The 72,089-nt window shown below is 37.2% G+C and overlaps 1 long non-coding RNA gene across 1 annotated transcript; it reads right to left on the reverse strand.

The window, feature by feature from the left end:
- Positions 1-9,443: 9,443 nt before the first annotated feature.
- Positions 9,444-41,741, reverse strand: LOC136786676 (uncharacterized). The gene is made up of 3 exons (XR_010826011.1): positions 40,532-41,741; positions 22,820-22,902; positions 9,444-10,352 (listed from the first exon to the last, which is right to left on the reverse strand). It is a non-coding gene; the product is annotated as an uncharacterized lncRNA (long non-coding RNA).
- Positions 41,742-72,089: the final 30,348 nt, after the last annotated feature.

Consider the following 72,089-nt stretch of genomic DNA (forward strand, 5'->3'; position numbering starts at 1 on the left):
GGTGACTGGGACCCAAGAAGAAGAAGGAGTAAACAAGACACAATACTTGTGAACAGTCCCAAAGCAATCAGAAAGGGTTCTTCTGGAAATGTGATGTGACCAATAGCCCAGCTGAAGTGCCTCTACACGAACCCATGCAGCATGGGAAACAAGCAGGAGGAGTTAGAAAACATAGTGTAATTAGACAAATATGACCTGATTGCTATCATGGAAACGTGTTGGGATGGGTCACATAACTGGGACACTGGAACAGAGGGCTACCAGCACTTCAAAAGACACAGACAGGGGAGAAGGGGGGGGGGTGTTACCCTCTACATTAGGGAAAGCATTGTTTGCAAAGTGTTGCCTCTGAGAAACAACCATGAACAGGCTGAGAGCTTGTGGGTGAAAGTTACCTTACCAATAAAGGACACCTTGTGGTCAGGGTCTACTACAGCTTACCTGATCAAGGGGAGCCTGTGAATGAGGCATTCTTGCTTCAACTACAAGAAGTGTCACACTTGCATGCTCTCATTCTGATGGGGGACTTCAACCACACAGATATCTGCTAGGAAAGCTACACAGCAGTCTGTAAGCAATCCAGGAGACTCCTGAAGTGTGTTGAGGATAACTTCCTCATCTAGGCATTAGACAAGCCAACCAGAGCAGAAGCATCACTGGACCTGGTGCTCATCAATGTGGATGAACTCATTAAAGAGGTCAAGAGTGGAGGCAGTCTGGGCTGCAGTGACCACTCCCTGGTTGAGTCTGTGATCTCAAGGAATATGGTCCTGATAAAGAGCAAAGTCAGGACCCTGAACTTCTAAAGAGTGAACTTCAAGCTATTTAAAGATTTAGTGGACAAGATCCCCTGGAACACTGTCCTCAAGGACAACTCTTTAAGGATGTTTTCCTTAGAGCACAGGAACTCTCCATCCACCTGTACAAGAAAGCGGGCAGTGAGGGCAGGAAACCAGCATGGCTCAGCAAGGACCTGCTGGTCAAACTGAGGCACATGAAGGAAATGCACAGGCAGTGGAAGCAGGGACATGTTGCCTAGGAAGAGTACAGAGATGCTGTCTGGATATGCAAGGATGGGATCAGGGAAGCCAAGGCCCAGATGGAACTGAGCTTGGCAAAGGATGGAAGGAATAATGAGAAGGGATTATATTAGGTACATTGCTCAGAAAAAAAAGGCCAAGGAGAGTGCACCCCCTCTGATGGATGAGAAGGGTGAACTGGTAACAGCAGACATGGAGAAAGCTGAGGTAATCAACAACTTCTTTGCCTCAGTCTTCACTGGCAGTCAGGCTTACAATGTCTCTCACTTCCCTGAACCCACAGATGAGGGCTGGGGGAGCAAAGTCCCTCCCACTGTAAGTGAACAGCAGGTTTGAGACCGCGTGATGAAACTGAACAAGTACAAGTGTGTGGGGCCTGATGACATGCATCTTAAGAGTCCTGAGGGAACTGGCTGATGTAGTTGCCAAGCCTCTCTCCATCATATTTGAGAAGTCCTGGCAGCCAGATGAAGTCCTTGGTAATTAGAAAAAGGAAAACATCACTCCCATTTTTAAAAAGGATAGAAAGGATGACCCGGGAAACTACAGACCAGTGAGCCTAACCTCTGTGTCTGGGAAGATCATAGAACAGATCCTCCTGGAAGCAATGTCGAGGCACATGCAAGACAAGGAGGGGATCTGAGACAGCCAGCATGGCTTCATCAAGGGCAAATTGTGCTTGACCAATTTGGTGGCCTTCTACAACAGAGTGACTGCATCATGTGAAAAGGGAAGACCAACCAATGCCATTTACTTGGACTTCTGAGAGGCCTTTGACACGTTCTCACATGACAGCCTGATCTCCAGATTGGATAGATATGGACTTGATGGGTGGACTATTCAGTGGATAAGGAATTGGCTTGAAGGTCGCACCCAGAGAGTGGTTGGTGGTCAATGGCTGTATGTCCAGGTGGAGGCCGGTGATGAGTGGTGTTCCTCAGGGGTCCGTTCTGGGTCTGGTACTGTTTAATATCTTTATCGATGACATAGGCAGTGGGATCGAGTGAACCCTCAGCGAGTTTGCAGATGACACCAAGCTGAGTGGTGCAGTTGATACAACAGAAGGAAGGGATGTCATTCAAAGGGACCTGGGAAAGCTTTAGAAGTGGACCCACGTGATCCTCATGAGGTTCAACAAGTGCAAGTGCAAGGTGCTGCACCTGGGTCAGGGCAATCTCAGACATGAGTACAGACTGGGAGAAGAACTCATTGAGAGCAGCCCTGCAGAGGACTTTGGGGTTCTGGTGGACAAAAAGCTCGACATGAGCGGTCGGTGTGTGCTTGCAGCCCAGAAGGCCATCTGCATCCTGGGCTGCATCAACAGAGGATTGGACAGCAGGTGGAGGGAGGTGATTGTCCCTCTCTACTCTGCCCTTGTGAGGCCCCACTTGGAGGTCTGCGTCCAGGTTTGGGGCTCCCAGCACAAGAAGGATGCTGATCTGTTAGAACGGGTCCAGAGGAGGGCTGCAGAGATGATCAAGGGGCTGGAGCACCTCTCCTGTGAAGAAAGGCTGAGAGAACTGGGGCTGCTCAGCCTACAGAAGAGGAGGCTCTGGGGTGATATAATTGCAACTTTCCAATACTTAAAGGGGACTTTAAGGGAGAACAGCTTTTTACTCAGGCAGATAATGGCAGGACAAGGGGGAATGGTTTTAAACTAAAAGAGGGGGATTTAGATTAGCGGTTAGGAGGAAATTCTTCACTCAGAGGGTGGTGAGGCACTGGAACAGGTTACCCAGAGAAGCTGTGGATGCCCCATCCCTGACAGTGTTCAAGACCAGGTTAGATGAGGCCCTGGGCAACCTGATCTAGTGATTGGCATCCCTTCCTGTGGCAGGGGGTTTGGAACAAGATGATCTTGAAGGTCCCTTCCAACCCGAGCCACTCTGATAAGCATGCATTGTTTATTTTTAAAATGCTTTTTCTGGATGGGGGTTATTCTGGGCTTCTCTATGTGTAACTCTATGACCCATAAGTCAAGCAGTTATCTTTTTGCCATATATTTCTCAATGGAGAATACATATCAGTCAATCAGACAAACAAACGACACCACCCTACCGTAAATTATATACAAACCTTCCTTCTCCTTTTCATTTTGTATATATCTTGTAGTCATAAGTGGACAGTCTAAACTTACTTTCTATGATATCTAGTTTTCTTGATATCATCTTGTCCTCCTTTAATGTGTATGCTGTTTGCAGCTGGACAGTCAGATTTCCTCTATAGATGATACAATAGTTAAGGTTAACACCACTACTGAGCTACCTGACTTTAATTGGGCATCACCTTGATAACATAGAAGGATCTGTCTGCACACTGATAATTGACACAGGTAATATTCCTTATTATATAGTATGCAGACAATTATGTCTAAACTCTAGAGATTATTGAAAAAGACATTGTTCTTTGATTATAGATCACTGTTTTTCAAAACTCAGACAGAAGAAGGAAGTTTACAGTATGTAGAAAAAGTGACAGGCCACTTGGGAGGAATATAGGGACAGTGTCAGAGTATGCAGGGATATAACAAGGAAAGCCAAGGCCCATTTGGAATTAAAATCTGGGAAGAGATGTCAACGGCAACAAGAAGAGCTTCTTCAAATACATCAGTAGAAAAAGGAAGACTGGGGAAAATGTCAGCCCACTACTGAATGGGGCGGGTGCCCTGGTGACAAAGAATATGAAGTAAGAGTTGCTGAACACCTTTTTTTTGCTTTAGTCTTTACTGTTAAGACCAGCACTCAGGAATCTCAGACCCTGGAGACAAGAGAGGAGGTCTGGAAAAAGGAGGACTTTCCCTTCATCAAGGAGGACTGGGTCAGAAATCATTTAAGCAAACTTGACGTACACAAACCCATGGGCCCCAGTGGAATGCACCCGCAGGTACTGAGGGAGCTGGCTGATGTTATTTCTAGGCCACTCTCCATCATCTTTGAAAGGTCATGGAGAGCAGAGGAGGTTCCTGAAAACTGGAAGAAAGCCAGTGTCACACTAGTCTTCAGAAAGAGCAAGAAGGAGGACCCAGGCAACTACAGGCCAGTCAGCCTCACCGCCATCTCTGGAAAGGTGATGGTACAGCTTTTCCTGGAGGTCATCTCCAAGCTTGTGGAGGATAAGAAGGTGATCAGGAGTAGTCAGGATGAATTCACCAAGGGGAAATCATGCTTAACCAATCTGATAGCCTTCTATGATGGAATGACTAGCTGTGTAGATGAGGGGATAGCAGTGTATGTGGTCTACCTTATCTTCAGCAAGGCTTTTGACACTGTCCCACATAACATCCTCATAGACAAGCTCAGGAAGTGCAGGTTAAATGAGTGGACAGTGAGGTGGATTGATAATTGGCTGGATGGCAGAGTTCAGAGGGTTGTGCTCAGTGGTGCAGTCTAGTTGGAGTCCTGTAGCCAGCGGTGTCCCCCAGGGGTCACTGCTGGGTCCAGTGTCGTTCAACTTATGACCTGGATGATGGAACAGACTGCACCCTCAGCAAATTTGCTGACGACACAAATATGGGAGGAGTGGCTGATACGCCAAAGGGCTGTGCTGCCATTCAGAGAGACCTTGACAGGGTTGGGCCAAGAGGAGCCTCATGAAGTTCAACAAAGGCAAGTACAGGGTCATTCACCTAGGGGGGAATAACCCCAAGCACCAGTACAGGCTGGGGGCTGACTTGCTGGAGAACAGCTCTGCAGAGATGGACCTGGGAGTCCTGGTGGACAGCAGGCTGACCATGAGTCAGCAACGTGCCCTTGTGGCCAAGAAGGCCAACGGTGTCCTGGGGTGCATTCGTAAGAATGTTGCCAGCAGGTCAAGGGAGGTGATCCTCCCTCTCTGCTCAGCCCTGGTGAGGCCACACCTGGAGTACTGTGTGCAGTTCTGGGCTCCCCAGTATCAGAGGGACATGGAACTACTGGAGTGAGTCCACAGGAGGGTTACTAAGATGATTAGAGGACTGGAGCACCTGTCATATGAGGACAGGCTGAGAAAACTGGGCCTGTTTAACTTTGAAAAGAGAAGATTGAGGGGAGATCTCATCAATGAATATAAATATCTGAAGGGAGGGTGTCAAGAGGATGGAGCCAGTCTATTTTCAGTTGTGCCCAGCAAGAGGATGAGAGGCAATGGGCACAAACTGAAGCACAGGAAGTTCTGGATGAATATGAGAGGGCATTTCTTTACTGTGAGGGTGACAGAGCACTGGAACAGGTTGCCCAGAGATGTTGTGGAGTGTCCTTCTCTGGAGATATTCAAAACCTGCCTGGATGCCATCCTGTGCAATGTACTCTAGGTGATCCTGCTTGGCAGGGGTTTGGACCAGATGGTCTTCAGGGGTCCCTTCCAACCTTGGCCATTCTGTGATTCTGTGGTACTGTTTTTTTCCCGACATTTCTTTGTATTTTACATTTTGCTTCTGGGATTTAAAGGCATGACAGCAATACTTTAAATACGGAATTTATTTAGAGCAACTTCATTCAATTTCTTGATAAATCCCAAGCCTTACTGGCTTAGACCTGCCAGTGAGTCCTATCATTTGTTGCTTCATAATGTTGTTGCAATGTTTGTCGTACTTTTACTGTTGACATGGTGCATAAGAAGTGGTCACAAATAAATGTCCCCAGAGAGCTCTAAATGATACACATGTACATTGTTTTCCTTAACAGTTTAAGAGCTGGAGAGAGAAAAAAAAGAAAAAAAAGCAAGGGCAGGATGGTCTCAGAATAGTTCTGTTATAAAGTAAAGCACTTACCAAAACAAAACCAAAACCAAAACAAACAAACAAAAAAAACCAGCACATTATTTCTACCCTTTCTCCAAAATACATAAGGAGTATTAACAATCAAACAGTGTGAGTGGTGGCTACAGTCACATGAAGAGTTTTGTTTTGATTTGATTTAATGAAATCCTATAATATGAGACTGGTGTAGTTTACATTCTGATTTTGGACATGGTTTCATCCATTTTTGCAGAGAGTAATTTTGTTCAATACAAGTTCTTTGACCTTTGTGATTTCAGTATGCTGGTAGACTGGAAGTTCATCTGCAAATCTATGCCACAAAAACATAAAGCCACTTCTGGGACAGTATGTTCCTAAGATGAACCTCACTTTACCTGCTGGACTCTTCCCAAATAAGAAATGTATACATGTCACACAGGTAGACCCAAGAATCGTTCTTCCTAAATCCAACTAAATTTCCTTTCTAAATATGTTCCCCTTCTTAAATTTTTAATATTTGAACCTGGAATGAACTTCTTGGGAATTTTCATCTTATTTAGTTCAGGAACTTTACAATGTATTGTGAAGACATGATTTTTCTCCCCAAGTTTTCATTTCTACTTTATTCCCACAAAAAATCAAGCATATTGTAGAAACTATGCAAGCTCAGTCATGAGATCTGCAAAAGTTACCCTACTGTGCCTTTATATTTTTCTTTTTAAATCACCCGCGAATTTGCCACGGGTGATTTTATTGCTACTTCAGCTCTCTGGTAAGAGTCAGTTTGGGTAATTAAACAAACCAGTCTGCTGGGTTTAGGCCTGGAGATCAGATGAACAGGTGTGATAAAATTGTCCATTGTCATTTTAGCAGCCAGAATGTCATGGATACACATATTTAATTATATAATTTCATCTTTCTGTAGAAAACAGGCTCAACCTTTTGTATACACTGTCTTCTTATTCCTCTCAGGGGAAGATGTTTCCTATGTAAAGGAGATAATTCACATGAAAACAACCTCAGCCCATGGTGTAAAATTCAGTTCTTGTCTCTGCTGTCTCACAGTGAACTGGCTATTCCAGTTTCATTCAGAGAAGCAGAGAATACAGCACAAGCTCTGCAAAACACACTGAGGACGATTCTAAATCTCTCTTCTTCTGTTTCAGTAAAGTTCTGTGTTTAGAGTTATCAGCAGAAATCTTAGTCAGAAAAGCTTTTAGTGTTTTTAAACTCAACAGAAGGCTGAACAACGAACAGCTTTGGACCTTCATTTTCTCATTTTACTGATGGTAGCAAGTCTATTTCCACGCTTGTCCCCATGCTGCTGGTGTTCTTCTATATGAGGTTGGATTTTTAAGTCAGATATGCCTATTCCTTTTTCCACAGGGAATCTAGAACAGAGCATACATGGTTCTCTCTGTTCCTACTAGGTTCTGCTTTCTTATTTTATTTTTTTATTAATTTTATTAATTTTATTAATTTTATTTATTTATTTATTTTCTGCTGCTGCTTGGCATAATTCAACTCCTTGTTGACAGATAGATCTGCAAAAACACAGACATAGACAAAGCGAGTTTTCTCCAGTAAACTTCTCAGGTGCTTTGTTCTGTTCCTCTCTCTGTTTATGCACCTTTGCATTACTTAAATCCACAAGATAGCTTAGACTCTGGCTGTGTCTTGAAGACCAGGGCAGCACTCATTCTGACTACAGCATTCTGTATTTGCTACAGTTTTGCTGCATTTGTTCCGTCTTCTCATCCAAGGCAACGTAAGGATAACTGATGTCTTTGTATAACATATATCTCAGCTCCCCATCTCCCTAGCTCACCTCCAAGAAACAGATGACCTTACTCCTCAAAAACCTCAAACCCAAACAAAAAACCTTTTTACATATTTAATTGAAAATATGTCTTTATTTTCAGATAGCCCCATCCCCTGCCACTCTCTTTTAGGTCATAGAACAGGACTGAGGCTTTTTGAGTTATGTATCCTTTCTAACTCACTTAAAGATTTGTCTTTTGTACCCATACAATTTGCATCAATACAAGCTTTTATCTTCCCTTTCTCAACTGCATTAACTTCAGAGTTTATCCATTCTGAAGTACCACCACTCTTCCAAGTGTTATTCATCATGGTGTGATATGAAGAGGTGTTTCTTGCAACAGAAGACAATATCACAACAAATTACTTATCTTTCTTGATCACAAGCTATTTCAAATGAAATTTTGTGATATTCAGTTTTCTTTAAGACTTGTTGAATTATTCATTAATGAAATGTCCAACAGATGTTTATTCTTATTTGTATGATAGACACAATCTGTTTTGCAGCTGACTGAGTATAGAAATGAATTAAGACTTAGGACTACTCATTAACTTGCTTGTTGTAATGTATTATTCATGTTGCATCATTGAAAACTTATTTGAAACTATCTGTGATCCCTTGAAGAAAATACTGAGTAGAGGCCATCAATAAACTCATTTAAATCTTAACTTTGATCTCTTATGCCACAATAGAGTTGTACAAAATTTCTCATTGTGTTCTTCAGGCTTACAGGATAGATAAAGAAAACAAAAAAAAAAAAAAAAAAAGAGAGAGAGAGAGAACATGAATTAATTGCTGGGTTACAACTTTAAACAGTGAAAAGGAGCAGAGTTCTTACTGGTAACTCATGTTGTCTTACATAACAGTTTAGTGCAAAGATATCATTTTAGTTACATTATCAAAATATTCTAAGTAATATGGTATTGGAGGCTTCTGTCCTCTCTATGAGTGAAGGTCTTTTCAACTTCATGCCAGAAGTTATTTATGCTTACAACTGGCTCTCACCTTCCATCCTCTGTGGACATAAATTGTTATAATTTGTCCCGCCTCCTCTGGCCATTCAGCAATCTGCTGCCCTCAGATGTCTTAACATTTTCTGACTCCTAGACTGCAGCTTTTCCAGCAGAGTTTCCTTCCTTTTGCTACTGTCATGCTCTGGGACGTAAACTCTATTGTGCTTCTGTGGAGTAATGTGGATTCCCTCAAAGTCTGTGCTCTCTCATGTCTTTCTATCCATACGCCCAATTACAGTGGTAAGATCTCTCTCTCCCTCTCACCCTCCCCCTCTCCTTTCCCCACCCCTCTCTCCCTCCCTATCTCTCTCTTTAGTTTAAGAATATAACAAATAGGCTTGGCTTAAATGCAAATATCTGTGGAAAGCATATTCAGATCTGGGTTAATTAACATTTTCTTCTTATGGAAATCACTTCTCTTTTCTTGCTCTCTCCTTGCATCTCCTCCTTCCTGCAGCCAGCTTCACTAACCTTGATTAGTCCGAAATTTAAAGTCCTCTTTTGCACAAAAATCCAGTTCTCTGAGAATTTGATATAAACAAATAATTAAATGAACTAAGTACATTTTTCCTGGTCTGAAAATAGATGTTAGGCTAATAAACATTGTGCTACACAGCTTATAGCAGGGAAAGGAAGAATAGTTCAAAAATATTTCCTAGCTGACTGTGGAGAAATCAAACTGAAGAAATGGTTGATGTTGTCATACCTAAGGGCAATGACAATCAAAGTAAATTTTACTCTTTTTGTAGCCTGTTGAGGCTCATTAATGGTCAGAGTTTTCAAAGATATCCTTTATGATCTCTTCTCTTTACAAGAGTTGTCTTGACTCATCTGGCCAAGGGGAAAAGAGTTTGTTGAAGATGAACTATAACACAGAAGACAAATGTTGAACAAAATATGTGATCTTGTTGCCATTGTTGCAAACATATATTTCATCAAACTATGACTCTCCTGTGTTTATGAATCAGAATCCCAGTCAGCTAAATTATAACAGGTGCATTAACTTCATTAGATCTAAATTGACTTTTATCAGTGAGAATTTGTTTTTAAATGTGAAAAAAAATTGCTAACTACTGCATGGAAAGCAAGCAATTGAAAATGGAAACTTTACAAGAGAAGTTCAAAACCAATATAACCTAAAGAGACATTGAGTATTAAAATAGATATCAACAGAAAACAACAGACGGTGAGGCGACTTCAATAAAGATGTCTTATTATTATTTAAAAATTAGAGAAAGTAGGTCTTTTATTGGTTTCTAATTAAAAAAAAAAAAAAAAAGGAAATTCATTTTTAATTTCATTTGGCATCAGATTTTGCCAAGAGGGAAATTTAATCAGGTTCAGAAAATATGGAGTGCAAGAGGTCTTATATATTTATTCTCTAAAGATTCCTTATATAACAAATATTTCTTAGTACTGGGGAAAATATTTACTTTTTGTTGACTACATATAATTCTTTTCCACTTGAGTAGCTGAATAGCATTTTTTCAAATAGCTAGAAATTAGGCTCTAAAGAAATTAACAATCAGGTCTATTGTAATGTCTCGGTTAAAAGCTAGTAAGGGTTATTCCATTTCTTACAACTATTCTGAAGATGTACCTTTTTGCAGAAGATAAATGTTTTGATGAGGAACAAGAAACTATCCATTCCAGCAGTAATCAGAGTTGTGTAACTGTGACTGAGATCCTTCTGCAATTTCTACTGGATTCTGTTGAAGGTAGTAGTCTTCACCTGAAGATGAGGACTACTGTATAGTTGTCTCCTGAGATATCAAAAACACGGTTTAACAGTGAAAAATTCAATGTGAAATTAATTTTTCACAATACTAGGAAAAATATAGACATTTAAATTTGATATTCATAATAACAGACAAGTGAATCAAGTAACTATTTACATAACTATTAGAGAAATGCCCAATCACATAAAACTATGGAGAAGATGAAACATTAAATTTTATTAAAGCATTAAAAATTAACTGAAGGAACAATTAAATGGAAATTAATATAATTCTGTTTTCAATAGCATAAGTATAGATAAGTACAGATCCAATTACAGTATTACAATTATTACTTTTATTTTTTTTAACTTTTTAATAAAAACCAGCCACACTTCCATATCCATGAGCAAAGTTCATCTTGAAAAATGATTTAAATGTAAGTATTTTTATTCCTACAGAAATCCTGTGTCCATATTTCTTGGACCTTCATAGATTTGTAAACACGAAAGAGATGAAAATTGCACTTCACCCTTTTGATTGCCTGTGTTCTGAAATCAGACAATATGCTTTATTAAAGTGTAGAACAATCTTGATTTAGTGAGGAGAGTTTCATGAGCTAAGATCACAGGGAAGCTGTTATATCTTTAAAGCACGCAACTAAAATAACATTCTACTTCATAGTAGTCATTACCTCACTTCTTGGCATCAATAAAGTTTGAAATACTCATTAAAAGCTATTAATTGAGGCAGGCTTGCCTTTTTATTTATGAAGTATTTGCAAACCAATAACTTTATTGCAAATGAGGTTTATCCTCATCAATCTTCTGCTAATGGCAATTGTAAACATATTGTGTATTATCCTATAGTTTATTAACAATCTCTGGAAAGTCAGCACTTCTTTTCCTAGTCAATACTTGAAATCTGCTAATGAAACTCTGTGACAGATGACTTGCCACAGGCCTGGTTTCTGTATCCTGATTAGGTAGAAAATTAGGATAATTGCCTGATAGTCAATATTTCATGAACAGGATGAGGAAAGTGCTATTTGACTTACAGAGAAAACTAAGTCTTGAGAACTGCATTATTTAGCCTTCTTTTGTACAAGTAGAAGTATTATATTTAGCTACTTATATGAGGTGTGATGTGGTCAGAAGATTCTTTTCAAGCTTATGAATAAGTAAGATAGAAGATCCATTGACATGATAAAGTGATTTTTTTTTTTTTTTCCTGGGCAGCACAGATACTGAAAATTTAAGACAAGGGCATCCTAAAAAAAAAAAAAGTGGGTAGGGTCTTATTTAGACTCTTATGCATTAACCTCAGTGCACACAGTAAATTTTAAATCACATTGATAGTAATCCCAGGTTCAACCTTCACAAACATCACCTACATTCAAATAAGGGTACTGGAAGATATCCTGAGATGCACTCCTCATGCTTAACTTCACAAAACATCACTTCCTTTCACTCTTCTTCATGCTTTGGTTTCCATAAAAAGGGACATGTAACAAGTAGTGTTTTTTTTGGTTTTTTTGTTTTGTTTTGTTTTGTTTTGTTTTTTGTCAAATCAGAATGTCCCTGCAGGATGTCCCTGTAGATACACATAGCTGTAGCTGGACTAGCTTTATACACAGTATACATTAAGTTCTCTGCACAACCAAGCTGCAGGCATAGTACATACTTGAGAGTTGGTTTGCAGGATACTCTCTAAACTGAAAGTCCATTATCCACGTTTCAAGTAGCCTTACTTCCAGAAGATATGTGAATAGTCTTCAACAAAGTTTTCAAAACTTTTTGAAGCTAAACAAAGTACCTTTCAGGTTAGATCACTGTGTGGACAGTAAAAACAATAGAATTGTTTGTGTTGAGTGAAGTGCAGTGCACAAGGCAGCCTTTTACATTGTTTACATTGGCATAAAGAATGGAAAGCCTTGACCAAGTGGGACTCAATGTTATGGTACAGTGTTTACAGACATCATGAAGGAGGAAAATGTTTATTCATTGATCTTAAAGTTTAATGTTAAAAAAAAAAATCTTATTAAGGAATTCAATCCTTTTACCAAATTCTTCAGAAGATCTAAAAGATTAAAAACCAACCAACCATCCAAAAAAACCCTAGTTTTAAATCTAAAATGTGTAAACAAGACATCTTGTAAAAGTTATATTTCTTAGAAACATAGTTATCCTTCTTAAAATAGCATATCTAGGTTCTGTTCTCTCTTGGCTGTGCTTATAAAGATTTTATTTAAAATTAAAAATAAAAAGGTTTTTAAAAGATTTTGAAATAGCCTCAAAGAAGGAACAGAGTTAAAATGATGAATCATTTACTTTTTTATCAGTTGGTGAATTCAATCAAGACTACTTTAGGTCAATTTACAACAGATCAGAAATGAAAAGCCCTAAACTTTCTATTCTAATTCACATCTTTTTCATCACAATAAAAGTTATGATGAGAACATAATAAATGTGCTGCTGCTGAGATCAGTGATGTTTAATCCCATGTTATGCCTCAGCAGTGGCATGTCTGTTAGGGGAAATACTAAAATTTTGCCACCTTTTTTGATTCATTCTTTTTCCACAATTATTACATTAGAGGTGTTAGTGGGTAAAGACCAGCCTATTCTTTCATTTTTATGCCTGTGAAGCCAAATCCTTTTTCAGTCTGCTGTTACAGTATCTGCAATAACAACTAACGTGCATCAGCAAGTTCCTGAAGTTCACTACCTAATCTGTAAAGAAATCCTGTTACCTGCTTTAACACTAATTCTTACAGGTTTTATCAAGTGTTTTCTGTATCTACATTAACAGGATTTGGTGCATTTTTATTTATTTTTTTTTATTTTAATCCCTTTTTTCTCAAGTTTTAAAAGCTTCACACATATTTATTCCAACATTTTGGGATCCCTATGAAACAAAGCTTTTTCACTCCCTTAATAATCTAAATGGAAATTCTCTATGAATTTTCTACTACACCCTTTTTAACATTAAAACCAGAACTGCACACAGAACTCCTGACATGGGTGCACAAGGCTTCTTGATTGCAACAAAATGACAGCCCAAGTTAATTTCAAACCTTCCTGATAGTCTTTTATTTATGTGTAAATTATGTGTAATTTGCTGTTCTCAGAAGCTTAATGCTCCCTGACATTCAAGAGAAAATGCTGTCATACAATAAAGAAAAACAGCAATACTTGTTACTGGAAAAATATACATGTACGGGGGCATGGAATAAGCATTTCAGAATATGTCTCCACAATAGGTGTCATGGATTTATGGACTAATAAACATGCAGGGACTTTAATTTAAAGAGAACATCATCCCAACGCAAGCAAGAACTGTTAAAATAGTTATTCCTTAGAAATGGGAAGCTTTCTCATTATTAAAAATACTGATATTTCATGGCAAACTAGTAGGGTTGGACAGGTTAGAAAAAGGGTTTATTATATAAACAGAAAGTATAATCCATCATAGAAAGCAGCTGGATAGGCTAAACATGGTGTTGATTGTACAGCAGAATATGAAATATAGATTTACATAAACGTTGAACTTAGCACTTTCTCATGTCAATATTATGATAGCCCATACCATGTTGCAAATGACTGGGATTTCTCAAAAGCTAGTTTTGTCAGTTGTTTATATTGTTTGTAACAAAAGTATTAATGTTATTCAGCAAAAATCATTTCAGCATTTAGAACTTGCAAAGAGAAGAGTCAGACTTTTGTAATATTTAAGGAAGTGGATATAGAATAGGGTTAAATAGTGGTATATTAGTATTATGTTGAATTCTATGAAAGATATTTATCTTTTTAGCAAATTTAGCAGTTCTCCAGCTGAACACAGACAGCATGTAGGGGACAGCTGTTTAAAATTCTGAAGGCTAGTACAGTGCAGACTAATAATTGATGAAGTATATATTTTAAGGGTGATTTGAAAGAGTATAGCAGCTTGTGACAAATATGCTTTATAGGATTTATAGGAAATGACACTCCAGTAAATCTTGTTATTGGAGAAGCTCATAAATTTCTCAAATTGCAGCTTACAGTATCTAAAAACAAAATTTTATGACAGTGAAGGAAGGTCCTTCTCAAGTCTTTAAAGTATCTTCTCAATGGCTAATCAAGTCTTACTGCACTTTTTAAATTTATGCTTTATTTATTTATAAATTACTGACTCTTCCCTCATCTTTTTAAAATTTAGCCCTGGAAATCTATCCCTAACCTATCATGTGTGCCTTTGGAGATCAGTGTTTATCCACATAAAGACATAAAACCCTGAACAGAAAATTAGTGAATATTCCTTGTGAAACTGCAGAATTCACACAAAATGTAGATTATAGTCTTGAATAACATGAAAATTTAAGTGGCAAAAAATAGCATCAAGCTAAATGATATTTCCATTATTCAGATTGGAATATAAGGACATTATTGCTCAAGTCACTCTGCAGCTTTCAAGCACAGTGTGACCTCCATGGGTGGATCTTTTCAAAGTAATGCTGAGCAAGCCATTATTCCATAAGTCTCTGTCAAATTGCCTTTCTCTCCACTCAAGGTCATGCTCTATTAAGACTTTGATACTAAAACAAACTCCACAGAAGGTTCACAGAACCTTGAATATGCTTCCTGTCTTCCTTCTGAACTGTAATTGCCCATGGCCAGGCTGCAGCAACACAACTATTTCTCATGACTTAATGATAATTTTCTATTACATAGTATGGAATCGATCTTGTTGGAAACACTATTATTAAGCCAGAACATGGTAAGTAAGATTGCATTGTGATCTCTTTGACACAACGGATTTTAAGAGAATTAGAATGTGATATGTCAAATGGTCTGTGGATAGTGCTAATATTATTCATCAATAAGTGTTTTATTAGCAATACAAATCCTGTATCGTAGAACATGTCAGTATTGGATTGATTTCAAATTCTCCTAAAGAAACATTTTTACAATAAATTTACAAGTTTCTTCAAAACAGTCATTGTTTTGTCTTTTTTTTTTTTTGTTTTCCCTAAGAATAGGGATATTTACAAGATATAAGTGTCTTTTTCCATTTTCAAATTACTGACTTGTGTCAGACTTCCCAACATGGGGAATTTAAGATACACACATTTTTGCACCAGGGGAGGTTTAGGTTGGATATTAGGAAAAACTTCTTTACTGAAAGAATTGTTAGGCATTGGAATGCACTGCCCAGGGAAGTGGTTGAGTCACCACCCCTAGGGGTATTTAAAAGACATTTAGATGTAGAGCTTAGTGATAGGGTTTAGTGGAGGACTTGTTAGTGTTAGGTCATAGGTTGGACTAGGTGACCTTGGAGGTGACCTTCCAACCTAAATAATTCTGTGATTCTGTGATCACTTTTGCTTCCTGTCCAGGTACAACTGATTAGTATATTGTAATAATGTCCTGTTAAGAATTTTGTATTACCACCCGTGCAACTCTGACATGGTGAACCTATAATTATTGTTATTGGTTGGTTTAGATTTATTATAAGAGATGACAGTAGCTAAACTGTCATAAAAGGCATCTTTTTGTTCTCTTATTAATGATGTCCACAAGACAGGCTGCTGTTCATACTAAATGGAAAGAATTGGAAGAAGAGCTACATAACTGGTGCCTTTCTACTGTTTTGCAGAAGCCCATGGAGAGCTTTCCCTTAATTCACACTGTAGCACTTTTCCTTAAGTTTTTCTTCATGAGTTCTAAAATAATTTCTTCCTTCCATTACACATGTGTGCTGGTGGTTATGTTATGTTATGTTATGTTATGTTGTTTCATTTGGTTTGTCTTGGTTTGATTTTTTAAGCTTTGCCTCACTGAGCTGAACTGCTAAAAAAGGGTTTGAGAAGGATCAAGCTACAGATAAGATGCTGTTATACATTCTTTGCTAGAAAATGGTCTGCTACATTAAAGTTTGAAATAGTTCTTTTTCATATTGTGTTGGTATCTGAAATATTTGATCTTCTAAACAATAGTACCTTGTATTTTAACAATTTATAGAACATACACATTACTTGTGTTCCATCTGGTACATAGCTAACAGGGTAGAAAAAAAGAATCTATGCAAATGGTAAAACAAAACCAGCAAATTCATTTTATATAGCCAAGTCTTGATTTGATGATAATCAATCTTGCTGAATTCCTAACCTATTATGGTTTAAAGATTTTAAAAATAGAGAACAGATTTGATCTTTAATTGAGGGGGGATAATAACTAGTTAGGGAAAGGTTAACACAAGCTGGAAAAAAAAAGGAGGTAATATCTGTTATTCAGCAATGACTCTTTAGTGGGAAAGATGACTAGGGAAATGCATTTATGTATCACAAAGTGGAATTTTTAAAGAGCAAAATGGAATACACTGAAGAAGAATAAGTTCAAAAAATTGCTGCTTATTAAAACAGTGGTTCACTGACCCTCAAACCAAGAGCATGTAAGATGTCAAGTTATTATCTGCTTTAAAGGTTCTGTCAATAAAAGACATAGGATGTGTGCTGAAACATGTACAACTTACTGAATGTGTACATCTAAGATTTCTAGCCATCTCATGACTATGCACATGACAGTAATGAGAAGGTTGTCTCTCAGGTGTGTAATTATCGTGGTCAGTAGATTATTGTTCAAACCTTTTATATATTGTCACAAGTAAAAGAACTGGCAGGCTTAGTTCAATTCCTTGTAAGTTCTTTGTCTGTTTAATGTGGAACAGCAAAATTTTTGCAGCACAAGTATGTCTGAAGGAGGCTGTAAGTTACCAATATCCCTATTTTACCTTATGATTTGGAGAAAGCTTCCATTTAGGGCTGCTGCAATATGGTCACAATTACCTAAAGTAAGCAAACTTTATTTTGTAATTATCATCTATATGTGTCAAGAGAAATATTACTGTTGCTTAATGGACATTTAAATAAGTAAGCACTACGCTTAAAACTACTAATCAGCTCTTATGAAGCAATCAATGTAAACAAACAGAAATATTTTCCTACCTGAAATCTATTTCAGTTATGGACCTACTCAAATTGTAACATGACTATAGAAATGATACATTCTTTTGGTGATGAAGATGGAAATTTAAGGGTTGCTTTTCATTTTCACTTTTTTTTTTTTTTCCACTTGGAATAATATTTTCTTCAGTTCTGCAGATTCAGCACCCTTATGTACATAAAATGTTCATATGATATCAACCTTAGAATCACTTCAGATATCTATCTTAAGTCACCTGATGAATGTTGGGAATCTCCTGTTGAAAACATAGTAAAACTGGTCAGAGCTAACTAAGGTGCGTTGAACATCAGTCTGTAAGGGAATAGATCAAGGTCATGAAGTCTTCCCTAAAGATGCCTGCAGGCAACCCAGCTGCAGTCCAGCTGCAGACAATATAATTCAGTTATATTTTCCAGCATCTTTACAGGAAACTCGTAGATTCTTAATCTCCCTTTTTCATTGGAAAGCAATATCCCAATCTCCCTTTTTCATTGGAAAGCAATATCCCAGCTGGTCTTGGAAGTTAAGCAGCCTCTGTTGGGTACAGTAAGCTATGAGACCTACAGAGAGACCTACAGTGACCTATGAGAAATGTGTAGCAGTCATGCTGAAAAAATTATGTAGTCTGTAAAAAAAGGGTAATTTACTAAAAGATCTGCTCTTTGGGGTTTACTATAATACCTTAAGTAAATCATTGGTTATGTTTGTCCTCTTGGATCCTGAGCACTTCTTAGTTTCTTCATCTGGCTACACATCCTGATCATATTCAGACCCTATGTCAGGTGAAAGCCTTAGCCCATGCTGGTTCCTTCACCCTCACATACCCTTCATTTCTGAAACAAAAGTCCTGGCACAGAGTTTGGAAGTAAATGGTGTGGCCCTGGGAGGAAGCCCCTGGACTGGTGGGTGGAGGAGTTGTTCTGCCAGCATACCTTGCAAGATGTGTGAGTGATGCACAACTGTTGGACAGCAAAGATCTTTGGGACTCCGCCCATGTCCGTGCTATTACTGGGCTGTAAATACAATGAGAAATGTGCTGGACTGAAAATTTCATCTCTCTAGATAAAAGGTAAAGGGTCTTTTCTGTGTTACATAATTCTGTGTGCTAAATAATAGTACATGACTCAGTGGGCTTTCTCTGTGTTTTCTTGTTTGTCTGTTTTTTTTTTTATTATTTTCTTTCACTTTTTCATTACTTATCATTCTAGCTTTAAATTCATCAGTTCTCCAGTGCCCCAATTTTTCCTAAAAATGTGTGTCCCAGAAAATTCATCACATATAAGATATGGCTGCCTGTTTCAGTCTGGCAACATCTCACTTTCCTAGTGTTACAGTTATAATAAATGTATTATTCAGGAATACTCCTCCTACATTATTGCATTCCATGTCACAGTGAAATGTAGTAAGCAGCAGTTAACTAATAAATTATGAAGAGGTTCATGCATTGAATTTTCCTCAAAGAGAAAAGGCTACTTATGGCTCAAATTAAATGACTAAATAACACAATAAACAAAGCTTACAGTATGAAAACTGACACAATTTCAGGTTTTGTCAGCAAGCTATTTTAGAAGGATTTAGCTAAACTGCTGCAAGCTGTGTGTTCACTATCAAATCTAATTTGCTATACCTTTTCAATATAAGATATTTTAAGGAAGAGGAAACATTCAGAAAGTCCTCTGAGACTGTGTTATTCACCAACTTGTGTACAAATATTGTTAGACCTTCAACATTGTGTATTGAGTCTCATTAGGATAGTCTCTGGTTGGTATTCTGCCATGCATGTTGCACATATGAAGACCAAAAATGTTAACATTGTCTTAGCCTAAAACAATTGCTGTGAAAGGCAGTGTATGTCCAATAACAAGTGTGTAGAAGGGAGACTCAGGAGACCTATATATTTGTTCATGGATGCTGTTTGGCTTTTTCCTCTCTACTGACCTTCATGTTGCTAAATCTGTATATAGCGTATATTTACAACCATCTGTATATGGCTGCCTATTTCATCCATTTTGCACTTAAATTAAGACTGAGAAATAATTAAGATGTATTCTGTCTTGCTGATATAATTGCCTGATTCTTCTAGTAACACATTTTCAACTCAAGTATCATACACAATACACAGACATAATGAGAATATTTTTAAGTGTTTTTGCTATTGGCTGTATCTATAAAATAAATAAATAAAAAGTGTGAGAACCCAAACTCTTCGGTGTAGTTGTTAGGACTTATATTCAGAGCACATATCACCTTTTGTAAGAACACTGCAAACTATGGTCTGATAGAGAACAAAGCAGCTCATCCTTCTTTTTTCAAAGTTTGCATCTGTGTGTGTATATGAGAGAGAAAAAGAGAAAGAGAGATCAGGAAGAGAAAGAAACTAATCTAGGGACATACACAAACCAAAATATCTTAGACTTCTGTCCAGACAAGCCTTATATGTATATTTCAATTTACAAACAGAATAATCTCACTTATTATTTATCCTGTCTACATATTTAATTTTTCCTTTGATTGATATTTTAGTTTACTGATACTGAAATTATACCTGCCTATATGCATCTGATTGAAGAATTATAAAGATGAAGATTGTCCAAAATTTCACTGTTTATTGAGCATTTTAAGACTTAACTTTACATTAACCTAGATCTCTTTCTCACTTTCTTTTAGCTACAATTCTAATCCATATTGAATTTCCATTATTGAAGCATTGCAGGGAACAATGAAATTAGAGCCAGCTCCCCTATTGCTGGAAGAACCCAGCAATAACTCTATGAAGAAAAATGAGAAATTAGCACTGCAACATTGGACTGTCAGTCTCTGGATTTTTTTAGCACCTCCTTCTCCACTTCTCCCAAGTGGCCCAAACTTTTTTAAGATAAGTCTCTGCTTTGGAAAGCATATCTTTGCTACTGAAATGCAATGTGAGTTTCCTTTGACACAGAATCTATTTTTTCCAATTATTGGAGCTGGTAAGTGTTAACCTATATAGTGAAACAAAATAAAAACGTGAAAAAAAAAAAAAAAAAAAAGTAATTATTCTATAGGGAGAGTAGATTGTCCTTTAACAAATAATGAAAACAAAGAGAGACAGTGTAATTTTACCTTCTCATTTATATTTTCCTATGCGCCTTTTAAAAATTTAGTAGCAAAAAATAAGAAGAAATAAGTGCTAGCTATTGGGTTTGCATTTTACAAGCATTTTGTTTAAATTATATATATATATATATATATATATATGTGCTTTGGTGTTCAAAACATGTTGTCTTTACATATAACCAGAATTTAATGCATATATATTCGGTGTTTCAAAAAGTGTTATTAATTTGCTCAGCATATTTTATTCCTGGGAGGAGGTGGGGAGGTACTTGACTACCAGTTTTCATTATATATCAAACACACCTGTTTCCCGGTAAAGTAAAACTAACCCAAAACATCTGGTAGAAGAAATATTTTTAAGGAGATAAGCTTGTAGATTTGTTACCTTCCATTCACGTCAGCAAGTCTACCACTAGTACTTTTTGTTGTTGTTGTTTAAGATGTTTACAGGACCTTTGATTTATACTGGGTACTTGTCCAAACTACACATAACAAGAAGAGTGTAGTTCCAGATGCTTTGAGGCAATGTTTAACTATGATCACTAAGGGTGCCTTTGCTATTTAAATTTTCCCACAAAACTGACTGAATACTTTTAAGTCTCTGCTTGAGCATTGTCTCTACTATTGTGTGAAAATGATTCCACTTTTTTCTGATTATACATTATAGCTCTATTGTTTTGTTAGACCCGTCTGAAGAAAAATAGAGGCATCAGTTAAAGTTGATTTCCTTTCTTCCAGCATTCTGCTTTTTTGTGTAGCAAATGACATCAAATAACTGTAAGACTACTTCCTATAACAAGCAGAGTATAAATTTATTATTATTTTTTTTCCCTTTCACAAATATACACCATTTTACTTGGAAGCACCCATGATCAGTAGATCCCTATTATTTGGTTATTTTGTTTTATCTATCTTTTCAATGCTTTTGGAGGTCTACAATACCTGGCATTAGTCTTTTGCTCTACAAAAATTCTTTTGCAGACCCTTTTTTTTTTTTTTTTTTCCTACTTAACAAAATGTTCACAAATGATAACTAGGCTTAACCAAAAACATTCTGCATTTTCACAGAACATACTTCTGTGCACTTTACTTGTAGTACTTTATTTTTAACTAGATATCGGTTTGATTAGTTTGATTTTTAACTAGATATTTGGAAGATTACATGTAAAAAACTTTATTTCCCTGGCAACTATTTAAAGTAATCCTGACTAAGTGAATTTCCATCGTTATGTGTTAATTATTATATTAGGTATATCATGTTTAGCAAATGATATCTAAAACCAATAACTCAGTAACCTACATGTTCCAGAAATCAGTCTTAGAAGAAGTAAAAATGAAAATACAAGAACAAAGTCCCTTTTCCCAAATTGTCTTAAACACGTCAGTATGAGAGCCTAAATTTTCCATGTCAGCTGAATAAAAACCATCCATTTGACTTAGCTTGTACTTTTGAAGTAAACAATGTCTTAATAGCTTTCTCAATGTTTTCTTACATTTAAAACCAATATAAAATATTTCTCGCTCTCTTATTGTTTTTTAAATGACCTTCATATGTCCTTCTTATTAATATGGGTTTATGAAGAACTACAGAATTGACATCCTTAAAGAAAATCCCATCTAATACTGAGAGTTCTCCCTTAATTTCCTTGCAAAGCTAGAAATACAGACATCATGTGCCTACAGACTTAATTATTCTTTTCAGGATCTTTGATCAAAAACATACCTCTTAGTTGTTGTACTTATGTAGTGTGACTGCACTTCATTTTATCAAATACAATTTCAAACTTACTCGCTGCTTGAATTAAGTGGGAAAAAAAAAAAGAAAAAGAACACAACAGTGCAATAGAACCCACAATTATAGAGTTGCCTTCTGACTAACTTCCACTTAAGGATATCCATTGCTGACTGATATAATGCAGAAAGCTGTCCTGATTTCCTCCATATTTAGGAAAAAGAAAAAAAAAAAAAAGAACCAAACCAAACCAAAAAAACAAAACAAAACATAAAAACACCACCAACAAAAAAACAGCTCCAATGAGGCTTTGAATTACTCCAGTCTTTCTCTTCAATGTTTTCAGACCTCATTTTCACTATGTGTTATCTTTCCACACTAACTGTTTACAAAAGATCAGTTCCATTCTCTTTGTGAGTCTGATTAGCTCCCCTTAAGAACATGAAGATCAGTGAACTGCTTAGACTCTGGAGGGGAAATTTCCTGTTGGAAACACCCACAATATGACACCTGCGCAGGACAGTGTTACCTTCTCCCACATTCACTCCAAACTCAGTAGATATGAGACTGTGTCAATGAGAAACCATGACTCTGCATCAAATACTTTTGTGCCGTTGTACTAATTCCTTCCTTAATGATTCATTCACATCTTCCAAATGGACAAACCACAAATGAAAGATAAACATGAAATGTGGATTGTGTTACCTTGGGTGTAGCTCTACTGGAGGAGAACAGGATGTCTATTCTTCATCAATCCAATACATAGCCACAATTAACATGGTCTCTAGCTTCAGGAGAGAGAATAATGTACAATCATCCACATCTGGTTGGGAAGGAAAGTATCCATGGACTGAGTCAAATGTCAATGTTGGGATCATATTTTGAAATCACCTTTTATTAATATATTGAAAGAATATATTATTTCCATGATCTTTTTGCTCAAATTATGAGCCAACTGCTGAAGCTTAAAATTCCTTGGCAAAGCTATTCCACTCTTCCCCCCCTCCTCCAACATCCCCCCCCTCCCCTCAAAAAGTAGAGAAAGAGTTCAGTTATAAAGTTTTTTCAAATTCTGTGATAAATCTAAAGGTTTATTTCATATTGAAACAATTAAACTGTATAAAAGGGATTATATAAAGAAATCTTGTAATATGTACTTCACTATGGTATAGATACAGATACGCTTGAAACTTAACTTACAGCCTTTTGCTACCAAAATGAGAGGAGAAGAATTGTGACCTACATCTCACAATTATTATTCATTTTTTCATCTTCCTTTAGCTTTCAGAACAAAGAGCTTCTGCCTAAAGGAATTCTCTTTGATTTGACATGTTAGCATATTTGTATAATTTATTCTGTGTGTATCAGAAGCTAAAGAATCATCTTGTGGTGTTCTATTATATAAAAATATATTTTTTGTTAAACATTGAATACTAGCATACTGGAGGCTCCGAAGTACATTTATTTATACTAGTATTTCAGGAAAAAGGCAATTTTATTTAGAATTCTTTTCCTGACAAATTTCTTCTACTCAAGCGGACAGGTGAAATACATATACATTTTAAATATATATTAACATTCAATCAATACTTTGGTATTAATTCCCCTTTTACTGTAGTAAATTGGCTTCCTGAATGTATACGGACACAGCTAACAATTCAGTTCTTCTATCTGTAGCTAAGGAACACTCTGGCAGACAATGTTATACTGTGCCTCCCCAAGGTTTAACAACCTACAAGTTGAGTATGTCTTGATGGTTTACATTTTCCTCCTAGGTGGCTGAAAATACCTTTTTATCAAACATCAAACCTACTATGCACTATGAAGAGCAAAAATGAGAATTTTCTCTGAGGGAAAGTGGCTCTCAGATAAATAACCATTTTTTTTTTCAGTTTTTCTAAACAATTGAAACACTAAAAAACAAACATAAAAACCTCAATGGGTTACATTAAGGTATAAAATAATAATTATTGAGGAAGTGTTTTTTGAATTAACACTTTCTTTTTCCTCCTTCTTTTGTTCCATCTTATAAAAACATTCAAAATATATTTTTGAAAGGAAAATTAAAATCAGTTGTAAACAGAAAATATTTTTGCAATGCCATTTGATGAAATAAGAGGGAAAACAACAGAACTACATTGGAGAAGAGAAAAAAAAATCTTAAACATATCAAAGTACGAATTGCTATTCACAAAATGAAACTGATATTTTTGGGGTTGGAACATCATAGTTTCAGAATAAAGTTTCAAACTTTTCCAAACATTTCCTTTCTTGTAATTATGAAAAGAATGCTGAACAAAAACAAAGATGATATACAGGCATAATTTAATTTATTTGTCTCAGGATTTGGAAAACAAAAGTAAAAGTGATCATGTTTCTCAGACTATGAGGAATTTAAATCTGTTATTCCCCTGGAATCCAGAAGAGAGAAAAAGCTGTAGTTGAAGTCTTTTTGTAGATTCATCATTACCTCTAGCATTTTTTGAATAATTAAAGATTGTGATAAGGTTCTTTCAACACTAGAAATAAATATTTAGTATTATTAATGCACTGGATAAGGTGAAGAAGAATGGACATCAATCATTTGTACTTGCTGAAATACGGCAGTATTTTCCAATCCTATGCTCTGTGAATATGCTAAACAGTAAATTTGCCCCACTTTTCTTTTTTGAGAGCATACAAAATGTGTACACCACCACAAGCTTCTTATCCGTCTAAGACTCCTACATAACCCCATTATCATAGTGTTTAACTGTGTTATAATTCTGCTTATTCACACAGAAGACATATGAAAGACAGAGAATTTGTTATTCCCAGAAGTGAGAAGAAAATGCACAGAGGCACAGAGAGCTGAATTGACCTACCCAGTGTCACACAACTCAGTATTGGAACCAGAAGTTAAAAATCCAACTGAAGAGACTCCAGACAAAAATCCTAGGCAAGACATTTATATAAATGGCAGAATTTTACACTAATGCATTTGAAGCTGAACGATAGATATAAGAAGATCAGCAAGAAAGGAACAGCAAGCACAGAAGAGGAGAGAGAGTGTTTCAAGTATCTTTGAAGCAGTAAGAGATGGTGGTGACATGTTTGGAAGATCAGGTAGAAGGTAATGAAATCAGGCAGATGAAAAAAGGAACGTGAAGATCACAGAGATATTGGGAAAGAGGAAGATTATCAGCTAAAGGAGAAAAGAAAGATTTGGACCTTGAGATCAGGAAAGAGTGAAGAGGTTGGAGGAAAAAGGGTCATGAACCAGAGTCAAATAAATTGGGAAAACATTCTATACTCAGTGGGTTCTATATCAGGCCAAACTAGAAAGAATAAAGCAGACAGAAAAGAAAATAAGGAGAAAAAATATAGCTGGGAAAAACAAAACAAAACAGAACAGAAAAAGAGAAGTTAATTTAAATTATACTAGATGAAAAGACTGAGAATTTATGCCTAAACATCAAAAACTCTCAGAAAATAATTATGGTAGATATGAATTTGTGAAGAAAAACAGATTTCAAGTTAATAATGCAATAATTTTCTATTTGCATGTTAAAATGCAAGCAGCTTTCAAACACAAAAACGAAATTAATTAAATTAGGTCTTTACACCCTCTGTATGACCCTCATAGTTTATTGATAATAGAAATTAAATTAACTAAAGTCTATTCAGATGGCTATCAGAAATGTCAGATCATTATATATATATATATATATACACACATATACAGAAAACATCACCACCAACAACAAAAACTCTCAATAAATCTTAGGGCTTTAGTAACCCGTTTTTATGGATTCTCTTTGTAAGCACTGAAAAAGGAGGGATTCTAAAAAGTCACAGGGAACATTAAAGCAAGGAGAAAAAAAAAGAAAAAAACAAAAAGAAAAGGATTTTTAATACTTCTGTTTCTAATACCCACCCACAGAGAATATCACCACATTAATCACTTCTGTTGAACAATGTGTTTCTTATTTGTACATCAGGATGTATTTGGGTTGTCTTGTATGACAGGGCTTTTTGTTGTCATTTGTTCATTTTGCTTTGTTTCTCATTTTTCAAACTTTGGTGTCAAGATATAAAATGTAGCAGCATTTCCTTGATGTTTGTGATAGTGTGGAGTTGCTGTTACTCCACATAAATTTGTGAAGTGATTGAAGAGACCATGTAATGCTGTATGCTTGTTGTAACGGATAAAAATAATTCTCACCCATAAGAAAAACAATTGAATCACAATACTTCATAGGAGGTAAAAGGAGGCCAGCATTTCCACAACTGGAGGAAAAAGCACAACAGCTCAACTTGTGTAGAAGATTTGAGTAATGTGATTCACATGAAAACACAAACTGTTCCCTTTGTGAAAAAGCATACTAGTCAAAGTCCTCTGATCTGCATAATAGCAGGAGTTTTCCATTTCTGGGTATCTAACTACCACTGTTTTATTGTCTTCATTCAAAGAGAATAGAAGAACTACTGGACAAAGTCTTACAGGTATTTCTTTCCTATCTTATTTTCTTTGGGTACGAGACTTACATATAAAACTTTTTTGCTACCTCACATAATTTGCACACTATATGACAGCTATCATCAGTTTTCTTTACCTACTTATTTACTGAGATTTGTCATTAAAACAGTAGCAAATTATCAGGGCACTCTATGTGGTCTGGGACCACCAGGGCTCCCCACACGGGGGGCTCAGAGCAGGTCCTAGCAGGCAGGGCCTTTCCCATCACCCCACAAGGAGCAAAACAGCTGGGGGAACTGGTGCAGCCCCAGTCCCAGCACTGGGCACCTCCCTGGGGATGAGACTGGGTCAGGCCATGGGTCTGTAGGTGAGCCTGTCTGGGCTGGAGCCATAGCCAGGAAGGGCAGGGCTGTGTGGAGCTGGAGCCCAGCCCTGCTGTAGCCTGCTGGTGCAAGGGCTGATGGCCCCAGAGATGATGTGGGGTCCTGGGCAGGTGAATTATGGCCTGTGAGTGTCCTCAGGACCCACCTAATGTCTTTTCTCAGGGAACTGTTCATTGCACATAATTTAATTAAAATGGCTATATATTTATCTATTTGTTTGTTTGTTTGTTTGTTTGTTTTTCCTAGCTCTCAGAGGACAGGTATTCAGATCCCTCTTGTTTATGCTCTGTCATGTCTGCAGCACTGGCAGGAGGAGGCAGCAATGAAGATAGGGAGAAGTTAGTAGCCCTTACCAGTGGCTTTGCTGCATCAGTCTTGCCTGTCACAAAGCTGTCAGCCACTGTCATCTGTCCACGTTGTTTATATATTCACTATTTCTGTGATACTGATGGTGATGAGACTGGTACAATACGTGGGTGATTTGTGACCCACATCATCATGAACTGCAATCCCACATCTTCATAACTCTGCACCAAGATAGAGGATCCCAATTGCTTTTATGAAATGTTTATCATATTGCTGGTTAGGACCTGACTGCTTAGAAGTCACAAAACAGCTCCTGATCTATTCCAGAACATCATAAATGTAAAGAAAAGTCTGTGCCCTGATGATGGGACCTGGTAATGGCCATCACTGTACTCTATTCTTTTTTGATCTTTTTCTCATAAGGGAAGTTCATTAGACTTATTGCCTTAAAACCTGCAGCCCTCACCTGTCTCAATATGGTGAAACCTTGTTTACACCTTAAAACATTTCCCGCAGCCCAGTCTCGGTCTACAACCATACCCAGTTGTATTTAACAACAAGACTTTCCTTATTCTGTTTATTCCTCTGCTGGTTGGTTAACAGTCAAGATTCTTTGTCATCTGTTCTGCTGAAACATAAATTTACAAATGCTTTAGGGAGTGTGTTTTAGTGTAAAGTATTATGATGAAATGCATATACTGGCAGACCTCAAGCTGCAAGGACTTGCAATCTTTTTGTTTGTTCATTTTTATGTCAGAAGAATATAGGATTTAAAACAACATCAACAAAATAATGTTTCTAAATTTCTTTTAGACAAACAAATACCTAAGTAGGGTAGCCATATATCACACAATACAATCTACATGAAAACTGACTTCCTGAAAACTTTAGAAACTGGTAGTCACCACCTAACATGTATACTGCAACTCATTGAAATGAATGTAGTGTCCTATTTTCTTCAACAATGCTTTGCAAAAGGTGACAATGAAGTAAAGCTTACTGCTATAGCAATGCATTTATTTCAGTCTGTGTGTTGGCACCAGGAAGTAGCATGTAAAACCTTGATCATGAAAATGATACTTACTGGTGACAAATGTATAGAAAGGATTTTGTTTTGTTTTGTTTTGTTTTGTTTTTGTAATTGGAGTGGCTTGTCAAACCCTTTGAAATGGCACCCTCCACATACGCAATGAAATTGGTATTTTAATCATGCAGCTGTTAGAGTGATGCTATTTTACAATTCCAATATGCAAACATCAGGTCCAGGAGCACTCCCAAGTATTTTGTGCTGAAAGCCACCACTGTGCATGGCCTGACTCTACACAGGGGACAGGCTCCAGCACAAACCAGCCTCCTGCATTTTTGTTTCCAGAGACATTTGATCATACATGCATATATTTAGGATGTGGCAAGGCACAGAATGTAAATTTGTATATGGCCACAATGATTAACTTATGACCAATTTGGAGTCTTGTCAATATGAGAAAATGTTCTCATTAGCTGCAGTAGGAATCACCCTTACTAGCCCAGATGTTCTATAGTCATGTCACTCAGGATGAACAGCTCCCACCAGTGTCATTGCGTATTTTGCAAACCTAAGAGATATGCAAAAACCTTTGAATTGGTATGTGAACAACAGATTTTTATTTCTAAGCATTTGTAAGTTAATTCTCAAATGCTATCTTTCCATATTCTTCCCATTGTGAATTGTATTTTTCTCGAATAAAAATAACTCCATTTCACCCACTGAACTGACATTACAGTTTTAATTCAGCTTTCTCTTTAAATAAATACATATGTCTCCACTATCAAAGAGCCTTTTCATTTACATAATTAATTTGATTTGGAAATGTCAATAAACTCAGAGAAACATGCTCAGTGATTTTAACATAAGTATAGCTGTTCTCAGTGTTGGTCTCTGGTTTTGTAAAATATGGAACAGTGGAGTTTCATTCAAGCCTTTCTGAAGTCAAAGTAAATGCAGACATTGACTTCTCTGAGATCAGGTGCTGACCCTCTTACAGCAGGGAGCAGGACTGCAACCTTGTTTTGGCAGAGAAAATGCCTTTGAAGGGTCTGCTGATACATGCCGCTCAAAGGAATTATTTACCAACGAAAGCAAATATGGTGTGATAATACGGCCATAATCAAGTCTGGATACCATAAAGTTTGGATATATAGAGCTTCCATGCTTTTACCTCCACAAGTTAGATGGTATATTTTACTGAGAATAGGCTGAAGATCTGAAAAAGCAAAAAAACAATATTTTATTTAAACAAACAAACAAATAAAGAAACAAGAAAACAACAACAAAAACAACCAAACAGAAGGGTAAAGGGAGACAAAAGGAAGGGAATCCTGTTTCCCTTAATCTGTGTAATAAGGCTTTTAAAACTTCCTTTTGCAAAGCAAATTTCATTCACAACAAGATCCAAATTATTCATGCTGAAGCCAAGGGAACTTTCCAGGCTTCGATTCAATGAAATGTTTAATTTCATGTATACGCTTACATTAGTACTTGGTCAGTGAAAGAGGCAGAAATAAGTCAATGTACTATCCATTTAAACCCTGGTAACTACAGTGAGACATTAGTTTGCAATGAAATTGTTATTTTTTGGAACTCATGTAATACTTTGGGTAAATCAGTATAACCTCTTTGTGACAGCTTATATGACTCGGAAATGTATCCCATATTCCTAACAGTATTCAAAATAACTGAAGTCAACAGAATACGCTAAGCACACTCATCAATTTCAGTGGCTTAAAATGAGGCATATAAATAAGTACTCTGCTCAATCCTAGAGACTCGTTCATCATTAGAAAGATTTGCTGCATTACAAAGCTGTCCTTATAGATGGCATAGACTTTTTCATAGATTTTAAAATTAGATTTCACAAACCATAGTCTGAAATGTATACCACTATGTAAATTTATTTTGTGGGTTGAAAATAGAGGATGTGTTATTTTGCAGAAGCAATGCATTCTCCATCTTTAGTTACTTTTCAGAGAATGTATTTATTACTGCTGGCTTTACCAACCTCCACTTTATATTTTTCAAAATCCCTTCCTTTCCTGTTTCATTTTGAAGTTTAGTGCATGATAGATAGAGATGTCACTCACATGTAAACAGACCCCCTGTGGAATAAGTTATGTGGATTCCCAAATGACAATTTACCTTTATCTAAGTGTTATGGCCCTGAGTGCATTAACTGGCCTTAACTGACATTACCAGCCTTACCTGGGTTCCCCACCCATGAACCTTCCATCCATTCCTGGGAGTACCATGTAAGCCCTGGCTTGGGCACTCAGTCCTGGCCCATGCTAAGCTATAGGTTAGGTGTACCTGTGCCCAGCCCTATGCTCTGTGACACTGTGCTTCCTGGCAGGACCTGTGTCCTGGGTCCGTTCTTATAGGTAATCTCGTGCTTACTTTTGTCCTGCTCCCCGCCCCCTCCCCGGGCCCTGGTGATGGGTCCCAATGACTTTCGACCTCAACCTGTCTAGGACTTTTGGTAGATCCTGTCAATGGCAGCACACAGGCTCTACTCATATCCTGTGGAATGTTAGTCTATTGGTGAGGACACTGCCCTGCCTGGGCCATGGGCACCCTTGGCTCATGGCCTGTTCTCCCCTATAGAGCACCCCTGCAGGTGCTGCTCCCTGTCATTAATTTTCTCATGGCTATCAAAACAACTGACTGAACAATTTCCAAAATAGTTTTCTGTCTGGTTCACCAAAATGGATGTTTTCTTTTGGAACAAGCTGTTTCCTCTGCATTTTTGATGGAAACCAGACAGACAGAGAGGTTTCCCTCCTACCCCTTGCATGCCAGCTGGCATCATGGTGGGTGAATGGGCAATCTGTCCACCTCACTGGACTTCCCAGTTTTCAGGGCTATTCAACTACCCCTTTTCCCACCTGGCAGGCTTCTCCAATTGCCTGTCTTCCTGGTTATCTTTCTACCTGGGTTGCCAACTCCCTGTACAAAATCATTGAAACATGCTCGGTGCAGTCTCAAAACAGTCATTAGGCTTTGTGCAGTAGAGTTTTGCAGTAAAGCAAAGTTTTCTTTGTTTACAGAAAGAAAAAAAGGAAATAAAAAATAGCAAATTGTCAACAGAACAAAAATTGCACTTCCATTACCTCTTTAGTGTTCACCGTTTCTCTGTATAAAGAAAAAGAACTACCATGGCAACCTTACTTGTATCAGCAAATCTAAAGGACTGTAGCCATTCTCCTTTCACTTAGTCTATTAAATCTTCAATCACTTCAAAAGCTTCAGAAAGTCACTCTGAAATGTTAAAAAGTCCGGGAAAATCTCTTCTAGGTTTTGAGATGTAGTATTATCATTAAGTGAAAATCGGAATACATTTAGAAATTTATTTATGTTTTCCTATCTGGGAGCGTTAGGAAATTAGGAGACTGGATTTATTTGCTGAGTATTATTTATAGTTATATGTATCTTTAATATATATAAATATATACACCTTATAGTTATATATGTATACATGATAAATAAATAAATAAATAAATAAATGTTAACGTTATATATATCTACAGGTTTCTTGCAGGAATAAACACTGTGTAGGCACATGGTTCCTCTTCAGTAGTCCTACCAAAAGATATGAAATAGGAGAGAATTCAGAAGACTCTAGCAAGATTATACAAGACTGTAAACTCAACATAGACTACAGGTTCAGAATTAACTAGGGGATGTACTGCATTATGAGGGCAATCTTCATAGAATCACAGAATCACAGAATCATAGAATCACAGAATCACAGAATCATAGAATGGAAGGGACCTTCAAGATCATCTTGTTCCAAACCCCCTGCCACAGGAAGGGATGCCAATCACTAGATCAGGTTGCCCAGGGCCTCATCTAACCTGGTCTTGAACACTGTCAGGGATGGGGCATCCACAGCTTCTCTGGGTAACCTGTTCCAGTGCCTCACCACCCTCTGAGTGAAGAATTTCCTCCTAACCGCTAATCTAAATCCCCCTCTTTTAGTTTAAAACCATTCCCCCTTGTCCTGCCATTATCTGCCTGAGTAAAAAGCTGTTCTCCCTTAAAGTCCCCTTTAAGTATTGGAAAGTTGCAATTATATCACCCCAGAGCCTCCTCTTCTGTAGGCTGAGCAGCCCCAGTTCTCTCAGCCTTTCTTCACAGGAGAGGTGCTCCAGCCCCTTGATCATCTCTGCAGCCCTCCTCTGGACCCGTTCTAACAGATCAGCATCCTTCTTGTGCTGGGAGCCCCAAACCTGGACGCAGACCTCCAAGTGGGGCCTCACAAGGGCAGAGTAGAGAGGGACAATCACCTCCCTCCACCTGCTGTCCAATCCTCTGTTGATGCAGCCCAGGATGCAGATGGCCTTCTGGGCTGCAAGCACACACCGACCGCTCATGTCGAGCTTTTTGTCCACCAGAACCCCAAAGTCCTCTGCAGGGCTGCTCTCAATGAGTTCTTCTCCCAGTCTGTACTCATGTCTGAGATTGCCCTGACCCAGGTGCAGCACCTTGCACTTGCACTTGTTGAACCTCATGAGGATCACGTGGGTCCACTTCTAAAGCTTTCCCAGGTCCCTTTGAATGACATCCCTTCCTTCTGTTGTATCAACTGCACCACTCAGCTTGGTGTCATCTGCAAACTCGCTGAGGGTTCACTCGATCCCACTGCCTATGTCATCGATAAAGATATTAAACAGTACCAGACCCAGAACGGACCCCTGAGGAACACCACTCATCACCGGCCTCCACCTGGACATACAGCCATTGACCACCAACCACTCTCTGGGTGCGACCTTCAAGCCAATTCCTTATCCACTGAATAGTCCACCCATCAAGTCCATATCTATCCAATCTGGAGATCAGGCTGTCATGTGAGAACGTGTCAAAGGCCTCTCAGAAGTCCAAGTAAATGGCATTGGTTGGTCTTCCCTTTTCACATGATGCAGTCACTCTGTTGTAGAAGGCCACCAAATTGGTCAAGCACAATTTGCCCTTGATGAAGCCATGCTGGCTGTCTCAGATCCCCTCCTTGTCTTGCATGTGCCTCGACATTGCTTCCAGGAGGATCTGTTCTATGATCTTCCCAGACACAGAGGTTAGGCTCACTGGTCTGTAGTTTCCCGGGTCATCCTTTCTATCCTTTTTAAAAATGGGAGTGATGTTTTCCTTTTTCTAATTACCAAGGACTTCATCTGGCTGCCAGGACTTCTCAAATATGATGGAGAGAGGCTTGGCAACTACATCAGCCAGTTCCCTCAGGACTCTTAAGATGCATGTCATCAGGCCCCACACACTTGTACTTGTTCAGTTTCATCACGCGGTCTCAAACCTGCTGTTCACTTACAGTGGGAGGGACTTTGCTCCCCCAGCCCTCATCTGTGGGTTCAGGGAAGTGAGAGACATTGTAAGCCTGACTGCCAGTGAAGACTGAGGCAAAGAAGTTGTTGATTACCTCAGCTTTCTCCATGTCTGCTGTTACCAGTTCACCCTTCTCATCCATCAGAGGGGGTGCACTCTCCTTGGCCTTTTTTTTCTGAGCAATGTACCTAATATAATCCCTTCTCATTATTCCTTCCATCCTTTGCCAAGCTCAGTTCCATCTGGGCCTTGGCTTCCCTGATCCCATCCTTGCATATCCAGACAGCATCTCTGTACTCTTCCTAGGCAACATGTCCCTGCTTCCACTGCCTGTGCATTTCCTTCATGTGCCTCAGTTTGACCAGCAGGTCCTTGCTGAGCCATGCTGGTTTCCTGCCCTCACTGCCCGCTTTCTTGTACAGGTGGATGGAGAGTTCCTGTGCTCTAAGGAAAACATCCTTAAAGAGTTGTCCTTGAGGACAGTGTTCCAGGGGATCTTGTCCACTAAATCTTTAAATAGCTTGAAGTTCACTCTTTAGAAGTTCAGGGTCCTGACTTTGCTCTTTATCAGGACCATATTCCTTGAGATCACAGACTCAACCAGGGAGTGGTCACTGCAGCCCAGACTGCCTCCACTCTTGACCTCTTTAATGAGTTCATCCACATTGATGAGCACCAGGTCCAGTGATGCTTCTGCTCTGGTTGGCTTGTCTAATGCCTAGATGAGGAAGTTATCCTCAACACACTTCAGGAGTCTCCTGGATTGCTTACAGACTGCTGTGTAGCTTTCCTAGCAGATATCTGTGTGGTTGAAGTCCCCCATCAGAATGAGAGCATGCAAGTGTGACACTTCTTGTAGTTGAAGCAAGAATGCCTCATTCACAGGCTCCCCTTGATCAGGTAAGCTGTAGTAGACCCTGACCACAAGGTGTCCTTTATTGGTAAGGTAACTTTCACCCACAAGCTCTCAGCCTGTTCATGGTTGTTTCTCAGAGGCAACACTTTGCAAACAATGCTTTCCCTAATGTAGAGGGTAACACCCCCCCCCCTTCTCCCCTGTCTGTGTCTTTTGAAGTGCTGGTAGCCCTCTGTTCCAGTGTCCCAGTTATGTGACCCATCCCAACACGTTTCCATGATAGCAATCAGGTCATATTTGTCTAATTACACTATGTTTTCTAACTCCTCCTGCTTGTTTCCCATGCTGCATGGGTTCGTGTAGAGGCACTTCAGCTGGGCTATTGGTCACATCACATTTCCAGAAGAACCCTTTCTGATTGCTTTGGGACTGTTCACAAGTATTGTGTCTTGTTTACTCCTTCTTCTTCTTGGGTCCCAGTCACCAAAAGGGAGGACAGAGAACATTACTTACACTCCCAATCCCTTCAACAATCCCTTCTTTCTAAGGGACATAAAATCCCTTTTGATATTTCAGCGTCTCCTTGTTGCAGTAACATTTGATCCCACATGAAAGAGTAGGAAGGGATGGTAGTCTTTGGGACCTACCAGACTTGCTAAGCTCTTCATAATATCATGACCACGGGCCCCAGGCAGGCAGCAAAACTCCCAGGAGAGAGTATCTGGATGGCAAATGGGAGCCTCAGTGCCTCTCAGAGAAGAGTCTCCATACTGTCTTAAAGCCTAATGTTGGAAGTAGAATAGTTGCCAAAGGATGAAAGCCTAAGATAAAAGACCTGAAAACAGGGCAAAGTAATGACTTTTCCTAAAAAACTGGGACTGGGCATCCAAACATCCTAGTGGAGGCAGTGGAAGCACCTGAATTATCTCTCAAACCCATCTTTTTTTCAAAATCATAGTGAGTAAAGGCAGTGAAAGAATGGATATCTGAATAATCATTAATATTATTATCATTAAATTATATAATTTATTAATATTATTATTACACCACAGAGGTATTTATCTGTGCACACAGATTTCTAGATATTCATGTTTCATATAGACATGAAGGGGCCTCATCTGAACTCTAAGATGACCAAAAGTAATTTAACAGTGCTACTGTGATACCGCCCTAATTTAAATTTGTTCTGTTGTGAAGAAACACAGCAGAACTACCAAAGACACAACTTGATCAGAGTAAATATTACAATTGAGAATGTCCTAGCAGCAGAATTAAGTGCAGAATTAAGACCCACTTAGAAGGAGAAAGGACAACCATTTCCTTATACAATAATACAGATTTTCTCTATTAGTAGCTTCTATATTCATTTGCTTTTACTTTTTGCTGCTTGTATTGCTTAAGACAAAGCATAGTTGAAAATAATAGGAACTATTTTGGGTATTTTTTGCTAAAATTTCAAGAGAAGCTCTTCATTATTCCAGAATGTTACCATCTGTGATCAGTTTTACTTTGATGTAATGATGGATAAATTATTTCTATGTAGCTACATATTCTTCAGTGTTTAGAGCACTTAAGAGACATCTCATATTTCATATAAGACATATTTTGAGTATTAATGAGAAGTATGAATCAGTCATAATAATAAGGGTTTGTCAGAGTAGGCTAAGTTGGTTTTATAGTAGTATTTGATAAGCTAAACTTGCAGAAGTGTTATCCTTGGGTTCTCTCTCTCCAAAATAAAAATATTGAGGTAAACTGGGATAAGTGCATCAAACTGTAATCACTCAATTGACTATGAGCAGTAAAGCTTTACAAATACTGTAGAAATAATAATAACAAAAACAATTGCAAGAGCAATATAAACACCATCAAAGACATTCAATATGCTACAAGATTAACCAGAAAGCTATACTTGTAAATTTCACAGAACCAGATTATTTATATCCTACAATACTTAAATATGGCTGCAATTTGCTTGGAAGTCGGTGGAGGGATTTGAAGCTACTGGTATTTCACAGCAGAGGACAAACATTGAAAAAGATATTAGCAACTAGAAAGTGGAAAATCATAGCACTGTTAACACTCTTACATTAGTATTGTTATTAACATAGGTCTTGGCTTTTATTCAGCTATGCTTTGCATCTGAAGTACTTCAGTTACTTTAAAGTATAGGCATGTCTATTTGAGGAGCAAAATTCTAACATCTGCAGTATTCTGTCTTACTGTACAAATGGATTTAAGAAAAGTTTATACTATTATAGCAGCTTTGATCTACTTGTGAAAAAATATTTTTTAATCAATACTATAAAAAAAATCTCATGGTCACTATGTTTTTATAAATACTGCAACATTAAATTTGCTAAAACGTAATCTGTTTCATGCCACTTGTTTAAACTCTTGTTATAGTCAGTGAGGGTCCTGCTGTTTCAACAAATGTAGAGCATGATAGAGCCAACCAATAACTAAAATGCCTTTAATTAGACAGCTGGGACAAGGTTTAGGCTTTGATCTTCTTAAGATCTCCACTTTCTGTAGCAGCAGCTGAGATGTAGCTGAGGCTACATCTGCATTAGCAATCCATGCAGATCAGAAGGAGTGGATCTGTAGAATAAACTTGGTGCCATCATATACATACTACAGTTTTTCCTTGTTTTAATTCCAGGCTAGACTCATTAACAGAATGTATTTGCAACTGCAGTGTCTCTCAGTGTATCTCTGGAGTTACCATGTTTGACTTCAAGATGTCTTTCACCATAGGAAGCACAGTTCACACACTCTGGCGTGAATTAAAATCATATTAGGTAAAGACATTCTCTTCAAAAGTGATGTTCTGACAGCATCACAGTGCTAATAAGATGGCATCCCAAGTTCATGTGCCTCAAAAAGCAGATCTTGGAACACAGAGATGAACTGTACCCTGTGTTCAGTTCACTTTCCTACAAATAAACAATGAGGCACCACTCCAGAGGTTTTTAGAGGTCTATTTGGTCTGCCACTGCTGTTGCAAAATTTCCCAGGCCTTCTTTAGCCCTTTGCATTATCTCTCAGAACCCATGTGGTTCTTTCAAGTACTCTTTGACATCTCACAGAGATACATAATACTTTCATAACAATTACTGAATAAAACCATGGGTCTTTTTAAGTAGGGAAATAAGATAGAGGATAATTGTGTCCAGCTCACTCCTTTAACAGCTTCTTGGTTTCTAGTATTTTAGTAACTTGGCTGTGTGGAAATGAAGTGTTCCTTTATGACACTACTACCAGTTACTACAATAATCTGCATTTCTTTACTAACATTGAAGAAAGGACTGCAAAGACCCCTGACAAAATACCATTGAGTAACACAGAAAATAGAGATGTTTACTGATTTTTTTTAATCAGCCAAAGACTCAATATTCTCTATATAGTCTATTTTCTTATTTGATAGCATGTATTGGGATAGTAATGAAGGTCTGGCACAAGGTTCAGCCTGTACTTGAATTGATTGGGACTTATCTCAATGGATGTGTCCTGGTTCCAGTTAGGACAGAGTTAATTTTTCCTCATAGTAGCTGGTAGGGTGCTATGTTTTGGATTAGGATGAGAAGAGCGCTGATAACATGCTGATGTTTTAATTGTTGCAGAGCAGTGTTTACACCAGGCCAAGGACTTCTCGGCTTCTCGCTCTGTCCTGCCAGCGAGCAGGCTGGGGGTGCAGCAGGAGCTGGGAGGGGACAGACCCAGGACAGCTGACCCAAACTGGCCAAAGGGGTATTCCATACCATCTGACGTCATGCTAAACAATATATAGGGGTGGCTGGCCGGGGTGGGGGGGCCGGCTGCTCGGGGATAGGCTGGGCATCGGACAGCGGGTGGTGAGCAATTGCATTGTGCATCACTTGTTTTCTTACACATTATTATTATTAATACTATTATCATTATCACTATTATTATTATTATTATTATATTCCTGTCTTAATAAACTGTCTTTATCTCAACTCACCGGCTTCACTTTCCCGTTTCTCTCCCCCATGCCTGAGAGGGAGGGGGGAGGGTGAACGAACGGCTGTGTGGTGTTTAGCTGCCAGCCGGGTTAAACCACAACAGGATGATAGAATCAAAAACGTTTAGGTTAACAGGGAAAAACTACATATCTTATTGAAGGAAAAATAAGACTAAATGTAAACTAAACTAAACTAAACTAAAACAAAATATAATGCCTCCATCAAATCCCAATAGGTACCCTTTGCAACTAAGCCCTCTGTACAGATTTAATAACACAACCACCCTGAATTCAGTACTAAACAAATCCCATAAAATATATGATTTTGTTGTTGTTGTTATTTTAACCATTGCCCAGATATGGTTTTCAATTTAATATATTAATGAATATAACCTACATACAAGAAACAAACAAACAAAAACTTATTTTTTGTAGTCATGAACGGAATGTATATTCTATCTCAGGATTTACAAGCCAGTTAAACAAAGGAAGAAAAAATAAATAAATAAGGATTCTGTGTTGCAAAGGACAGAAGAAATCTCAATCAGGACAAAGTAATGAGTGAAATTGCAATTTGCTTGTACTCATCTCTAGCAAGTGAGAGAAATATGCCTACTGAGAATATAAATAAGGCAAATCGAATACCTCAAGATGTATCTGAAGAAGTTTTTGTCTTATCAGATAATGAACTTGGGGCTTGTGATGAGAATGTTAATGAATTCATTTGTAATGTGGATAGCAATAATAAAGATAAAATGACTCTGTTGGAAAGATTTATCCTATCCTTTGTTAAAGGTTAGTCAGAATTTAAAGTGATGGGAAAAAAAAAATAATAATAAAAAGTCAGATATCTGACTTAATAACAGAAACACATGATTTGCTTTCAAAGCAAATTTTTATAATACCAAGATGCTAAGAAACGATTATGAGAAGGTAACTATTTGAACTCAAACTTACTTCCCCAACTCAAATATAAAGTAATGCATTAGAATGTGACATCACAGTCTCTTTTGCATGAATAATCATATGCACAAGCATACATACAACCTCAGGTTTTATACACAAGACAAATATATATATATATTGCTTCTGTCCAATCTTTAGACAGTCATCGTTTTGAACTAACTTATCACACCCATTCTTTCCCCCTTTCCTACACCTAAGAAAGAGCATTTCCTAACTGTTTATATAATTATTAATTTTATCAAGTCTCAGATCACTTTACTTTTGACTATGGTGACCTCTTCAATTGCTTCATGATAGCCATTAAGAATATTGCAATACAATCACTTTCCTAGGCTGAAATAACCTATTTACACTCTGGCAGTCTTTCTAATGACTCATCCATCTTCTCTACCACATAAGCAGCTGTGGCGTGTTAGCCTTGTTTAATGGCTGAAATCCCACCCAAATGCTCCCTCACTTCCTTTCCTCAGAAGGACAGGGGGAGAAAATGGGATGAAAAAGCTTTTGGGTTGACATAAACACAGGGAGATTGTTTACTAGTAATTGTTGCAGGCAAAAGGAAAAAAGGTTGGAAATAGGGAAAAGTAATTTAATTTGTTGACAAATAAAATACATTTGGATGATAAGAAACAAAGACAAATGTTACCTTTCCCAAGGTGCCACCAACTTGGCTGATGAGCTTATCTTTGTCCTGTGCTGTGTCTGTTGTACAGACAGTTGAGACTGACCCATGGCAACTTCTAATCTTCCCAGAAATCGCTCCTGCAGCCCTCTCACTATGAAAACCTTGCCTCCTACAGCCATTACAAGTGCACATCTTGCCTTTCAAAAATCTTTTCAGTCTGTTGCAGTGTTTTTAGCCTTCTGGGCAGCTAAACTCCACCACAACCTCTTTCTCACTCCCCCTCCTCAAAAGAAGAGGGGGAGAAGAAACTATGATGGAAAGAAAAAGGCTCATGGGTTGAGATAAAGATAATTTAATTAAAAGGAAAAGAATGAGGGAAAAGAAAAGGAAAAAAAAAGTCCCTACAGGACCAAAGAGGAAAAATATATATATATTCTTTACTTTCCACTAACAAGAGATGTTCAGCCACTTACTGGGAAGCAGGGCCTCAAGACACGTAGCAGTTGTTTGGGAGAACAGATATCTTTAAAATGGGAGGCCTCCCTTTCCCTCTCCTTCCCCCTGCCAAGCTGATTGTGACATCATATGGTATGGGATGTCCATTTGTTCAGTTTAGGTCAGCTGCCTTGGTGATGTCCCCTCCCCACTTCTTGCCCACCCTTAGACTACTGGTTTTAGAGGGGTTGGAGGAATTCTTGATGCTGTGCCATCACTGCTTAGCAACACACAAAACATTGGTGTTATATCAGGACTGTTCTAGCTACAAGTGCAGAGCACAGTACTATACGGGCTGCTGCAGGGAAAGTTAACTCCATCCCAGCCAGACCCAGTACATCTGTTTTCTCCCTGTTTAGGCTCTCTCATTCAGGGCTATAAGACTGACTCTTACTAGCATTAGGTTTGTGTAATCAACCTCTTTTTCTAACTGGATTTTTTTTTCAAGCAGTTTTGCCTCTTTGTGGAATTAAATTTCACTATGAAGTTTCCCAAAGTGATACTGTAATACTACTTTATGATGCATTTAAAACTTCCTTTAGCTTTGACATCCTCCAGAAAGTCACCAGAGTCCGACTTCTGGTACCTTGAAACCAATGTTATCTTGTGATTTCTACTCCCAACATCATCTCACATTTCTTCACCTTCTCTGCCTTGTTAAGAAACCCTCTGAGTCTTCATCCTGTACTTGTACAACATTCAGCTCTTTATGGTTCCTTGTCTGTGATTGGGTTGCATTAAGTATTAGGTTAATGCTACTATCACCTAACTTTAACCTTACTGTAACCTAACTTGTAAACAACTTTTTCAGACTTTGGGCTTATTTACATGCTTAAAATTAATCATATGCGAAAGTGAATAAGAGGTTGAGTCCTCATATAGTATGTATAAAACCTGTATAAAGTGTTGTGGTTTTTCTTTTTTAAGTAAGCAGGGAGTCAATGTCCCAGTCCACAATCCTTTTAGCAACATTTTCTGAGTAACATGTTTAAAAAGTAAAATTACAGATCTTTCCTTGATTTTCTTTAACACATGATTTGGCCCCCATTGTACTGAAAGACCTTGAAAATATTTTTGAAGAGTAATCAAACAACAATGTCTTGTGAGGTGAATTTTTCCTTATGTTAATTGCAACCTAAATTTTATGCAGCAAAATGGCAGCTGCCTGGCAGCAAGAAGTACTGTCTCTTTCAGTGTAAGATAATGGACAAAAAAAAAAAAAAAAAAAAAAAAAAGTAATCATAATAGATCAAATTTAGAACAACAACAAAAAAAAAACATAAACAATAAAGTCCTGTAATTAGTACACTGGCATGTAAATAAAAACCTTTAAATATATTTCATTTAACCTCTATATTACTCAATATAATAATGAGTTAAATTTACAAATAGACATGTCCTGTTAAATGACAATAAACTGTTCAATTTATAACAAATTAACAAAATTCAGATGTGCTATCCTGCTTGATATTGATTACCTGAAAAAAAAAAAATATATATATATATATAAAATCCTGATATTGGGTGATATCGGATTATGTGTTGGTAGGTGCCTGAATTGTTTTATATTGTCAAAGTAATTTTGATTTATAGTACATGAAGGAATATATTTACCCATTTCTTTTTATGTGGCAATAAACTTTAGCTTAACTGTATTAACAAAGTCTTTAGAATCAGCCAAGATAAAATGGGTCTTTTCAAAAACAGCTTTTTAATCAAGGGCAGGGGGTTGTTCCTGAACTAGGTCATGAGTGTACCCAGCAAAATATATTGCAGTGAAACAAGACAAGGAAAAAGGAAAAAGGAAAAAGGAAAAAGGAAAAAGGAAAAAGGAAAAAGGAAAAAGGAAAAAGGAAAAAGGAAAAAGGAAAAAGGAAAAAGGAAAAAGGAAAAAAAGGAAAAAGGAAAAAGGAAAAAGGAAAAAGGAAAAAGGAAAAAAGAAAAGGGGAAAGGGAAAAGGAAAGGGAAAGGGAAAAAGGAAAAAGGAAAAAGGAAAAAGGAAAAAGGAAAAGGAAAAGGAAAAGGAAAAGGAAAAGGAAAAGGAAAAGGAAAAGGAAAAAAGGAAAAGGAAAAGGAAAAGGAAAAGGAAAAGGAAAAGGAAAAGGAAAAGGAAAAGGAAAAGGAAAAGGAAAAGGAAAAGGAAAAGGAAAAGGAAAAAGGAAAAGGAAAAGGAAAAGGAAAAGGAAAAGGAAAAGGAAAAGGAAAAGGAAAAGGAAAAGGAAAAGGAAAAGGAAAAGGAAAAGGAAAAGGAAAAGGAAAAGGAAAAGGAAAAGGAAAAGGAAAAATGGGGGAGAAAAGAGAGAGAGAAGGAAAAGGAGAAGGAGAAGGAAAAGGAGAACGAAGAGGAAGAGAGCAAGTTATCAAAAGGAAAACTCTCTGAGTCTAATAAAAGAAGCAATGGGGGTCTCCCCAGGTCATCATCTTCATTTGTACATATTCAGAGGAGCACCTTCTCCACTGGAGAATATTTTTTCCACAACGACAGTACAGTTCTGTACAGACTGTTTCTTCTCCCTATTGGTGGCTCTCATTTAGTACTATAACAGTGCTTATGAGAGCACACTTTTATCAGGCACAGATGTTGTACACATTAATTGGCTGTTAAGCTTTCTGCATGTGTGCATTATCAGTAAATGCTTATGACCACATAAATTACTGTTATTTACTAGGATTATCTATTAAGCTTTATTTGTTCCCTAGCATAAAATTATAAACTAAAAACTATGAAAAAGGGGCTGGAAAGGGACAATTCTTATGACAATGTCAATGACTTCCTACAAAGTCCATCTTTACAGATGTAGTAACATTTCCTGAATCTGCAAGTGTGAGGCTACAAGGACAAAATCACTTTGCGATAAAGACAAATGTAGTGCCATAGCAGTCTGGGGTTGTGCAAGTGGCAGGATGCATACAGAGTGTAAGACAGATGGTGGTATTACGAGCGAGAGACTGCAAAATTACAAATGTAAGACTGTTATCTCTATATGGGTTAAAGTGTTGTGCAACACTAACACTAGTGTGTGCTGGATATAGGATTCTGTCATTCCCTTTCTCTTTCCCATAAAGCCCACTGCTGTAGCCCTGAACATAAAAAGACAGAGTCCATCAGCCATCCCATTTGCTAGGTCACTTAAAAAGTATTTCTTTCACCATCTTTTCTTTCCTGAATAAGTGCACCTTTTGAAACAGGTACACATTTTTTTTTGCAACAAACAGCAAACTACAGTCATAGCTGTGACTGGAGCTCAGTCAGTAACTCCAGTGTGCCACTTCATTTACAGCAGAAACAGATACCTTCACAGCTCAGGGATTAACTCAGAAGTCAACAGGGCTACATGATGCTGACTATCTGGACAGGAATTTATTTTCATCTTCATAGTATGGCTGATGCCTTCCTTCCTGCACCACTGAATTAGACTCTCTAAGTGGATCCCTTTGGAGCATAAAAATTCATTCAAGTACTACTCTGAAGTTAATGATCTCAGGGTTAACTCAAAAATAAATGTAACCACCTACTGGAAATCACTTTCGTTGTTCCTGCATGTAGTTATTAGGCAGACATTTGGAATTTTCTCCATTTATCTTGCAATCAACTTTGCTTATTTATGATTAGTCCTAAGATTTATTTTATGTTGCTTCCTCCTTAAAAGACTACAGTTACAAGCATTTTGTATTGTTGGTTAGGAAATACTTCCATCAGCTGAATTCAGTTTTAAATATTTTTAGGAACTAAACATAAAAGAGTTAGCTAAAGATAAAGTTTGTATACATGAAAATATCTAACAAAAACTTGTTGAGCAATTCTTAAATACACGTAAGTTCTCCTAATTACTATTATTATTATTTTAATATTCTTGGCACATTTAAATAGCTGTTTTAAATTCATTTTTCTATGTTTTGATTTTGAAATAAAAATATGAAAAACATTGTTCTTTTCCACATTTCCTTTAATGCTGCTTCAGGCCTTTAAAGACAGTAGCACACTTTAAGGAGGATATTTATAGCTACTTAGGTAACTACATTAAAGGGTGATCTATCATAGAATGATAGAATCATCAAGGTTGGAAAAGACCATTAAGGTCATCAAGTCTAACCGTAAACCTGACCTATCAAGTCCAATCACTAAACTATGTCCCTTTGTATCATGCTTGATATCTCTTAAATATTTCTGGGGATGGGGATTCCACCACTTCCCTGGTTGCCTTTTTTTTTGGGCTGCCTTTCCCAATCCTTGACCACACTCTCTGTGAAGAAGTTCTTTCTAATGTCCAATATAAGCCTCCCCTGTCACAATCTGAGACCGCTTCCTTTTGTGCAATCACTTGTCACCTGAGAAAAGAGACCAGTACGATTCTTGCTTCAACCTCTTTTCAGGTAGTTAGGGAGTGATGAGGTCTTTCCTCAACCTCCTCTTCCCCAAACTAAACAACCGCAATTCCCTCAACCATTCCTCATAACTCATGTTTTCTAGTCCTTTCACCAGCTTCATTGCTCTTCTCTGCACTTTCTTGAGCAATTCAATACCTTTGTACTGAGGGGCCAAAAACTCCAAAATACTCGAGGTGTGGTCTCACCAGTACTGCATATAAAGGGACGATCACTTTTCTAGTCCTGCTGCCCACGCTATTTCTGATGCAGGCTACGATGCCATTAGCCTTCTCCTGTTGAGCAGAACCCTCGGGTTCTTTTCTGCTGGGCAACTTTCCAGCCACCCTTCCCTAAGCCTATACCACCGCAAAAGGTTGTTATGACCCAAGTGCAGAACCCAGCCCTTAGTCTTGTTGAATGTCATGTGATTGGACATGGCCCACTGATCTAGCTTAGCTAGATTCCTCTGCAAAGTCTTTCTACCCTCAAGCAGATCATCAATCCTGCCTAACTTTGTATTGACTGCAAACTTACAGAAGGTGTACTCAATCCCCTCATTCAGATCACTGATAAAACTACTAAACAAAACTGGTGGCTGGCTGCCAACTGGGCTGAGTCCCATTCACTGTGACTCTTTGAGCCTGGCCATTTAGCCAGTTCTACTGTACACCTGACCAAGCCATGAGCAGACAGTTTCTCCAGCAGAATACTGTGGGAAGTGGTGTCAAATGCTTAACTAAAATCCAGGTAAACAACATCCAAAGCCTTACCCTCACATATTAAGTGGATCATCTTGTCATAAAAGGAGATCAGGTTAGTCAGGCAGGACCTGCCTTTCATAAACCCATGCTGACTCCTTCTGACCACCTGACTGTCCCATATGTGTCATGCGATGACATTCAAGATGATCTGCTTCATAACATTCCATGGTACAGTCCTGTAATTCCCTGCATCCTCCTTCCTGCCTTTTTTTGTAGATTGTAATCCCATTCACTAAACTCATCAACTGGGACTTCCCCATTTAGCCAGAACTGATGGTAAGTTATTGAAAGTGGCTTGGTGAGCACTTCTGCCAGCTCCTTCAGTACCATTGGCTGAATCCTGTCCAACCCCACAGTGTTATGAACATTCAATGATGGAGTAGGTCACTTACGGTTTCCCATTGAATTACAGGAGCTCCATCTCACTCCCCGTTCATCTTCCAACCAATATTGCATAAAGAAAAGTGTTGATTTGAAGACAAAACCTATCAGGCTCAAAATAGGTCTATACTGCCAAAGTAATATAAATCTCCTATTTTTGAGTTACTCATCTCCAAATAGTCTAGCTTTGTCAGAGGAGCCACGATGCAGTCTAATACCTCAGCTTTTGATCCATCCCCATTCTTTGCTCTCCATGCACTTTTTTTTTTTTTTTTTTTGAGCCATATTTTCTTAGATGCTGGGAGTACTAGTCTGTCTTCTCCAGTTACCTAGAGAAAACTCAGAACTCCTGGAGACACTGGCAGCATTCAAATAGACACAGCAAAATGGCCATATCCACATTTCCCACTAAATTTCAAAAGTCCTACAACAAGTAGTGACCAGTGAGTCACTGAAACAGGAATCAGAATCTAAAATGTCTTTATAGACTGTGCAGTTCAAAGCAGGTAAATTATAATATTTTCAGTTCTTGTTTATACATGCCACAAGAAAGACAAGATTTCTGCTTGATGAGACAAAAATGAAGAGAAATAGCTGTTTTACTGTAAATTAATTTTAAATTGAAAAGATTTTATTCATAGTAGCTACTAATTTACCCAATAATCTTAAAACAATAATAATAAAATCTTAAAACTAATAAATTTGTAATCTAAAACTAATAAGTAATGTAATATTAAGATTCCATGTATGAGTCTGCTTAATGATAATAGTAATATAACCCTAAAGATTTTGTACATGTGTAAGGCTGTCATAAATCTAGATCTGGACATACTTTAATATTATTTTTTGATCACTTAGAAATGTTAAATAAAACAAAGTAGTAAAATGTACTGGGGGGTTTTGCACAATTTAACAACTAGGAGACCACATGATGACTCAGGGACCATTGCTTCCATCTTCAATACAGCTGGGGGCACTTCACCTTTACATGCTTTGCTTATCAGTGCATAGGAATCTGCTGCTTTGCAAAGATCACCCCCACCTAGCAGCACAAGCCAAACATTAGAAGAGCTGCATACAGTTACAACACTGGGCTATAATTGACATAGGTCCTACACCCATCAGATACAGGGGCAACTGGTTTCAGTGTAAGGACACAGCTCCTGTTCTGTGTACTGTTTCTTCTCTGAGAGCTGAAAATCTGTAAAATTATTTGGCTAGAACAGTGACATTTTTACAAGGCTGAAATAAACTTTTTAAACATTATAATGAATATCCAAATCCTACAACAGAGCCAGAGAATGTGCTTTCAAAGACCAATATAGTAATTGGACTATAGCCCATATGCCTAAACTGTATTCATACTTTTAACAGAAAAAAACAGCAGTTCAGTGCAAGAAGAAAAGGGTCATCACATGTAAGAATGCCAGGTTTAAGCATCCACCCCTTCTTTCTTTTCAGTGACATGCTACTGGAACATGATCCTTTCTTAGCACAGCCTGGCCTATTATCAACAAACACTGTGTAATATACATGTTCATGGGTTGGTACTGAAGGAGATTAATTAATGGTTCTTCTTACATAGATGCCTGGAATTAAAACAAAAGGTTCAAAACCTATAATTAAAATTGGCAAATAACCTATAATTTTTCCAGCTCCTCCAGTAACTTTGATTATTATCCATTGCAAGTTTGATTTCTTGCCATTTTCTTTGACCTCTTCACAGCAGAGATGAAAGCTTCACTGTCAAGGTAACAGAAGCACCATGTGGTTTCTTTACCACCAGGGACATACCACATTAATTTCTCCCAGCCTAAAAGTTTATGGGTTACTGCCCCACCAAGACGTAGACTATTAAACATCCTTCTTCACTGAGTTGCACAAAATGCACTTGAATTTAGTAACCCTGTTATCCATAGCTGTCAAATGAATGGCTATTAACTTAGAGTGCATATTTTGGATTAATGCCAGCTTCTGGACAGCTGTGATACCAAAATTACTTAACGAAGAAAAAGAACAGTGTTTTCATAACAATTTGCTAAATCTGCAGAGTTCATCTTAGGAGTGACATATGCCTTGCAATTTCTGTATGAAATGTCCTTTAAAAAATGAGTAAGTGGGAAATTATTTTAGTAGGCATGTTGCATTTGCTGCAGTTATTCTCCTGACGATATCCTGAGGGCTTATCATCTTGTAGCATACACAAGTATAAGATTTCCTGAAATTCAGACTAAAGTACTATAAGTGTACTTTGAACTGCAACCAGTTTTGGAAGCCTGGTGTTTGCAACCAGACTGACATGTTTAATTCAGTGCCTCATTTCAGGGTCCCTCGGTTGTGTTTGGATACTTTCATAATTGTTTCTTTAAAGCAAAATACTTCTCAGATGTATTCCCTTAGTGTTGCTGTAAGCTGAGGGGGAGGAAGCCTGGTGAAGACCTGCTGGAGGGAAGAGAAGGAGCAGAAGTTATGTTTCTGTAGCTGACACTTTAAATATGACAGTGCTAATACACAATGTTTCTTGACAAATTTGTATCACTGAAGGCATTTAAAGAAGGCATATACAAATATGAAAAGTGGTGCTAGGAAGATCAACAGATATTTGCCAATGACTCTTTAAACTATAAGGAAATAATATTGCCCTTTTTCTGGATTCACATGTAAGCAATGGGTGAAGGGAAAAAAAAAAAAAAAAAAAAAAAAAAAGACTCAGGGTTTTAACCATGTCCTGAAGGGCAGGTAGAAAGGAAAGTGAGGATTCTTCAATTCTTCCACCAATATTTGGAACCTGTAAAATATTGAAAGGACATAAAGACAACATAGCTACTTCTAGTTAAAACAGAAATAAAGGTGATCAATGGATCTTCTCAAGGCCATAGAGAGAGCAGAGTTCACTCTCACTCTCCAGAAATCATTACACTGAAAAACTGAATGTTACACCAGTTCTTCTCACTTGTGAAGGGAGATGAAACAGTATGTGGAACTGACATTTAATCCTTAAAGCCCATTCAGGCTTTTTCAATCTTTTCATAGGCAACAGGGAGGCAGAAAGCCTTCCTGTCAATCACAAAATAAAAGTATTATGCTGTGCTATACCAGAAAGTTCTCCCAGGAGGTTAAATTTAGCATTCACAGAAAATAGATGAAGTGCCATCTGAAACTACCTTTTTATACATCACAAAATTCTGCCTATGCTCCCATGCTTCCTAGAAACACATACAAATATACATATAAACTGAATTATACCATCATAGTTCCTTCTTCCTTAACTAAAGTCTGTAGTCTGCATCACTGGCTTTTGATTTAGGGAATTATAATATGTATTTCAAACATGAGATACAGTGGATCCCACAGCAAAGATCCTCAGACACTTCTTACAGTGAAATGCAAATGGCTTAGACCCAATTTCTGTATTGCTTCTATTGTAACTACCTGGTAGAACCCTTTGCCTAACGTCCCTGCTATGGTAATTTGGAGGGTAGCCCCTGGGAGTCTCTGAGTTTCCTCGCCTTCCTGTGTGACTTTGAGCCATTCTGCTTAACTTCATGATCAGCTGGACTCCTGAGTCACATCCTGCTTGCTTGGTATGCAGGTTACATGTTGTACCATATGTAGAATCATTGATGCAGTTTCTTAAGAGTACTGTGATTTGTTCACAGATTGTCACAAATGTAGGCACCCAAGAGCTAGAAGATTATTTCAGGCTGTCCATATGTATAAGGAAAGTTACTGACAGTATGTTACTCAAGCAGTACTGACAGGGGACCTTCATCTTCAAACAATAATGAAATATGAGTCACACTGATTTGGAAATATGGAATCATTCATTCATTTGTCTATGGAAACTGTCTTTGCATACTTCAGAGAACAGCAATTAGAACTTTTAAAAATTGCAGGTATAAACTTTCTCCTCTCCTCTCCTCTCCTCTCCTCTCCTCTCCTCTCCTCTCCTCTCCTCTCCTCTCCTCTCCTCTCCTCTCCTCTCCTCTCCTCTCCTCTCCTCTCCTCTCCTCTCCTCTCCTCTCCTCTCCTCTCCTCTCCTCTCCTCTCCTCTCCTCTCCTCTCCTCTCCTCTCCTCTCCATTCTTTCTCATATATACCTTCTGATTTTCAAGTTCTTCAGTTTTCTATATCCCAGCTAACCCAAGCACTTATACATTTCATTAAGATTGTTACCCTTCTCTTGATATATGCCAATGGAAAGAAGGTAATTTAGCTTTGCTTTATATTTTGTCTCTTACTAGTTTCTATGACTTGACTTTTCTTTTTCACTTCCCAAATTTATTTAACACATTAGAAGTATTATTAAAACTTTATAAATGCTCAGGTAAACGGTATCACTTTTTATTATTTTTTTTTCTGATAATTATTTTCTTATGACATGACCGTAGTATTTCAAAAGATTCGTCAGGAAGAGTTTCCTTACAAAAAAATAAACAGATAAATAATAATAATAAATACTTATTCTTTCAAATTACTCTCCATCAAAATCCTGTAAGCTATAGCAACACCAAATTCACTTAAAAAAAACATATATATGCTACTCCCAGCTGTTGTTTGGACTTCTTAGTTATAATTTTTTTAACTTCTTTGCAAAATTCATAAGTGCTGAGAATCCTTCTCTTGTTCTGAATTCATCTTGCTGAAGCAACCACTGGAGTTCAGAATGCCAATTACTGCATTACAACTCACTTTATGTAAATACCTTTCTCTATATACATACATATTCTACAGCAGAAGCATAATACCTACGTCTTTTGATGATCTATATTTGAGGTTGTAAGGGCAATTTAGATATGAAATGTAAACCTGATCTTTGAAACATAATGCTTTATCCATAGCATTGCTGTCTCCAGGAATCAGGTTTTTGTTTTCTCTCTGATCCAGGAGATATTTAGATTTTTGATGTAAAGTGAAACTGCTTCAACAGGACATTAGAGCCTGGCTGCCCTGATAGGAAGGAAAGGCTGGAGCCGGAGGATGTGGGAGTTCCCCTGGGAAGGTGAGCTTTAATTCCTCAGCCAGGATATGAATCTGGTGCTGGACAATGCTCAGATGATCAGTGGACTAGCAAGTGTTATCTGTGTGCTGAGTGTTGATCAGTCCTTAGGAAAGATAAAATCTTCAGGAATGTTTCATGTATTTCAAGAGTGCTTAAAGACATCATCTTGATTATCACAGTGACAGTTCCTGGACCACCTAAGGATAACCTATGATCATACAACTGTAATCTATAGCAATTTCTTTCAGTTTTCTGTGAGTTTCTTTCAGTTTGCATACAAATGAGTATGTAGAACTGAGTCTCCTCAAAAATCTGCAAATCACAATTACACAAGCTTTTCCAGCAATCTCAGTTCTTCTTTCACATCCTTGTCCAAAAAAGACAAGACAAACAAGCAAACAAATAAATAATGAACCAAAAATTATGTGAAAGTATCCATTTTTGTGACCTATGAGATGCACTATCATTGCAAGCAACACATCTCCTTCCAATCAAGCTTGATAATTTTTTTTTCAAAAATCTCCCTAACCATAAAAAGCATAAATTTCACAACTATCTTTTCTTTTTCACAACATATCTCTTTGAAGTTTTCTTAAATAAATAAATATACTCATGATATTTAGAGAAATTTTAAGAATCGTAAAAAGCCTACCAACAATGCCTTCAGAAATTTAGGTTCTCTCTTATACTTCTAATTAGCACTCTTCTGTCCTATCCTTTTATTACAAACACCAAAACCCTGTCTCAGAAATCTTTTCCATTCCTAAGTTAAACTTCTCTTCAAGTGTGTTAGAAACACTAATTAAAATAAAATAAAATAAAATAAACCTTTTCAATATGACGATCAAATTAACAACACTGTACTCCAATTTTGAATATTCTCAAATTGAAATAGTCTGATTTTTATTTAGTGATGAAAACTGATAACAGAATTGTGATACAAAACCAACATTTCTGACAGTTGCAGCATCAGTAGTGGTTTTTAGCTTCTGACTCATATTGTAATTGTCCTAAAAATATCAGAGCTGATTAGGAGAAGCAAATGTTTCCTAAGAATGCTTTTCCAAATAAAGTCAAAATGTCCAAGTCTGAATTAAATCAGCAAAATTTTTCATCTCCTAATTTACTTATTGTGAGTAAACTCATATTCCCTTAAACCTATGACAGAGGAATAAGAATGATAAGAAGCTTATGTATCTACTGCCAAAGCCAGTTCTTATCTGTTTCAACAAATTTGAAATGTTCAATCCAGGAAGCAAACTGACATGAATAATAAAACTTTTCCTAGACATTCTGCATTCTGCTATGAACATTTCTGAATCAGAGGATGACAAACTTAAACTGTAAGAGTCCTTTAGGACCATGCACTTAAGAACTTTAGTAATCTGCAGGGTCACAGGAAAATATATTCTGAAATATACAAATTATCAAAAGAATTGCATGCAATATTCATCACTGAGACCATCAATAGCATGGGAACATTTTGTGATACATTCTTATACAGTTTCATGTTTTATCATTTGATAGTTATATTTATATGTCCTAGAAAGATAAACAAACTTACAAAAAGTAAGTACCCTAGAAGATCATAGGTTATGTCTACATTAGCAAATAATGGAGACTGCCAGATCATAGAATCACAGAATATTCCTAATTGGAAGGGATCCACAAGGATCATTGAGTTCAACTCCTGGCTCCACACAGGACTACCTGAAAATTAAACTATATGCCTGAGAACATTGTCCAAATTCTTCTTGAACTCCAACAGGCTTACTGCTGTTACCTTTTCTCTGGGGAGCCTGTTCCATTCCTCTATAACCCTCTCAATGACGAACCTTTTCCTGACATCAACCTGAACCTCCCTGGATACATCTTCTAGCTGTTCTATCAGGACCTACTGCTGGGCACCAGAGAGGAGAACACCTGCCCTTCTGCTCCCCCTTGCAGGCCACCATGAAGTCTCCCCTCAGTCTCCTCTTCCCTAGGCTGAACAAACCAAGTGACCTTAACCACTCCTCATACATCTTCCCCTCTAAATTCTTCACTATCTTTGTAGACCAATTTTGAATGTTCTTTAATAGTTTTATGTCTTTCTTAAATTGTGGGGCCCAAAACTGTACACAGTACTCAAGGTGAGGCTGCACCAGTGCAGAGCAGAGTGGGATAGTCACTTCTCTTGACCAGCTAGCAGTTCTGTACTTGATGCACCCCAGGATACAATTGACCCTCCTGGCTGCCAAGAGTTACGATCTTAACACATATTCAGTTTGCTGTCAATGAGAATCCAAGATCCCTTTCTGTGAAGGTGATCTTCAGCTTCTCATCCCCTAGTCTGTACATATACCCAGGGTTGCCCCATCACAGGTGCAGAACCCAGTACTTGCTCATGTTGCAAGTACCTGTTTCTGTCTAGTTCTGTGCTGACATTTTGCCCAGAAGTATTATGTGAGAGTTTTGCCCAGAAGTATTATGTGAGAGCCAGTATCAAAAGCTTTGCTAAAATAATAATAATAATAGTAGTAGTAGTAGTAATAATAATAATAATAAAAAACAATAACAGCAATAACAGCAATAATAAATCAAATCCATTGACTTCCCTTGGTCGACAGGATGTGTAACTGTCATAAAAATTAGCTAAGCAAGACTTTTCCTTTCATGAACACTTGTTGACTATGACCAATGACTGTTTAGTCTTTCAAGTTATTTTCAATAACTCCCAGAACAATTTTCTGCATAATTTTACAAGGCACTGAAGTTAGACTGATAGGCCTGTTATTACCAGGGTCTTCTTTCTTACCCTTCTTGAAAATCGGAACAACATTTTCCAGCTTCCAGTCTACTGGAACTTTTCCAGATTCCCAAGACCATTGAAAAAGATTGAGAGAGGTCTCATGATGACATCAGATGGATATTTGAGTACCCTGGGATGAATTCCATTAGACCCCATAGACTTATGTGCATCTAGGTGGAGCAGCAAATCCCACACAAGTTCTGAGTTGGCTGGGAGTTTATCATTCTTACTGTCATGGTCCTCCAGCTTAGGGCTCCAGGGATCCCAAGGCCCATCATAAATGTTAATGACAGAGGTGAAAAAGGCATTAAATTTCTCTGCTTTATCCGTGTCCCTATTTGTTAGGTGGCCAACATCATCAAGTAACAGAACAATTTTTTCTCTGGTCTTCCTTTTGCTGTTAACACACTTTAAAAAAGTGCTTTTACTTTTCCCCCACAGTACTGGCCAGCTCCAAGTCTAATTGAAGACTTCCTTTTATGTGTAAGCTCTAAAAGATCACAGCTCAGCCAAGCAGGCTTTCTGCCCAGCTTGCTTGACTTCTGACATTTTGGAATTGTCTGTTCCTATGTTCTTAAGAGATTACTCTTAAAAAAATGATTAATGTTGATGGACCCAACTACTTTCAAAAAACAAATGCAGATTTGAAGCCAATACAGTTGGTGCCAATGACCTTCTGTCCACACTATACACCCTTTTGCAAGCTTTTCATCATATTGTTTCTTTTCTGACTTGAGGGTCTGAAATCACATTAGCAGTTGGAGCAAACCTTTCAGCTGAATTTTATCCTAGTTTGTGTGTTCTGATCAGCACAAAAATATAATAAATGGAAAAGAGCAATAGGTATGGTTTTGAAAGCGCATTGCTTTTCCAAACCAATATATTATTTTAGAAGTACCCATAGACACGTGGTGGCATAAATAGGTATCTCTTCAATTCTTCACACACTGGAAAATAGTCTTGATTCCTAAAACACAAACGATTTGCAAAAACAGATCAAAGTAGTGACCTCAGGGTCAGACTGTTAAGAAAAAATGTAAAGTGGTTTGAAAGGAATATTTATTGACAGAGATGTTTACCTGCTCTAGTTTGTTCCCACGTGAGCAGACGGAGTTTCAAAACGTGCATTTTGCTTACACTAATGCAAAATATATAGATAGCTGTTAGTAAGTGAAAGAGGAATTGAATTCCTCTAGGATTGCTCTGTAAATAACAGCTCAGCTAAAAGGATTTTTAAAACTGTAACTAAAAAGACATAAAGGAAAAAAAGGCACTCTCATTTGTACCTGAGGAAAGTGGATTTAAAATGTAGGACAGTATGTCTTCAATTTGAAACATTCTAAAAAGTCATGGAAATAGTAAGACAAAAAAATCTGAACAAATCTTTCTGGAAAAATTAAACCACAACATTATGATAGTCACTGAAGAAAAAAAATATATTTCTTTCAATTTTTATTACTACCTCAGAATATCAATGCACTATTTACATATGCATTTTAAATAAAGCACTTTGAAGAAATAATTCATCTATATCTTCCCACTGGCTGTAATGACAATCCAGGAAACTGTCTCTGATATAAAATGACTACATTCAGTCAGGTGTGTAATACCTTTAATTTCAGTAAATGACTTGGAGTCCTAATGCCACATGGTATGTGTTGTGTGCTAGAATCACAGGATTTGACCCATCAGCTTCTGTGGCCTTACAATCCTCTTTGTAAAACAGAATAGCTGTCATGCATTCACCCCACTCAAACAGAGAAAATAAAAGCATATAGCAAATCCATGTGTATATTGTTACTCTTTTGCAAGTACATGATAAATGCTGTTGATTTGTCACACACACAAAAAAAAAAAAGTAAAACATCTAGCACCTGCTGCTCTTGGTGCTTCAAGTAATTGCTCTGTTAGCAGACTGCTGCTGACTTCAAAGACTGATGATTATGCAGAGAGTGATAGAGAGGCTCAGCAGACGGAAGGAGTATAGTGGGTTTAAGCAATTAGCAAATGTTTTCACTGTCACCAGAGAGGGTGAGAGCAGATTCTGAAGATTACATTACATTATATTACATTACATTGATTTTAAAATTACTGCTCTCAGTGCTGTTCTCACATTGCTTTTGTGTTTTTTTGTTTGTTTGTTTGCCTGCTCATACTGGATAGCAAACCAAGCATAGATGACTCCTGAAACACTATGGTACGTTTCAAAATCTGAGAAGAACTAAAACACAGATATAGGGCATTGCCAATAAAATTCTTTTTATATAGAAAGGATTTAAACACTTGGTTTTGACCTGCTCATAGCAACTTGTAAACATACCACATAACAAATGTTATTCAACTATTTTCACTTGAGCTTCCCTTGACAGGTAACCCAGGGAAAGTGATCCTGCTGTTCCTCATGCTATCAAACTGATAGAAAATATATAACCAGCTACCTATTAAGTCTTCAATTAATTTCAAGTTATTGGTTTCTAGAATATCATACCTGTCTCATATAATAACCTACATTCTTGCTCTATGACATGATAGATGTGTGTTTTATTCTATGCTTGAGGAAACCATTGCTGTCATTGCTCTCAACCCTGTCCTTCTGGTTATCAACTGCCAAAACTTGGTTTTTAAGTGTTCAAGCATTTTGTTAATTTGGAGACTCTATTGAAGTGAAATCAAACCATGAACACAAAATGGTAAAATGGTAAGAGGTTATGGAAAAAAACAAACAAACAAACAAAAAAAAACAATGGGAACCTTTATTGAGCGTACTTAACAGAAGCTGTTTTGGACACAACTATAAAGGCAGTGGTATTATCTACTCCATTTTCCTCTCTCATCCGATGCAGTAGCTTTTGAATTTCTGGAAAAATATCAAATGATAGTAGGAATATGTCAATGGGAGAGATGCAGGCAGCAATAACAGTATTGTCCAGCAACTAAATTCTTGTCCACATGTGAAATACTATATTTCACAAGTCCATGGCCAGTTAAAAAGTTTCTGCTAGAATAGTTCCAGACATGTTAATTTTTCAGAAAATGTTTGTATGTTCAAAAAATTTCCTAATGTATTATTGCAATTCTTTCTGAATTATACAATTCCTTTTGCTCTTATATATTTTTTTCTAATATTTTCAATAACAAAATATATTGAAATAAGACTTCCTTTTGCTTTTATTGGAAATACTTTCAGAGCTTCATCTAGTTGAAGGTAGAGTACAGCACAAGAATATTTAGCCTCAGTAAGTAGAGAAAAATAGGAAAAAAACATGGAAAGAGTGGGCTGAAGAAAGAATTTCAGGAGAAATCTACATTTTGCAAATAAAAGCTTTTTTCACTTTTGGGGAAAAAAAAAAAAAAGTGTCTGTTATCTTAAACAAATGCAGCTCAGATGTGGTGTCCATGTGAGAAATGTGTGGGGAGCGATGAGGAAGTTAAAGAAATCTTTTGCTGCATCTTTTAATGAAAACTTGTGAACAGGAAATATGGAAATGAGTAAACTTATTTTGAGATTGTACTTAAAATTAGAGGATTATAGATTTTGTTTCCAGTGCTGTCAGGTATTGAAACTTCTTTTATGAAACATAATTTTTATTGCCAGTTTTGAAATGGTGAAATTCTCAATGGTTAATGAAACTGTTTAAATAATGTGTCTTGGTATAAATTTGTTGTACAAAATCAAAGGCAGAACAATCAGTTATTACTGAATGTTACAGGAGGTATGATAAGTAATGTGCCAATGTTCACCAAAAAAAGCCTCCAAATGCAAATTCAAGGAATAATTGAATCTTTCTTTCTAATTAGTCTAGACCTTATAATCTAATGTTAAACCATTGCTGTTTAGTAAGACTCTTTTTGCTAACATATGTCCAATCTATTCTTGGAAAAGAAACATTGAGGTAACAGGTTTGTGCACAGGTGCTTCCTTTTGGATCATTTTTGAACTCAGAATCACAAAATAGTTGAGGTTGTAAAGGACCTTTGAAGGTCATCTTGTCTGACTCCTCTTCTCTGACCCCTCTGCTCAATCAGGGCAACTCAGAGCTAGTCACCCAGGAGGGAGACTCTACAACCTCTCTGGGCAACCTGTGCCCTTGGTCATCCACTTTCTGATATTCAAACAGAACCCCCTTTGTTTTAGTTTGTGCCCATAAACGTCTTTTAAATATTTAATTATAATACTTTGGGAGAGAAACAAAGGAAGATAAATCCCTCACAATTTTAGAAGTGACTCTTTTCAGACAAGCATTATTCATTATTCATTGTAGACCACCAAATCAACAACACTACGTTTTTCACCAGCACTGTAAGATTTCCAGTTTCAGATTATCTAATGAAATATGAAATTCTGAGCCTTTGCAGACTAGAAAATCTTAGCATTAATTTATATTTTATATTCAAACTGCATGAAAAAGACACTGAATTCCTAGCATATTTCCCTGATGTTTGATGAGACAAATTGATTTCAATGTGTCCCTAATGTAACTCCAGTGACGTCAATAGAGATACACTAAGGATCAGTTTAATCCATTTAACAATATTGCCTAAATTAAAACAGAAAGGAACAACAACAAAAAATAATTTAAATTAGCAACTCATAGGAACTCTACACTAGGTAGACATTTAAGAGCAATAATGTCCCTGAAATAAATGTATATCTGCTAAATCTTTGGAACTTCTGCTAAAATCTTTATTTAACATTTATGTCAAGTGTACTAGAATATTGGATGAAACAAGCACAAGTAAAACCAGATTCAGATGGCTCTTTCTGGGAGTTGAGATGAAATGTAAATGAAACCTGAAGTGTTTTCTCTCAATTGGCTACTCTTGCAGCTTTCCTTGCATTTGATCACTGAGGCAGCATTAAAAAAAATATTTATGTGAGCTCCTCAAGTCAATTCTTTTTGAGAGTCTATATTTTGAAGAGGATGAGTCTAAAGAAATATTTTATTCCCTTTACTACCAGAGGCAAAAGCTGATGCGAAGCTCTGGATAAATATATGTTTTTAATAATATCATGTATCCATTCAGTTAGGTCCAGAAGCTAGGCAACATTACTTTTGCAGATTACAGATGTCAGTAAAGAAAACTGAGCTATCTATTCATCTTAAGTAGAGTGTTTTTGTATTTTTTTTCCTAGAGCTTTCAATAAGAAAAAACAAGTACTTGTCCAAAAAAAAAAAAAAAAAAGGAGAAAGAAGAAAGGAATTTGAGAAATCTAGAAAAAAAGTATGATTAATCTGTTTTTCTCTCCCCTCACCAGCCCACTCTGTGATCTCAGGCTTACCACTGCTACAGGTGTGGTGAGTTGGGATGATTAGGCACTCACTAACTGCACCTGGAACTCCTGCTACCTGGATACCAGAACTTTGAGATCTAGAATTCTACAGTTGGCGGGCAACAAAAGAATTACCTAACCCATTCATGTAGTCAGGATGGATAAATACTGACTGAAGCTAATCATCTACTGGTCCTATAAATGTTGGGCTTAAGTAAAGAGCCCCTTTGAGTTCTCTCCAGGTCTGTAGTGGGCTGTGATCTAGCATCTCTACCTGTGGAGGGATGCCTCTAAAGGCAAGACTCCTTGAGTTTCAATGATTGTCTGTTGAATATGCTGATGTAAAGAAGGGTAAGTGATGCACTGAAAGAGGAAAAGTTCTTGAGCACACTACTGAGTTTAGAAATCCTCAATATTTTGCTTTGTAGAAACCCACAGTACCTTTCTGTATATAAATCCTCAATACCTTGACTTAAGTTTTGTGTGAACTTTACCATTTATGAATATTTAACTAAGATACTGTTTTGATTTTAGCAAGCAGTATTGACTTATTGTGTTAGGTAGGCTAATTATTAACTGGCGATTAAGTGCTGCTAAGGAAAAAAAAAATCATGTAATCTAATTTATGACTTATCATAAATGTATCGGTACCTTACTTTTTTTTTTTTGTGATGACACTTTATCCTTTTCAGTATTCAGAATCTTTATCAGAGAATCAGAGAACCCATGCACACAACAGGCAGTCGAATTCTTACCTTCAAATAAAAATGGGCATACTTTTTTTCCGGCAGAGACGGGAACTAGAAGCTGCATATGGTTCCTATGCTTCTTGCTAGTGCTGCAGTGTTATGAGTGCCACAAGTAAACATAGTGCATGTATAGCTTTCAATTATATTAGAAACATCTGATTCCATTTTAGGTCCCTCAAAAACACTGCTGCATGCAGATAGCAACGTGTTATACCCATAGATAAACACTTCCTTTTTTTTTTTTGTCTGAAAGAGCTGAAAAGAAGTACATATTTACTCTCATATTTTTGTTGTTTTTCGTTTACTTGTTTTTTCCCCTTGCTAAATAGGATTTAAAAAAAAAATTATCTTATTCTTCACGTAGCATAACTGAGCTGTTGTGAGTCAGAGCACAGAGGCCACAGCACGTAACAGAGGTTAATCGGCACTAGTCAGGAGCAGAGCCAAGCCTTGCAGCCCTTACTGGTCTGTGTGCTACCGTTTCCTTTCTCAGTATACTAAACAGAACTCCTAAGCTGACTAGACCAAATCATACATAACATTTTCAACACCTACTCTTCATTGGAATTGTAAATACCTTCTCTTGGCTTTTAGTTCTCTCCTGGCATTTGGCATTACTAGAAAACAGCAGAAAGAAAACATTTTTTTCTTCCTAAACAAAACAAGCAAACGAAAAGAACTTTTTTCAAACTTCTGGATAAGTACATTTGTTTCCTCTGTGTTTGGTATAATACCTCCTTTATTGGGATGAAATAATATTTTCTTTATTTCTGCTTCTAATCCCTTGTTGTTTGTTTGTCTTTTCCTGTCCTGTTGATAACTATGGAAACAAAAAGATTTGCAGACTCTTTGGATAGAAGTCAAAAGCAAAAGAAAATATTTGTAACTGAAAACACACAAGAATCTCAGCAAATCTCACACAGAAAACAGATAAAATTACAGAATTTCCCAAGACAGCTAGTAACGCATTTATTTCAAATCCAGAAAAGTGACATTTTCAGGAGCCATGTGAATGTATCCCAAGATCCTTCCAAAAGAATGACCTAAAATCTTTTGTCTTTCTCATCAGCCTGTCCTTGTGGATGTTGTTGTTGCTCAGTGAGGTCAGTGGGAGCACATGGCAGAAAGAGTCTCCAGAGCCCTTCACAGGGACCGAAGATGAATGGGAGGTATATACCTTACAGGCCCTTTGAAGTACAGCTTATGTAGGAAACTGCAAGTTTACCCTCTTCATGATCTGGCCTGAGGAAGGAATAGGAAACATGCCTTTCATAATAATCTCTTTTGCCCACACTGCAGGATTGTGCAAACTATGGGAGGAGTCAGGCTGTGTGTCAACAATAGGTCTACATTTGTTTATTGTCTATAGGGATCAGTCATATGGAGGTGTGGCCTCATTTTATCATATATGTCTGCCTTGCTATCATATATAATGCTGGGAAGCACCAGTATATACCGTGATAATGGATGTGTCTCCCTGACCCATATGGAGGTAAATAAATAGGTGCTCCCCAGCAGAAGTTCTTGAAAGATCTTGATTTTGTACTTGAACATAACATTTCATGAGCTATGTAAGGCTGTACTTGCCATGCAGACAGACCTTCCCTATAGAAATCTGTTTTTCATAGTCTGTCTTTAGATATTTTATTTTTCAGGGAAAAATAAAACAACTAGTTTATAGGAAGACTCTGCAGTACATTCATTTTTCAAGCAATTAGCTGACTAACAGAAAAATTGCATTAGTTCCTTAAGATAATGAAGGATCTGGAAAACAAGTCCTATGAAGAGCAGCTGACGGAATTGGGGTTATTTAGTCTGGAGAAGAGGAGACTCAGGGGAGACATTATTGCTCTCTACAACTACCTGAAAGGAAGGTGTGGGGATCTGGGGGTCAGCTTCTTCTCACAGATAACTAGTGATAGGACTAGAGGGAATGGCCTCAAGCTGCACCAGGGGAGGATCAGGCTGGAACCTAGGAGAAATTTCTTCTCAGAAAGAGTAGTCAGGCATTGGAACAGGTTGCCCAGGGAAGTGGTGGAGTCCCCATCCCTGGGGGTGTTTAAGGAAAGGTTTGACCTGGTGCTTAGGGACATGGTTTAGTGAGTGACATTGGTGGTAGGGTGATGGTTGGTTGGACCAGATAATCTTCGAAGTCTTCTAACCTTAACGATTCTATGATTCTTTTTTAAGGGTCTTTAACTGGCTTTAAATATAATGCAAATGTTAGGTTCCTTGCTGCAATCATATTGATATTTTTTCGTATGGAAGTTGTTAGTATATGTTAAGCATTCATGCTGAAATGGCTTTTTGGGGTGATGCTGTTCCCTGCACCTTAAGAAACGTGTCATCTCATTTAATAGATTTACCTGCTTGGTATACCTGATGTATATAACTCTCCTCAGGTTTTCTATATAGGAAGACCATTATTTTTTTACTCTGGTGGATACTGAGTCATTCAGAGGAAGGTCGCTGCAAAAGAAACTAAGAACTTGGGCTGGTCAGGAAATGAAAGATATCAGGTGGTGGGAGAAAGGTAGTATTTCTTTCCTGTAAAATATATAACACATGCCTCAGAACAGTTTGTGATGTCAATAACTTATCTTACTGGCTATCCAATGGCATAGCCTGTTTGAATTAAACATTTTTTTTTTTGTTAAACGCATTGCATGTAATTGAAGACTGTTATGTAGTATTGACTACTATACAGAAATCTGCTGTATAATTCACTGTGCAGATTTCATAACAAAACTCTTAGACTGTTTCAAATGGGGAAAGTCAGTCTTATGGATTTTGCAGGTATTAGGGTCCTCAAAGGAAGTATCAAGCTTCAGGACGTTTCAGAATGAAATGCTTTATATCAAATGAACTACAAATCACCACTGTTAATCCACATCTCTCATCTTTGTGAGGGCTCAGGAAAACTCCTCTGAATGAAGCATAGATTCACAATGTCCCATCTGAGATTCTAATGATTTTTAAATGATAGGTTGAAATTCGCTGTGCAGTCAAAGGTGATACCTACTACTGAAGACAAATGAGAATGCTGTCAATTTGGCTGCTGGGGTGTCTGCCTTTAGTAGTGACAAATGGTAGAAATGACCTGTCCTGCACTGTCATGGCAAAACACTGCACCATCTCTGAAATATTTTGTTAAATTTGGAGGGGAAGTCTTTAATCCAGAATTGATCTGTGTGATGCTAAAAAGAAGAAAAAGAAAAAGAGCCTGCTGACAATAGAACTCAATAAATCAAAAAGATATCAGATGGATAATGAGATCTAAAAGAAAGAAAGAAAGGTATTTTGGTTGTTTCTCTAAATTCTAATAAAACAGTTTTTTGAGGAGACTTAACACCCCTATTCTCACAGAAGTTTTCTGGAGTATTGAGAATTCATGGTAGGCTCACTGAAAAGTCTTTTTCAAATTAATTCTTTTATAAAGGACAAAACAAGTAAATGTCTTAAGCAAGGAATGTTCTAATTGGAGTATGAAATAGAAACATGATTCAGGAGACTTTAAGGAAGGGGAGGGAGAAAATTACTTGAATATCATAGTGCTGTGTGATATTCTAGAGTCCAAAAACAAGCAACCAGAAAATGTCTTCTATAAGGCAAAAATATTATGTTTATTCAGCCTTTAGATGGAAAAGAGCAGTACAATGATCTAATGATAGAAATTGGAAAGTTGTAGCTCTAATGACATGTCAAAACATATCATGACCCAGCAGACTCCTGGGGCAACAAAGGAGGATCCTTATTACAAAGTTTAATCTTAATATAGGAGTGGAAGGGTAGAGGGATATGTTTCAAAAATATTTTCCTTTAATATACAATTACACATTCAATATTTTTTCCCTTACATTTTTAAAGTGATAAATCTAATTTAAAATACTCTGGTACATAGCTCTCAGACACGTTATATGGGCACTGCAAATACATTTTTTCAATGGGAAATTCCTTTAACGTCTATCACCCTAAAGGTTGCTGTGCTTCCAAGAATCTATAGAAAGATCTACCACCATATTGTAAACATTTCATTGTAAATTGAGTCACAAATTGTGAAGTTATGGGAAGACATCTTTCTTGTCAAGGAAGTTGCCAAGTTTCTTTGGCAAGAAGCAAGGTAGTATGGAAGAAGTAGCTGAGACTCGGCATTAAAAGTGTATGTCCCTGAGCTCCCATAAGACTGAGATTTTTTTCTCTCTATTATGTATGCATAAGATCAAAGCTCAGTGTAGAAAGATCTGTTATGTTGCTGCATGTGATCTTAGGACAGAAGAAAAGCAGATTACAGCATAGGACTGAAACTCTTGCAGATTTCTTAAATGTCTTTCTGTGAACAATGTATTCTCTTTTCAACTAATTTCAGTGATTAAGATCTGTTTCTTAATGTTACGCAAATAAAGCCCCAAAAGAGAATAAGAAAGTTTGTAAACAAAGTGGAATGGCTCGGTAAAGGAGACTTAGATAGACAAACAGAAAATGATACTGATCATTACAAGTTCTTACCTATACATATGATTATAAGTACAAGTCCCTCTCTAAATTGTTAATAAATTGTACGAAAATCAAACAGCTTTCATGAAAGGAATTGTAACGAATCTTCTGCAGAACAACTGATCATCCAACAGGACACTCATTAAGGTGTATGAGGTTTATTTTCAAGTCCCTAATCCAGTTCAGGGAGAATTTGTCACTTGAATTTTAGGAGACCACCACCACCACTAGACTATTGGTTATCCTGTGTTTTAAGTTATGGGATGTTCTCTCTCATTTTGACCTGGAAATTCCATAATGGTCAGCAGAGCTGATATATTTTTGCAAACATATGAAAGAGTGACTCCAAGTAAGAAACAAAGTATAGCAACAAAACAAAACAAAAAAAGCCTTACTGAAAATATCTGATCACTTCTCATGGAGGCTACTATCCTCCTTTTCTCTCACTGTCTTGACTACTCTTTGGAAGAAAGTATGTTGTTAGCACCCATGTTTTCCACTCTGATAAAATGAAATTATAGCAATAATAAGGTTATCCTCCTTGTCCCCATGTACTCTGCTCTGGTGAGGCCACAACTTGAGTACTGTCTTCAGCTTTGGGCCCCTCACTACAAGAAGGACATCAAGGCCCTGCTGCATGTCCAGAGAAGGGCTACAAAGCTGGTGAAGGGCCTGGAACACAAGTCCTATGAGGAGTGGCTCAGGGAACTAGCGTTGTTTAGTCTGGAGAAGAGAAGATTCAGGGGAGACCTCATTGCTCTCTACAACTACCTGAAAGGAAGGTGTGGGGAGCTGGGTGTCAGCCTCTTCTCACAGGTAACTAGAGGACTAATAGGACTAGAGGGAATGATCTTAAGTTGCACCAGGGGAATTTTAGGTTAGAAATTAGGAGACATTTCTTCTCAGAAAGAGTAGTCAGACATTGGAACAGGTTGCCCAGGGAAGTGATGGAGTCCCCATCCCTGAGGGTGTGTAAGGAAAGCTTGGATATTGTGCTTAGGGACATGGTTTGGTAGGTGACATTGGTAGTAGAGTGATGGTTGGATCTTGGAGGTCTATTCCAACCTTAATGAATCTATGATTCTAGAAGGCAGGATCCTATTATCTCCACAAATATTATAATGAGGTGTTTGGATAGTTTAAATCAACAGAATTTTTATTATTTTTTTTGTCAGTGTAGATCCATAAATTCATACTCAAATTCCTAAAATGCATGACTGCTGAGCATAATTTGAGCAGCTGTTAAACATTTGTCTGTTTGTAAAGATCATATTTCTGACAGTTTTCATATGGATCTTCACAGATAATTTTGCGTTAGACATCCTTTTCACTAAATATACACACTGGTTCAGATGGTTAAGTTCAGCCATACCTGGTGTCCTTGGAAGGACCTGCTGTCATGGAGAGAAAGAGCATTGCCTACTTCTTTCCCTGGATCAATAGGAATTCTTAATGAAAAACAATAACAAGGATTCTAAAATAACTGTTTGGTATTTTATTTGATTTGAAAGGAAAAAAAAAAAAGCAGGATTTGAATTTTTTTTTTTTCACATGCTAATTATGTTCGGTTGTTGGTTTGTTCACTTCTCCAGACAAATGCAGATTATGCATCTATGTGTGTCAAGAAAACTAAGGACAGTTAAACCTTCTTTCTCAATCTCATTTTTCCAAGGCAGGATTAATTTTTCAACCTTCTAGTAACTCACTTTTTAACACAGACCAACATGAGTTTTTGTGAATTAGTAGACACTTTCTTTCCTGTTGAGATATATTAGAATGAAATCTGTTATAAATCATTCTGGAATTGTTATATTTAATTTCTCTTGCAAACCAAGATTCTTTTTTTCTACTTTGCAACAAATGCTTAATAACTGTCTACCATCTTTATCTTGTAGCTATTGTATGAAGGCCCCAAAACATTAATCTCTGGAGTAACCTCACAGTGTTTTAAAAAACATTGTAATGTAAACATTGACCTTTGGTCATAAAGCATGCATATTTTAAAATACATGAAATCAGTATGTAATTTCCCTCATAATTCATGTACGGTATAGAACCCAGTAATTTTTCCACCACATAGAAATAAACCCATCTTTTAAGTCTGTTTTTTCTCCTAAGATAAATCAACACGTTTCATATTTAGGAAGACTGGAATAATTATTTTTTTTCCCCATAAGCCATCTCTATAATTCCTAAATCAAAATGACATATATATTAGGGCTTTATCGGATGTCAAAAGGGAAGAAATGTGTTTATGTGTGCATACGTGTGTACATGCAGCTGGTGAGTAGTGATTAACGATGATCATGATGATTACGGTCCTTGGTATTTTGGGGATTCTCACCTCCCTCTCAGATCTAGAATAGATAATAAATGCAGTACACAGCTGCACACTGCAATTTAGATATCTTCTGCCTACAGTTCTGTGGTCTGATTATCAAAGGCACATTTATCTCTGAGTCCTGCAGACTTCTATGTGAAATGTAGATTTTCAGGAAATATTTTATATGCCAGGTTTCTCTTTCTATGCTTTTCTCACACTGGACATTTACGCTATTATTTTTTCATAATTGAGTGATTTCACATTATAATTTGATAAGAAAAAATTAAATAGGGTAGGGATAGATCTTCTTAAATTGTTTACAATCAGAAGCCAGAACAAAAGACCTCTGAGTGCTGCAATGGCTGAAAATATCAGGTGGGTAAAGTGAAGTCAGATTCCATCAGGTAAATGACAGAATGAAACCTGACACCCATGCCCATTAAAGCATTGTCCATTGGATAAAAAATAGATATAACTTTCTTCTCTATGGCAATTTAAGTTATTTCCTAAGTAGAAAATTCTGTAAAAACCTTATATTGAGTTTAATTATTTAACAGGTGTCACGTGAAAATAGTTCCAGGATAACAGACGAGGACAGAAATGAGGGTGGTTGTTGTTGGTGGTGTTATTGTTTTGTTGTTTTTCCCCAAATCTTCTATTACTAAGAATTCATTCAGTAGGTCTGTGTTTCAGAGTTCTGACAGCTCAGTGTCTGCCTTACCTTGTATTAGGCAAAACTACGGTCATCTGAGGACAGACTGGTCACAACTAATATGACTCTGGAAGAAATGGCCTGAAATAACTGACTGATATTCTCTTCTCCAATACTTCAAAACATTTTAGTCTTCCTTTATATGAACAGACCATGTACATACATATAGTAACAAAAGGCAAAGTAAGGTTTTTGAATCTTTTAGGGAGTTAGTGCTTCAGTTATCAAAGTAATGTGTTGTTCTCTTTCTTCTGATATCAGCTTTCTTTTATCATTAATTTATTTGAGTAGTAGCATATATTACAGTGCTTGAAAGCTGATTTTCCAACAGATGAGAATTGGAGATACATCATCTGGGTATTTTCTACACAAAAGGTATTTTGAGCATACGTGGTTTGTGGCCCTGGAATCATGCCTTCCAGGAAGCTCCCTCCACTCAGCAAAACGCAATTCTCAGAATGCACCAGACCCCAAAGCCTGCCATCAGGCACTGGTGTGAACAGAGGGCAGATTCTGCTGTCTGTTTCAGCTTCCTTCTAAAGACAGACGCATCATTTCTTCTCTATAAAAGCCCCAGGACTTAAAACTTTGCTGATTAAAACTTAATAAACAGTGCTCTTTCTTACCAACCTTTAATAGCTGCTCCAGAAGATCAACACTATCATCTTCTCTAAAAACTTGATGTGAGAATGAAACCCCTCAGGAAAGGTGCTACATTTCCACTCTAGACATCATAATCTTGATTCTCTACCTTAATAGCAAAGTCTATCACAGTTTTCTGTAAGGTACATTTTTTATGTTTGTAGGTAACTATAGCAAGCCTGTTATTACAATTGATAAATCTGCAGTTTTATTACTAATACTGATATGATCAAAGTTAAATCGCTTAGAGCACTTTAAAATACTCCAGCTTATTTTATGAGAAAATAAATTAATGTAAAGGCTTTAACACCAAGAGCATTATTTTCCTTCCTGCATCACACGCATTTCTGTATTTATTTGAAAGAACTGAATTAATTAAATATATATATATATAGTATAGCTGCATTGTTATACAGTTTGGGGAAGTCCTATCAAAATGAATGTAATACATTCAAGTAAATAAAAATGAGGCCCTTTATTTTGCATTTCTTTAATTTTTCTATACAACACCATAGAGCTGTTTTTTGTTAAACTTTTATTTTCTGTATAAGATTCAGTTTTGTATATGGGCTACAACCTTTAAAGGGATCACAGACGCTTGGATTTGGTACTTGTATATGCCTTTCTCAGGCTCATATAGTTGCCACATGTTGTATACTTTGAAAGAAACTTTCTCATTTTGCCAACAGACTTAGCTTTCTGGTTGCATCAACAGAAATGTAGTGCCCTGTAACAGTTTAAATTAAATATAATTTTCTCATTCATTCATAGAGACAGAACTGCCAGAGAAAGAAGGATCATTAATTTTTGGAAGAGTAAATTAATGCTTTTATTATTATGTATGAACACATTCTTTGTCTAAAATAGAAAATAATCAGAGAACAATACGCAATTTTCAAGAAGAAAAACAAAAGAATAAAAGACTGCATTTCTAGAAGGTTATGCTAAACAAAATGATTATGATCTTATGGAAATACAGGTAAAATGGATAGGGAAAAATCAGTACTTAAGGAGAAGAAAAAAAAAAAGTTTCAGGTCTCCTTATAGCTATTATTTCTCCTTACATAATAAGAGAAGATATTTTGTTATTCATTTAGAATCACAGAATCATAGAATCACAGAATATCCTGAGTTGAAAGGGACCCACAAAAATCATTGAGTCCAACCCCTGGTTCCCCAAGCACCACCCAAAAAAGAAAATAAATAAATAAATAATCATGTGTCTGAAAGTATTGTCTGAAAACTTCTTGAACTCTAGCAGGCTCAGTGCCATAACCACTTCCCTGGGGAGCCTGTTCCAGTGCCCAACCACCACCTTGGTTAAAAACCTTTCTTGATAAGCATTCATTAACATTGGAGCTTTCCTTGGACTGATCATGACTTTAAAACATAATTTGTAATTTTGCCTCTTTTTTCATCAGTAAAAGTGGCAAAAATCTAAGAATTTGTGATTTTAGACATCTACATTATTTCAAATCACATCCCTTCCACCTAGCGTGTCTCATGGCAATGTTTGGTATTGCAGCTAGCTGTACACTGTGTAATGACAGATTTACTCATCTACAAGCAAACAAGCAAATATGTCTGTTCTGAACAAATGAAACTTAGAATGTACATCTACAGTAAAAAATATATATATACATATATATGATAAGTTGTCTGTGCATCCATGGAAAGCAATACATCTTTAAAAGATGCTATCAGCACTGCAGGAAATCTAAGGATAACAGTTCCCTTAGAAACATCACTACTGGAGGAATAGCAAATTTAACTAACAGAGTAGTAAATTAAAACAAAATACAACAATAAAAACAGGGAGATTATAGAGTTGTAATCTAATATTTACAGAGAAAATCCAACAAAGTTAAAGCCAGTAGATCTTATTCCCTCCACAGTATAGTTAGTGTGATATTTATTCTGGATAATGATTAATTATTAAAGCCATAAGGTATGCATAAAGTTCCTGTTATGAACATATGGACCCGACTTACCAGTCTGTTGTACCTGGTTTTCTCTGTCATAATTACAAAAAAAGACAACTAATCAAGTATCAGTGGTGTGAAACCAAAAGAGGGGATTTATACCGAAAAAGCTTGAAATTTCATTGTGATTTCTGTAAGAATTATAATTCCTTAACATTTTAAACATCTTTCATTATTTAAAAATGTTCAATAGAATATTTTTGGTACAAAACTTCATTCCCATTCTTCTCTCCAACTTTTTTCCCCTTTCTTTTATTTCAAGGCTCTGAAAATAACAAACTCTTCATTTTTGTTCAGTGGAGAACAGAGTTTAAAGGTTAAGCAAATGTTATAATTATAGAAGAAAAAAAAAAGAAAGAAAAAGAAAGAAAGAAATACTCTCATTTTAGATTTTTTTTCCACTTAAAAGGAGCCTAGGTAACCCATCAGGCAAATCTAAACAAACTGTGCTAATTTCTGTGGTTGGGGTACTAAATGGAATTGTGTGATGGCTGTCTCTGACTCCCCAGCTTGTTTGACTAGTCTTAAATTCAGCATAAATCTGGGTCAAGATTCACATTTGCAAGAAGCCATTGTTGTGCTATCACTATGCTACTGTAAACTAAATTCCCCCAGTTACAAACTCAGCTTGCCTATTTATACATTAAAGTAGGTAGCACTGAGCAGTTCTGGTGCTTCTTGTAACCTCTACTATTTGGGACAAAGTGACTCTTGGTTTGTGAGGCTCCTGAATGTTGAGGAAAGAGCCAAATGCCTTCCCTTCTGCTCGTGGCCTGCTAGATGTACCTTGTAGGATAAATATCAGGTTTCATATTCCCAGACTGCAATGATTCTTGTTACCACCTTCTTTGTGGCAGCGCACAGTAACTCTTAGTTCTTTTAAGCTGTGCACATTTCTTAGAGACCTGAAGGATTGCAGTTGCCTTCAGTATGCCCCGGGATAACTCTGGGCCCCACAGTGTAACTATGGCCACTCACTTAAGCACTACTTCCCGTTCAACTCTCTGCAGTACTTGCTCCTGTGCACAGTAACAGAAGATCCTCACTGGCAGATTTTTCTATCGTTGTTATAAATAAGGGTAGCGATCATAGAAAAATAGAATCATTAAGGTTGGAAAAGACTTCGAAGATTATCTGGTCCAACCATCGCCCTTCCACCAATATCACCTAATAAACCATGTCCCTAAGCGCCAGGTCCAACTTTTCCTTATGTACCCCCAGGAACGGGGACTCCATCACTTCCCTGGGCAACACATTCCAATGCCTGACTACTCTTTCTGAGAAGAAATTTCTCCTAATTTCCAACCTGAACCTGCCCTGGCACAACTTGAGGCCATTCCCTCTAGTCCTATTGCTAGTTACCTGTGAGAAGAGGCCGACCCCCAGCTCCCCACACCTTCCTTTCAGGTAGCTGTAGAGAGCAATGAGGTCTCCCCTGAGTCTCCTCTTTTCCAGACTAAACAACCCCAGTTCTCTCAGCCGCTCCTCATAGGACTTGTGTTCCAGACCCTTCCCCAGCTTTGTAGACCTTCTCTGGACATGCAGCCAGGGCCTTGATGTCCTTCTTGTAGTGAGGGACCACTAGATATAGATATACCATATAGATAGTGTGTGTGTGTGTGTCTGTATATATATATATATATATATATACACATATATTATCAAACAACAACAGTCATAGGATGGTCTAAAGACATACAGACATACAGAGGGAAGAGTTTCAGTAAAAATATCTTTCTTTAGACCAAATGACACAGCTGGAAAAAGCCTTTGCAGTGTATAATCTCTTCTTTATAAATACACCAGTACTCCCACCTCTTCAGGCACCCCATCCCCTATTTCTTTTTTTCTGGCTATATGTATGATTCTTTTATCTTTATGATCTTATTTCCTGAATAAAATTTTATTATTATGAAGAGCAGTAATAATTATTTTTATATTTTTATACAGGCTAAGGAATATTTACAGCTCTGGAAATATCAGACTATTGGTGAATTTAGCAACAAGTGTGAGCTAGCAGCTGATGCTTTTCTACCCAAGAAGGTTCTTTTCAATGTTGG

Source organism: Anser cygnoides, chromosome 1 (assembly GCF_040182565.1).
Source record: "Anser cygnoides isolate HZ-2024a breed goose chromosome 1, Taihu_goose_T2T_genome, whole genome shotgun sequence".
Lineage (NCBI taxonomy): Eukaryota > Metazoa > Chordata > Aves > Anseriformes > Anatidae > Anser > Anser cygnoides.